We start from the raw sequence: 60,948 nt of genomic DNA on the forward strand, positions 1-60,948 counted from the left end.
CACATTTGCACGATTGTGTAAGTATGTCTCATTGTAAAGTGCTACTATTATGTCCTTTGCTTCTTCAAGTGTTATTGTAAAGACTCAATCCAACCTGGATTTCCCCCTGAACACACTGTGACTCACCTGCCTTGATGAATGCTTCACCCTCAAAGAATCTGAACCGTCTGGCTCTCAGCGGCGCGTCAGCGTCCCGTTGTCTTTAGAGGGATGGCGAGCGTTGAGAAGCACAGACTTCAAATATGTATCTGCAGAAACCCTCATGGGTCGATGGGAGTTTTTAAACATTTGATATATTATCTAAAGAAAGTGGAGAGCAGCTAAGGGAAAAACTATTCTGAAACTTGTCTAAATGAAGAGGGGAAAAAAAAACACTTTATGACCCGGTGGTCCGGGGGAGTACAGCTATGTAAAAAAAAAAAAAACGTCACAAATTCCACACTTTTCTTGTGGGAGCAACATGTTTGTGAAGTGCAGCAGTTGGTCGAGCCTCCTCGAGAGGCCGCCTGCCTTGTTTTCACTCCGTTGATTGCTCCATCTATCAAGGAAGACGAATGTCCTTTGGACGTCAGTGTAAAAAATGCACCTGGAAGAAATGCCGCGCAAGCATCCGCCTGCTAATTAATTTCCGTGTTTTCCTCTCCAGCCGCCGGGCCGCGATGAGAGGGGTGTCATTTAAACACTAGCTATTTATTGGCGGGGGGGAACAAACAGACGCTCCGGTGTTATACACACTCGGAGACATCATTTAGCGAGGCCTGTTAGGAACAGCAGAGGGGCGAGGCCTCGGTTTATCTGCTGCCTGGTTCAGCTCCACGTCCTCAACACCAGCCATCCGCTCATGCTGTGGATGGACATCTGTCTAAAAACACCTTGAGATCCATTAATCGCTGTTCCCTGCAGAAAAATACGCAAACACACTTATATTCCTTTTAAAAATATCTGCTTTTTAATATCTTATTCAAACTGAAATAGCGCAAATGCCGTGAACTCCGTTCCAAATAGAAAGCTCGGCCTAGAATACATGTCGAGTGTTTGATTCACATCTACAGAGATCTTTCTGTTACTAAAAATCAACCCCCTCTGACATGCATAATTTATCTCTCTAATAGGAATAAAAAAAAATGTAAAAAAAGCAGTCCAATGGTGAATCACCCTGATTCCTTTTCAACCCGTCGCTTGCTTTAACTTAACAAACTGACTTTTAGCATAGAAAACCTGCGATTACTCGGGAGTGAAAAGCTAAATGAAAGACTTTCATCGGCTTTAAACGGAAACCTGTCGTCTGCCATCAGATCTTTTCCTCTCTCTTTTCATGAGCAATAGTTCGTCAAGTACATTCGCCTCCTGCTCCTTGTCAACTCTCTGTAAGGTAATTAGTGGAGTTTCCTCCTCTGGCGCTTCATTATCAATGTGCCTTATTTACATATGATTTCAAACACCAGCCGAGCACGGGGTTTTTTTTTTTTTTTTCTTTCTCCTTTTTTTCCTCCAGTTTTATGCGATTCGCGGGCGTGCAGACGGGAGCCGTAGCGGGGGGCCTTTGGGAGAAGAAGAGGTTGCACTCTTGCTTTCCATTGCCTTTCTCTCTTTTCTCTCCCATCTCTGACTTCTACTGTGCACTCCCTCTCCGAACCTTGCAGCTGCTGCAGCCTCTTTCGCTCTCTCTCTCTCCTTCCTTGTATCTCTCTCTCTCTCTCTCTCTGCACAGCGGGTGGCTTGAGAGCTGAAGACCTCCTCTGCAGGTGCAGCCCCTTCCTGCTCGCTCTCTGCCTTTCTTTTAGCATTTCCTCTGAAGATCACATTCATACCAGCACTCGTACATTCTCAAGTACAAAAGTTTCTCTGATGCCTGTTTGAGAATCACTTTTTTTTTAATTTCTTCTTTTTTTTCCCCATTCTTGGTCTTCTCTGTCTCTGCTTCTGTGTGTTTCATATTATTCATGCCGTTGCACAGTCAAGAGACCAGTATATATGCAAACAGACACACGCACACATTTTAACTATGAATTAACCTCTTAAATCTCATCTCTTGGATCTTATTAATTATGCCGTGGAGTTTCACTTCATCCACTTTTTCCATCACTCTTCACGCCAAATCCTAATTATTTATATTTTCCTGTTCATTTTGAGTTCTTCTGTGTTTGAGCGGCAGTGGACTCAGTCACATGATTGTCTCACGGTATAGCACCATCTATTGGGGCTCTCAATGTGGTGCAGCCGGCTTCTGGAGGCGCACATCACAGAGTATTGTCCTGATTCATCCGTACGATCATCACCTTTGATCTCACGCTGCACACAAAGTCATGCATTGTACGAATCAGGAGCTTTATTTTGTGATACTCTTATATGCGTCTGCTGTGTGTGAAACAGAAGCTTAAAAAGAGTCAAATGTAATATTAATGAAACCAAAATCTTCAGAATCTAGAGACATTAAACAATTGTAATACTTTTCTGTGCTCCATCTCACTCTATGGGCCTCACGTTGGCAGTGTTTCCTTTAATGCATCATTTTATGTTGGTTGAATAATAATTCATAATAATAATGTCAAATTCTAAGATTGGACTGAATCTATATTTCTTTCAGCTTGCTCAAGGTAATTTAAGGTTATTTTAGTGCATTATAGATAATCATATTGGCTTAAAGTACAATCATTATGACCTTAAAATTATACCGTCAATCTCGTAATAACCAAAAAAAAAATGATTCACTAAGTTTTGCATGATTTCGCACAAAATGAAAAAAGAAATGTAGATCTTTTATGGGCTTATTAGTAAGGGATGTGCTCTAAAACTAATACATTTATTATGAAATACTTTAATAGACTTATGGCAAATAAGTAAAGTCATACTAGCTTTCACTTCGAACCTCTGTGGGACTTTTGTCTTTCTGAATCCATGAAAGCTTCAACTCCTTGTCACGACGGCCTCCTCCTCCTCCTCCTCCTCCTCCGTCCCTTTCTTTAATGGATGACATGGAAACTCAAAGAAGCAACTCCATGTTTTTTTTCAAACGCGACGCAGAGACTCGAGGCCTGCCAGCCTCCGTTTGCTTGGACTTCCGACCCCTCGGCTGCACACATAAACAAGGTTGACCGTTTGACCGATAAGGGAGAGCTCTGCAGGAAGCTGGTGCTCTACGTCTGTTTCTTTGTAGTGTCTGGACGGAGCCTCCCACCCCGTGACCCCCTGTCAGAGATAATGCAATGTCACTGCCACGGAGGCCCCTCCCCCGCCTTGTCCCGCTGACCAATGGAAGCTCGCCGTGACAGTTTCCCAAAAGGTGAGAGAGGTGAATGTGCAATTTGAGTTGTTCAGTTACGTAAAAGACAATGTTACGGCTGGAGAGGTGCAGGTTTGAGAAGTGTACATTTGGCTTGTTAAAAAAAAAACAATAAGGCATCAGTGGAAGTGCAGCTGCTCAAAAGATAAAGATGTGGAAAATATTGCTGGTTTCTATCAAATGGATGAATGCAAAAAAATACGTTTTTTGTTTAAAACTGAGGTCATTAATTGACAGCTCTCTTACACATTAATTGATACCCTTCCTGCACCTGATAGGACGATTGACCATTCACTAAGACCCGCCCCCTCTTAGTTACTGTTGCTTACCTGCAGTTTCCAATGATAAAGGTGGCAGATAATGACTCTGAAACAATGCCTTCTTGATTTCAGACAAAAGGTAAATATTAAAAAAGCACACTTCTAATTTCTTGTTGTTGACCATTGATTTTGCTGCAGTGACAACTTGCTCATCAGCTACAAATTAAGCTAAAGTTAGCTCCAAGAGTCGGTTATAATCGCCGTCTCCAGATTACTTTTTAGTTTGCAGGTGGCTCTTTTTAATACATGAATCTTCTAAATGCCCTTGAAGGCTACATGATATTGTAAAGCTAACCTGTAACCCTGTAAACTATGTTGTTTGCTAATGATCTTCTGCTTGGCCTTTGGAGTAATGCTAGATTAGCACTGTTGGTATAAAGGTTAGCACTGTTGGTATAAAGCTAGTTTGCCAGACGTACTATAATGTGTTCAGTTCACGTGAGGGCAGATAAACACAATGATTCATCCAGTCCCTACACTCAGAGACTTCCATACAACCAGACTTCTTTTTGCACCCAGAGGAGTCGCCCACCAATGGCCAGTTTAAGGCATTGGCTTCACTCTTCAGATATCTCAAAACGCATGGAGGTGATTTAGTCACGAGGTCGTACCTCTTGGTGCAGCGCTGCTGCGAAGCCGGGCGGCTGCTGTAGCTGCTCTGCGCCACCGTCAGGAAGTGGGACATTTTTGTCCAGAGAAAAGGTTCAACAGGCGGACCACATTTTGGCTGGATGGAGTGGATTCTCCCCATCTCTGCTGCAATCAATCTGCGGAGAGAAAACATTTTCTCAGATGAGCCTGGCCCGCCGCTGTTATTGCACAAACAGCCATTATCAGAGTAGAAACACAACTCCCTTTCCATTTAGCGCTCTTATCTTGTTCTTCTCAAAAAAAAAGAAATGGGCCTTGTTCTACCCGTGACCTTTTGACTACTTGAGTGCTCGTTCTCGAGGCATCTTAGCCGTGACACGGAGCTGTCTGGGTATTCCCCACAGAGGCTATCGGGCGGAGCGAGGTTGATTGATGTGTACCGTGGACCCGTCCGCTCAGCCTTGGCTGTGTTGTGTCCTACTGTCCTGTGGTGAGAATAATGGCGCTGGTCTGTTATCGCGAGGATGATGAATGAACCCGGGGCATGACTAAACAACATTGCTCAACATGAAATATGACTGAAATAATTAAAATAAGAAAAAACACCTGCATCAGCACAATTGAGTCTCTCAACACACACACACACACACACACACACACACACACACACACACACACACAGTTTCCTTAGAAAACATAAATGGTCAAGGTTGCACTAAATGGACCTGGAATAGCTATCAGCATTAATTTGCCATTTTTGTATTCATGATATTAATGGGAGTATATGGCAGCCTTCATGCTAATGTCTCCACTGACATATTATGTTTTAGCTTTTATATTTCAAATAAGTAGTCTTGTTAATTAATTAAATCAACAATGTTATGCAACATTTTTACAATTTTTTTTTTATAAATTGGTGTAGTAATAGCTAATTCATTTGACCAGAGAAAAACTGTTGAATGAAGAAAATATTTAGATGGAATACATAATTAAAACGGTTCAAATTTGTCCAGCTTTTTATTAAAATATAACTTTTTTTTTAATGCAGGCCTTTAATTTAGCTTTTTCATAAAGTGATTATATAACCTGTTTAATTTATTTAGATTGAATTTGTTCATGTTTAATTCTTTTAAACAACAATAATTAAAAAAACATAATTTTCGGAGGCAAACTTAGTGGCGAGGCTGATTCTCGTACCATTTTTTGAAAAGTCTTAATGTGTGCATGAATTGTTTTTAATGTAACGTCCACACAGGTCGATGATCTCTGATCAAATCCACGTTGTAAAATAAACAGAGAGTCTGAACGCCGATCCGGGCAGAGACCTGTAGATGGAGGGCTGCCGGAGCAGCTCGTCATCCAGCACCGTCCCTCTCACAAACTCGTAGCAGATGCCGTTCTGGAAGCTGCAGTAGATCTGCGGGCCGCAGCCGTGGGTGTGGAAGACCTGGAGCATCTCCACCTCCCGGTCCCTGTTCACGTAGAGCTCCGTCATTTTGCCGTACAGACGCACCAGAACGCAACCGGGCTCCTGGAGGGAAGCCACGTAGCAGCCAATCAGCTGGTTGGTGATGCCTTCTGTGAATGTCTGAAAGGACAGGAAATAAAAAAGACATTTAATTAAATTGAAAGAGAGAAAAAAAGTGTCATGCAATTTACGGTGATAATCCACTTCTGATCCTATAGGTTATGTTTTTCTTTTGTTTCATTCATTCACGTTTAGTGTTTCTCTCGCCTCTCCTCCACTTCACTTCACTTCCCGCCTCTGTGTGTTTTCCCGCCATTTTTGACTGTCTGCCTCGCTCTGATTAGTTTCACCTGTCCCTCGTTAGCCCTGCACAGGCTCACCTGTCAATTAGTCTGGCTGACAGAAACTGAAACCCTTTCAAGGACAACCCTTACCTGAAAAGTAGCTGCTAACTATGGCAGTTAAATGAATGTAGAATAAAAAGTACAATTTTGCTCTGAAATTAAATTGAGTAGAAGCATCAAGTAACATTAAAACCCCAAAGTGTACTTGGTTACATTTTACTCTTAAGAATCAGTTGTTTAAATCATAATTATGTGATATCTATTGATTATTCAGATATTAAAGGTTAATATATGATATATTGAGCAAGATAATATGCAAGGCTGGATTACCAACTGTGTAACAGGAAGCTAAAGGTCTCAGGTGCACCTGTCCGATCAGGTGTCAGTTGTTTTTTTGCAGGGTTGACGTATTTGTCTAGGCCAACCGTGGAAGTAATCATCGCACTGGTTCCCTCGACAAAAAGTCCGATATTTTTTGGGGTTGGATTTTGGAACATTGCAGAAAATAAGCTCTGTAGCAAAACGTTTTTTTTACGAAGATAATCTTCACAAATGAACACCAATTTTGCATGTAAATGCATCTAGCCTCATATTTAGCAGTTTGTTAGCTACCGCCCTTTTAAAGACGTGTACAACATTAAAAATGAAAGAGGGGTATTGACTGACATATTTTTTAGCGTAGAAGAAAACATTGAAATCTCTTCAGCTTGTGTAAACCACAGACCTTATTTCAGGCATCCAATCAAAAATCCATTAAAAATGCAAAATTCACTTTAGCTAATGTTGTGGCCCTGTCTTTAGACTGTGTAAAATATATATATATAAATATATATATATATATAAATATATATATATATATATATATATATAAATATATATATATATATAAATATATATATATAAATATATATATATATATATATATATAAATGTATGTCAAATGAAATAGACGCAGGTAAATGCAACAGTAATGACAGACATGGAGCTGCAGACAGCTGCAGCCTGAACTTGTTGCCGTTAAACATCACACTTCCAGCGCAGCGTGTGCTGCCCTGTGTGTGTACACAACAATACCACAGTGACCACTGTTTGCCTGCAAAGGACCCACGGGACATGTGTTGTCTTTCAGTGGTTTCTCTGAGTCTCTCATTCTCTGCCACAGTCTCCATGGCATTCCTCTGAGCCTCAGATTGCACTGCACACAGTGTTTTTCTTCATCTAGATGGAAAGGGAACAAATATGCCCACCTTGACATCGGGGGAAGAGCCACTTGAACACTTTCCACTGGCTTTGACATTGTTATCAAACTCCCTTTGTCTCTGATCTGGTTTTTCTGATGCACTGCGTTTTATTTGATACATAAATCCGTACAGTTCTGGACATGTGTCCATAAACTGCTTTAAAACAAGTGCTAAAAGAAGCCATGAAAATAGTATTTTTTTGCATTTTTCTTAATTATTAATTTACGTGAACCCCTTTGACACTGTCTTTCAGTTTTTTTGCCTTGTTTTCCCTTTGTTTTCAATTTCTTTTCAAGTTAAAGTGCATGTTAAGCACTTCAATTGCCTTGAAATGTGTCTATTGTTTGTAAAAAAAAAATTAAATAAAGAATAATTACAAGAGCAAAGGTGAGAAGCATAAGATATAACAAAGTAGTTTGAAAACAAAACCTCATATACAAGAGAGTTTAAAGTGCAGGTGTAACGGGAACTATATGTCCTTCCCCTGTAGAGTCTGATTATTCAGACAGATGAACACAACACGTCACTGGGTCTGAAGGGAAACATACTCCTTTGTGTACACTACTGGACCTGGTGTAGATTGAGAGGTCACCCACCCGATGTGCTGTCACCTAACAAACATAAACCCTATTTCTCTGAAAGATTGGACCTTGTGTTTGCACATGGGACCAGAATGGGATTATCCTGTTCTGAACAGATTCTCTGACAACAATACACATCTGTTCCCAGGGTTGACATCATAAAAAAAACATCTACTTCTTTTGTCCAGTTAACCTTGGTTTCTCTGCTGTTTTTTTTTTATATATACGCAAGACATGGCCACAACTTTCTATTATAAAGCATATAGATGGCGATGCATTTTTGGTATCGTCAACAAATCCCATGAAATGACCAGAACCAATGTGTTATTCTGCCTCTCAATACCGTTTGACTTTCCCAAACAAAAGTCTGCAGAGAAAATGTTGGCATTGAACGTGTCTGCAGGTACAGGATGAGTTGGATGTTGACGTTTCATTCATACGTTTGATCAGCCTTGTATCTTGCTCGCGGAAAAGCACTTTGTGGTTAACGTTGAGAAGTTATTGATTAGTTTAAGGCTTCAAAACTACTTGGTTAAGGTAAAGAAAAATACATCTATAATGCTATATCTATCAACACATTGGCATTTATTGTATCCGTGGTTTGCAGAAATGTACAATGCCAACATTCTTCTGGCCAACTGTATTCTACGAAAGACACGAACGCTTGCTTTCGTTTTTTAAGGCTTAATAGTGTCCTAAAACAGCTTATTGGCTTTGTCTTTTTGCCAAATGTTACTGAAGAAAATAGATCACTTGCTGGTTAAGCATTTTTGGCAACAGAATTGGTGAGCTAGTGAATATTTACAGGGATAGGGATACATGGAATATAAGCTGCAGTCCATGTTCCTTATAAAAAAAAGGAACTATATATATATATATATATATATATATATATATATATATATATATATATATATATATATATATATATATATATATATATATATATATGTATGTATGCAGGCACATTCTATTAATCTCGTACAGTTTATGAACTCACACTTCACATTTAACCTGCAGCAATTCTGCTCTGCTCACACTGTCCGGATCAATTGACCGGTCATGACGTTGAGTTCACACTGACCATACGCATGGAACACCTAATCGTGTTTTTAAACTGAACATATGAAGTTAATTCAAACAAGACAACAACAACTACATCCTCAACAAAGAGAGGAAGGTCACATTGGGCCCTTTTTGTGCTATTTAAGTAAGAGAAGAAACATGGTGCTGGAGAATGCAGACAATATGGTCTGTTCTGTTCTGCCATCAAGTTCAGGTTTATATTGCAGCAATCTCAGTCGAAACTGCAGTTTGTAAAAGACTACTCCGATAATATTAAAACCAGTTCACAAAGGTTTATGAAGGATCTTCCGACAGCAGCCGTGAGGGAAATTGCACAGTGGAACGGCTCAGATTGCCGTCACACAAAGGGTGAAAACGCACAAATTGAGTTTTATATCTCTTGTGAAGACTAGACCCTCATTGTGAGTCTACACTTTAACAATTCAGATGTTTTATGAAAATGAATGACGGGAGAAAATATTAAATTGGAAGTTTGAAGATCTCTAAATCTTTTTTTTGTTGCTTCTCTTTTATCCATCAGCACTTTTTCTGAAGATACTAAACAAACACAATTTGCAAACAGAAACTATTTGCAAATGTCAGTGACATGTTGTCATGTGACACTCAACATCTAAATGAGATAAATCCTTATCTCTCACAAAATGACATTCCCATGTATGCATTCTCAATTAAACTTTGAGGGATTTATTTTTCAAACAGTTATAAACATGTGGTTGACATTAAACAAAAAAGGAATCAAAACTACTTGGGTAGGTTTAGTAAAAAACTGATTTGACTTCAAATCATTACATTTGTTACGTTATCTAAGCCAGCTGTCCCCAACCACGTGATACGTTACCCCAAAAATGAAACTCACAAGTTAGCAAAAAATGAGTGACTGGCAGTGGCCTTAAAAGTACGTTTCAGAGAACAACTCTGCCGGTGTTCTGGATTAAAATCGAGGCAGAAAATCCTGAGATCGCCAAAAAAGCTCTGAAAACCCTGCTTCCTTTTCTAACATCCTGTCTTTGTGAAGCGAGGTTTTCTGCAGCGACAGTGACAAGAACTAAGTTACAAAGTAGACGACATAACAGTTTAAGTTACGGAGTTGACTAGACATAAAGAACACACTTCGGGTGTCGTTGTCTCCCATCACCCTGAGATAGGAGACAGAGAAACAAGCTCACAGCTCGCACTAATGAGTTGTATTTTTATGCACTTTATATTTGTTTTTATGCCGGTCGTATCATTGTATCACGGCATATTTATCAGCCACACTTTTAAGGCTGGTCCGTGAAAATATTGTTTTACACGAAACGGGTCCGTGGCGCAAAAAAGGTTGTGGACCGCTGTTCTACGCTTACGGACATACATTTAAATGAGTGATACATTTTGGTTCCACACAGGACACAAACAGCTCTCTGAGGTTAAAGACCTGAGTAAGATTGACGTGTTCACCACCCCAACCTACTCCACATGCAGACCATCATTAGAAGCCTATTTGTGAAACATCAAAAACAAGTCAACCCCCTACCCCAGGAGGGGACAGCATTACCTGGACCAGGAGGAACAAATAAACTCCATCCTCATTGGAACACCTGACATTCAAACTCTCTGGGCATTTCAATTATCTACCGCCGACCCCCCAAACCCGACCCTGCCTTCCACTGTCCGACCTAAGGAAATCCCCCGCTAACCGCCCGGTCACTCTCCTAATTCTCCTAATCTACGCCTCAGAACTCAATTAATCACTGTCTGGCATAGAGACTGCAACCTGGACCCCATCCCTTCCACTTTAGTCATGGCTTGTTTCCCGGCCCTCCGCTCCTCTCTATCGTCAACTCCTCTACTGGCTGTGTCCTCAAAGCCTGGCCTTGACCCCGTCATCCTTAAAAACTACAGACACATCTCCAATCTTCATTTTCTGTCTAAAATACTGGAACGCACTGTTACCATGACCAACAGTGACAAATCTGGAATCCTCATCATTGGCCCCGAACCACGAAACAAATCCCACCACAACTTCTGCCTCTGCATCGATGGACCCACTTGTTCCTTCCTCCACACACATCCGTAACCTTTGTGTCTTCTTCGGTCCAACCCTCTGCTTCGAACGCCACGTCAAGCACATCACAAAAAGCGCCTTCTTTCATCGTAAAAACATCGCCTGTTTACGCCCCTCCCTCTCTTCTTCAGCCACTGAAACATTCATCTACGTCTTCATCACCTCCTGACTGGACGACTGCAACCGCATCCTGTACGGCACATCCACCAAAATAGATGGATGGACGGACGTACGGATGGATGTATACTTTATTCATCGCCAAGGGTAAATGTGTTAACTTCGTTAAATCAACAAACTACAATACATCTAGAATTCAGCAGCCCACACATCACCCCAGTCCTCCAAAACCTCCACTGGCTCCCCGTACAGCAAAGAATCCAGTTCAAGATCATCCTCGTCACATAGAAAGCTCTTCACAACCCTAAACCTCTCCATACCGTTCTAACCTCCTTCACCGACATGCTCCCACCTGCAGACATCAACCTCCTCCACCCGCCGCTACTCTGTCTAACAATCTAACCGTCACTCGGCGCTTTCAAAACTGCACTTAAAACTCGTCTATTGAAATCTGCTTTTAACCTGTGGTGGTACTTATGTATGTTTTTGTTCTGTTTCTTACTGTTATGTCATCTCTCTTGTCTATAAGGTTATTGCTTTTCTGGTTTTTACCACAACATATTCTGTCAAGAGCAAATTGCATTGTACAGCGAGCAACGCACAGAGCAGTGACTAGAGGTGTCAAAAGTATTCACATTCATTACTCAAGTAGAAGTATAGATACTAGGGTTTAAAAATACTTCTGTAAAAGTTGAAGTATCAACTCAAGCTTTTTACTTAAGTAAAAGTACTGGTTTAAAAACTACTTAAAAGTATACAAGTAAAAGTAATGTAAGGGGAATGTTTTTTTTTCCATTAAGGACAAACTCTTAAGCTGCGTCTCAGGGGCCTATAGTGCACTACCCCACCTCCCCCAAAACAATCATTTTTATAAAGGCCATAATTGTCACGCCCCGGGTGTGTGGTGCAGAGACTTAGGTGCAAAGGAAGAGACCGGAAGCAGGTTAGAGGGAGGGGAAAAATTCAAAACGTTCTTTACTTAAAAAAAACTCCAAAACAAAACTAGGAAAAGGTGGCACAGGACGTGGAGCACATGAACACACGTAAACAAAGACAAACCGACAGGGGACAAGGGAAGGTGGGGGAGTATATATAGGGGAGGGGAACCACAGGTGAAGGGAATGATAATCAGGAGACACAAACACATCCACACACAATCAACCAGGTGCTACTGGTAGAATGGAAGTAAGGTCCCTGGGGGCATCCTCGGGCTCGAACTGGCGGGAGAGAGCATCCGGCTTCACGTTCCTAGAGCCTGGACGGTAAGACAAGGTGAAGTCAAAACGGATAAAGAACAGTGCCCACCTGGCCTGTCTGGAGTTCAGCCTCTTTGCCGTCCTGATGTACGGGGTTCTTGTGTTCTTGTGGGGTTCTTGTGGTCGGTCCACGCTAGGAACGGTTGTCCAGCCCCCTCCAACCAGTGTCTCCACTCCTCTAGCGCCAGCTTAAGGGCCAACAGCTCCCGGTTGCCCACATCGTAGTTCCTCTCTGCTGGGGACAACCTCCTTGAGAAGAAGGCACATGGGTGGACCTTGTTGTCCTTGGGGGAGCGCTGCGAGAGGACCCCTCCTACCCCCACATCGGAGGCGTCAACCTCGACGATGAACTGGAGTTCAGGGTCAGGCAGTGCGAGGATGGGGGCAGAGGTGAACCGCTTCTTGAGGGCTTGGAATGCCTCTCCTGCTTGAATGTTCCACAGGAACCTGGTGCCTGGAGAGGTGAGCGCATGGAGGGGGGCTGCCACAGAACTATAGCTCCTAATAAAGCATCTGTAGAAGTTAGCAAATCCCAAAAACCTCTGTAGCTGCTTTCGGTCCGATGGGACCGGCCAGTCAAAAACTGCACTAACCTTGGCCCCCTCCATCTGGATACTCCCAGGTGCCACAATGAAGCCTAGGAAGGGGACGGCGCGTTGGTGGAACTTGCACTTCTCCGCCTTGACAAACAGCTTATTCTCTAGCAGCCGCTGTAAAACCCTCCGGACATGCTGCTCATGTTCCTTCTTATCCTTGGAAAAAAAAAAATCAAAATGTCATCCAGGTACACAAACAAACACATTCAACATGTCCCTAAGGACATCATTGACCAGGGCCTGAAACACGGCTGGGGCATTAGTGAGCCCAAAAGGCATGACAAGGTACTCATAATGGCCGCTGGGGGTATTGAACGCTGTCTTCCACTCATCCCCCTCCCTGATTCTGACAAGGTGATAGGCGTTTCTTAAATCGAGCTTTCTTAAAGATGGTAGCCCCTTGCAACAGTTTGAAAGCAGAGGAAATGAGTGGGAGGGGGTACCTATTCTTGACAGTGATGTCATTGAGGCCTCGGTAGTCGATGCAGGGGCGTAGTGACTTGTCTTTCTTGCTCACAAAGAAGAAACCAGCTCCTGCTGGGGAAGAGGATGGACGAATGATACCCGCAGCCATGGAGCTCTTGATGTACTGGCTCATCGCCTCCGTCTCCGGGGCAGATAGAGAGTAAAGGGGGGGGGGGGGGGGGGGAAGGCCCCTGCGAGAAGGTCGATGGCGCAGTCGTAGGGACGGTGAGGGGGGAGGTGGGTGGCATGGGTCTTGTCAAACACCTCCCTGAGGTCTTGGTATACGGGGGGAACCCCAGAGACGTCCGCTGCATCTGTAACGGGGCCCGAAGGCTTGGAAGAAGTATTAGGAGAGGCAGATCGGAGACAAGATGAGTGACAATGGGTGCTCCACCCCACTATGGACCCTGTAAGCCAGTCAATGTTTGCTAGCAATGTTTGCTAAGGTGCGGAAGCGGATTGCATAATCAGCCACCCGACTGCTCCCCTGCCGGAGAGTCAGAAGTTCCCGGGCCGCCTCTCTGCCCGGGGTCGAACACCCTTCTTAGGGCCCCGGAAAAGTCCAAAACAGAGTGGCAAATAACTGACTGATGATCCCACTCAGCTGTGGCCCACTCCCGTGCCCTCCCTGTGAGGTTGGTAATGATGAACGCCACTCTGGACCGTTCAGTGGGGTAGGACGAGGGTTGGAGGTCAAAGGTGAGGGAGCATAGTGAGAGAAAGGAGCGACACGTTGCAGCCGTCGTACCTCTCAATTTGTGGGACTCTGGGCTCCGGGTGCGAGTTGGGTGAGGGCCCCAGGGCCAGCGGGACCGGTGGACCAGACGGGGCTGGTACCGCTGGAGGTGGAGAACCAAGCCTGGAGAGCACCTGCTGCATCTGGAGGCCTAGAGCCTGCAGCTGGCCTGTCATGTCGTCCTGAAACGAACCTTGGCGAGTGTGAAGTTCCCGGAGCCCGCCCTCCAAACCAGAGAGCAACTGTTCATGGTTGTACAACCGTTCTCCTTGCTTCCGGAGAGCTGAATGCATGGGGCTCTCCTCTGCTGAGTCAGTCATGGTCGGTTAATCCCGTCACGCCCCGGGTGTGTGGTGCGGAGACTCAGGTGCAAAATAAGAGACCGGAAGCAGGTTTGAGGGAGGGGAAAAATCCAAAACGTTCTTTACTTCAAAAAAACTCGAAAACAAAACTAGGAAAAGGTGGCACAGGACGTGGAGCACATGAACACACGTAAACAAAGACAAACCGACAAGGGAAGGTGGGGGAGTATATATAGGGGAGGGGAAACACAGGTGAAGGGAATGATAATCAGGGGAGACCCATGAGTGGCTGAAGGCAGGTGAAGGGAATGACAATCAGGAGACACACAAACACACCCACACACAATCAACCAGGTGTTACAATAATGACTATTATGTTTTAAAATGTTATGTTGAAAAATGTGGGATGCACTAGTCTACCCGTTTCAGCTGCATGTATGCCCATTTAAAATGATCACATGTTATTACAATGCAAATACATTAAAGTACCATATGTGTACTACTGAGCATTAACATGCATTTCATGGAGCGGAAAACATGACAACTAGTTGCCTATAAGTAGTGTAATAGTGCAAAATAGGCGGCGGCGGCGACTCCGACACAAACACTTAAAGCTGTGGTTCTCAAACTTTTTCTGTAAATAACATAATTGTGTGACTCATCTGTGCTTTTATAAATAACAGAATAAAGAAAATTGCAATCACTTTCAAGTAAATCAGATTGACCCATCAGACAATGTTTTGTGTAAGTTCTATCTGTGCAAAAAAATACTCATATTTAGTTACTACTAAATAGCTCATTGTGGAAAACAATAAGCTTTTAATTTTTTTTGCCAAACAAAATAGAATGAGTGCAGATTTGTGAGCCATCACGTTGTATCAGTATTAGTGGCTGTGGTGACCTGCTTTCCTCGACACATATGTTATAAACGGGGTTGTAGATTTGATACAGCCTCTCTCAATTCATGCTCAATATTGAGCTTAGATCTGTTTTTTTATTTTGAGAAACGCAACAGCAGGAAAAGACGAGCTCACGAAGCTCACGGCGTCGCGTCAAATCGCGCATGCGCAAGCGTAACCTGTTAACGGCGTACCGTAACCATTGACCCGAAAGTACAGGCATTTGTCCATGTATTTATTAATGACTTAGTTTTATATCCGTGTACTTTGTACTTTTGTAATATGTGAAGCCAGCAGCTCATTGTTGGTAGAAGACACGAGCACTTTGGCTCGTTTCACCTGGAGCAGGAGAGCTGCTCCGGGTTCAGAGAGCTGCTCCGGGTTCAGAGAGCCGCTCCGGGTTCAGAGAGCTGCTCCGGTGCGAGGAGAACTCCGGTTGCTCCTCACAGGAGAGCTGCTGTTGCATCTTCACCCTGTGAGCGTTTAAAACGCAGATATAGCGGTCTACTTTTCACGCGACATATTTTTCGCAGCGCTCTGTCCGCTGGTGTGTGTGCTCAGCGCTCGCCTGTGTGCGCGCGCACGTATCCGTGGGCAACGGGGCGGAGAGGTTTTTTTGTGTGTTTTTGAACGATGACGAGCCGGAGTGAAAACAAACCAAAATGAAATAGTAACGAGGCTATTTTTAAAATGTAGGGAGTAGAAAGTACAGATATTTGCGTGAAAATGTAAGGAGTGGAAGTAAAAAGTCGTCTGAAAAATAAATACTCCAGTAAAGTATAGATGCCCAACATTTCTACTTAAGTAAGGTAACGAAGTATTTGTACTTCGTTACTTGACACCTCTGGCAGTGACCCCCTATAGCAACCTTAGAGCAACCCTTATGAAAAGTTATGTCTATATAATAACGAGTATAATAACTGAGAGAATCCACTATAGGGCGGGCAGTGAATGGGTCAATCAAACACGGGGTTATTATCGAGAAGACCTTAGTGTGTGTGTCCCATGTGAAACCAAAAGTAAGCCTTAACTTTATGCTTGTTACGTAATGTTACGTGAAGTCTGCTAAGGGTGGTGGTTGTTTATTTACGATAGTTACATTTATACGTTACTTTATATATTTCCAATTTAAAGAAATAACTTTCTTCTAACCTTAACCAAATAGCTTTGTTGCATAAATCTTACCAATTGTTTCACAAATTTAACCACGTGGCATTGTGCCTTTTTTTGCATGGAAGATATATGGCGGATATGAACCGAATTTATGAAATGCTATCAACGTATAGGGAAGTTTGCAGAGACGCACAATACCAACATTTATTCTAGCAACTGCGTTGCTTTTAGTCATCATTGAATCACTTCGACACAACCGTCCACTTGCCTTCATCTGAATGTCCGTTGCCTTCCAATGAGGACGGAGTCTGCTGAGGAGATCCAGGATTCCTCCTCGAGGTTCATGCCCATCAATTCGGAGGTCCACGTGGAGAAGCGGACTCCCAGCACCGGCAAATCGACTGCTCATTTTCAACAAAGCGGATGTGAAGATTTTAAAGCCTCAAAAAGTTTGAGATCTAGAACTTGTCTAGAAACTTTTGGACCAAAGTCCCACTCTGCTGCAAAGACCATCAACACATCCTCTGATGTGGGTTTGATCTTGAAACAAGACAAACGATAAAACGTCAACTTGAATAAGCTAGAAAAGTCTTAATGGTGGTGATAGGATACACGACAGAGCCCTGACATCTGCTTTCGTCAGGACAAATAGAAAGCCATGCGTGGCATTTGCCGGTCTCCTAGATTGTCCACTTGTGTGTCCAGTGACTCAGCAGTCTGGCTTGCTTATCAGGGGCCAATGTTCCTATGGGCATCTTCATCCTCACTTCTACAGTTTACATATTAACCACTGGTGCTTGGAGCTGCGGCAGGAACATGTAGTGTTAAACGAAATGAAATGGGAAACGTCATTCGGAGAAAACAAAGCTCTGCAATGAAACACAGGGAAGTGTGTGCTTAAGTAAACCTCTTCTACTTTCTGTACTCACTCAGTGTTTCAGAAAAATGCCTGCAAATTGAACTTCATTTAATAATGTGAAGAAAGAATACTAAAACTCTGAAAATGAAAATTAATCCCTTTTATCTTTCTTGTAATTGCTGCCATGCAGTTTTAATCTTAGCAGCTATTTTAGGTTCAGTCTTGAGACAAAAAGGCTATTATGCTCATATTGTAGGACTTCATAGTTTTAGACAAGTATTAGCGGAAAACTCAGTAGATTATTGTCCAGTTTTGGTCTTGGAAAGGTCATTATGTTCAAGTCACTACTTTTAGTCAAATGTTTTCTTTCCTCATTTGACCCTTCTTTAATCATTATCTGAAAACAAGCTAAAATGCTGTCGATAATTACTGAGAACTATTTGATCATTGTTCGAGGACCTTGAAACATATTTAATCACATATTTCGTTCACCAAACCGACACTGCTACTGCGAGGAACTTTTATTCTGTGTTGATTATGGCGGCCCCTCTGGGCGAAAGTGGTAGTGTTTCTGAACACCAGAGTCCCTTATTCAGAAGAACCTTTCATTGTTCTGCTGTGCGGGGTCCGACGGTCCTGGTTCTGGTTCTCAAAGCTCTGCTCTGCTCCCGGCCTGGATGAGGAGGCGCCGCTGCCGGGCGCCGAGCTCCGACCGCCGGATCGAAAATCATGTCAACTGACATGATTTCTTTTGATTTCACAAGAATCCAACACGCTGGAAACAATGACAAGCGCTAAGCTATATTAAACTATAAACTATACTATTTATAAATATCCAATCTTTGATGACTTATGGTAATATCGAGTCATCAGCATTAAATTGAGACGGTTCACAACTAGTTAAAAGTTCCTCAAAGTAACTTTAAATAAATAAAAAAGTCAATTGCAAAAGAAGAATAAAGGCCTGGGATTGATTAACGTTTCATTATGGGATGTCTGTAATCCATTCAAACAGATGTCAGCCACAAAGATGTGACACTTGTCTCCAAATTGAGCTCGGCATATTCTCTCTCCAGAAACTGAGCTCTCTTTGCAGTCAATTTCAGCACATGCTCTCTGATAATAATAATTTTCAGATGCATTACATTTGGCTGCAGCAGCAGAACACTTTGAATGGGTGGAGTCTATTGTCCCGAGCCGAGTCACTGTGTAATCTAGAGAGGGCCCATTTAAATATCATAGAATTACTTCAAACATGACCTACCATGCGAGCTCAATGCCATGGAATATTTCAACATGATCACTCTATAAACACACAAAAAACGCATTTCATAAACATTGGAGCAGCATGTTTTCAGTCTGCTAAATTATTTAGATGTTGGGCCAATGTTTACCATTTTGCATCATTACAGTAATTGCCTAGAAGTCACGAATGCGGTGATCATCTCGAACCAAATACTTTGCAAGCTTTTAGACGAAAATGAAATTCACTCGCCTTCAAAGAGAGTCTCATCATCAAAGATGTTGTGTATTGAAAGAGAGATGAGTGTCTCGATTAAAAATGTAAGGGTCAGGCGGTAGAATGGAGCAGCGGAGTGTGTGTGTGTGTGTGTGTGTTGCTGCATGCACCTCTGGAGCACAGCTGCTGGAAACAGAGATGATGGAGACAACAACCCAGGCATGCATACATGTATTGTTATGACACTCTTAAGACAGACTCACTTCCTGTATGTCTGGTTTCTCTTTTTCCGTTTCTTGTTCCACCTGATTGTTAATGTGGAGAATACAGCCATTAACGTGTGGGCCTTTGAGCCTTGAAAATTAATGATTTATGAAAGGATCAACAGAGTACCAGTTGTGTTGAAGACAGCATGAAAGAAACCCAAAACCGAGTTAATGTTGCTGGAATTTCGCTTGACTTCTTCTCATTATCTCGAGTCTTTTTCACTCAAGCAATGGAACCACTGGCTATATCGGTTCAACTAAATGCGGAAATAAAACAAGAGGATTGGAAGATTTCATTATTTACAGATATTGTGTTGATAAAGGGTCATATGTCTTCACTTTTCCTTCTGGAAAGTGCAACACAGCACTTTCCAAGATTTCCGGATAGAGAATCGATTTCATGGAGACGTTTCATTCAAAACCATAAATGTGGACATGGTGGTGGCACGATAGAAGGAAAGGTCACGGGGTCATCGTCGCCACTATGATTCATCCTCTGAACAGAATAACAAAATATCATGACGATAAATCAAGTCTTTTTCGTTTTTCCCTGAATAAGTCAACAATTTGACCTGTTGGTGGCGCTAGATGAAAGATTAGGTGAGGATTTATCATGCGGGGACCATGAATACCTTTTTCCTGATCTCATTACAATCCATCCAATAGTTAAATACACTTAGATATATAGCGTTTGCAACTTATTTAGGGAAAAGTAGCAATTTCTGCAACACAGACAATCATTTAATTTCGGTTGCATCAAATGATCTGAATGGATTATTACAGACCTGCGTAAAACACAGATAGATATATTTTCTTTTGTCAGCACATATTAATTATTGATCGCTGTTGTAAAGAGAATTTCAACAAAAATAACGAATAAAATAAATTTGAAGATTACCAACTGTAGCTTTAATGTTGCAAACTGTGTTCTAAAATTGATACTGGTACTTATGAAAACTTGGCAGTTATATAAAATGTGGACTGTGAAAGAGGGAAGGAAAACAAGGCCGTTTGTTGTATCGAAGCAATGTCAAAACAAAACCCAAAAAGTGAAGGAAAAAGTCAAAAAGCTATTCATCTTTTCAATTGGAGGATGACCTTGATTTTTCAAAACCCAGAACCAAGACCCTTATATATCAGGAAAATCAAGAAAAAATCATGGTATAAATCCCTCACCCCAAAAAAACAAACATGTTAGGTATCAAATTAAACATAAAAATCAGGGCTGCAATTATATACAATCCCGATGTACAACCTCTAAACACAACTCAAACAATAAATAGGATTAGGGGTTAAGGTTAGGGCTTAAAGGGCTACAATGCAGTGGCCTGTTAAAAAAAAATCTTTAGTACAAGTTTTTGAGAAGTTCCCACGAGCTTTAGACTTTGGACGTTGAAGGAAAGGCTACAACTATTATTATCATCAACAAATACTTTTTATGATGTTGTGTTAAATGCAGAAGAAGATGAACGTGTATGGCTGTAGAAGTAGTTAGTTGTGTGTTAGTCCTTGGGTTCAGAGTTGTGTTATGTTACGATATTTATAAGGATTTTGGTTATTCCAGATAACAATTTGTGACAAACAGATGTTTATGATACTTACATGTTTTTGTTCAGCAAGATAATTGTCACAAATGAACACCACTTTGTTCAGATTTGTTAAGTGTCAATGCAATCGGCAGAAGTAAAAAGATAACGTCAGAGCTGCAGACGGACTAAATGAGAGCCAGCGTACGCAACGAGGACGTAAAGCGGACGAGTCGGCGTGGTGACATTTATTCTCATTTAGCCACAATTTTTTAGGATAAATAAACGCTTCAAAATCCACAAAAAAGGGGATTTACTGACTATTCTATATGGTAGAAAAGCTTGTGTTCACCCCAGAAATTTTTTCAGTCACCTAACTAAAAAAAACAACCTTTGACTTTAAGACGAGGGAACCGGAAGTGCACACATGCAAACTTATTTCCCGGCGTTATGACTCGTTACTGCAGAACTCTATTCATACGAGCCTTCACATTACTTCCAAAATCATGAGCAGATCTTGAAATTCATCATGTTTTGTTTCTTGTCTTGTTCTTACTTTTTAATTGCCACTTAATGTTTTAGTTTTTTCCGAATATATATTTTTGACTTTTTGCATTGATAATATTGCTAAAATATTAAAGGTACTTTAATATGTGGATGCGATGGCAAAGTGTTTTGATTGCAAACATAGGCGACTGAAAACTATTGTACTTTGCGTTGCAGATGTTTCTCAAATGCCAATAACAAGGTTATTTTTGTGTCCACTGCTAAGAGGACATTTTCATAAATGTATACATAAACCCACTTCAATGACTGTCTTAACAATTTCAAATGAATTTGTCCTTCACGCCGCAACACAAAATACCGCGGCTCCTTTCTTCCCCGGGCTTCTTGCTGTCTTTCAGAAGTTTTTGAAAAGAGAAAATGTCCTTTTATTACAAGGCAAACAGTTGTTGGTGTCCTTTATCAGACAGCTCTTAAAAGAGAACGCGAGAGAGAGAGAGAGAGCTATGCAGACATTTAACCTTTTTATATAGTCTCACAATTGGGGCTCTCAAGGCCTTTCATTTGTGAAGTTCCTGTGGAAAAATCAGGGAGCTTGGACTCATTACGTTTACCGTTACAGTATATTTATATTTCAGCTCCAATCAAAGCCAGCCAATATGCCATCCCTATGTATTTTCTCCTGTGAGCCCTGCCTCCCCACTATAATTTCCATCGACATTTTGTGTGCAAATGCAGTAATAGACACATTTATCACATCAAAAGGGATTCAATTTTCTTTTCAATCATCCACCGGTATGAATAGCACCACATCCTCTGCGGCCAACAATGAGGGGCCATTACCGTGAGCCAAAGGATGGCTTCGCCTTCTCCATGCATTCAAGGGGAAAGTGTGTCAAACTGTTTGCTGACGCCAACGTTTGTTCTAGGGGAAATGGAGACAGCTTTCAGACAGGTTAGTACCCAATTTTATTGTCAGACAAATGTCATTTTTGTTTGGGCCCGCGGTAATCACTGGGCTCAGACACCGGTGTTCCTCGACAGTAAAGCCTGCAGTTAGTCCATTTAATACTCTAACTCTCATGTCAGTAACAGATTGCCAAGTCCAGACATGACACCCGCTGTCTCCTCGTTATGTGAAGAAGGGTGACATGCAGGATTCAGGCCTCGGCCCCTTCGGGGGAGGGGTTCTGATTGCCCACCCCGAGACATTGTTGATTTACATGGGGAGAGGAAATACTTTGCGAACGCAATTAATTGTTCCTTCGCGCTGACAGGTCAGAGATGTGGACGGGATATTTTCTGTCAGATTTATTTGCAGTGACGTGTGTTAGCGCTCGCCGTGACTGTACGTCATTCAGCGGATGTTTACTGCTGCACGTCAGGCCTGAGCTGAGCTGCAGGGTCGGACTGGTCAATACTGGAGATTTCTCCCAGTTTGGGGAGTTTTGCGCAGAATGAATAGCACAAAAATATGCATGCTTCGTCATACCACGGCATATGATTATTGGACAACATCCTAATATATTTATAAGCATATGTAGCATAGTTTGTCAGAGATGGAATGATAAAGTCCTGGATTTATTTCCAACAAGATCACGACAGATATTCAAAGTTTGGGGATTTTTCCCATTAGGGATCCTTCCTAATCTGGTTTTAAATAATTTCCAAATAATTATTCATATTTTTTTTCAGTTCACTGAAATTGTAGCCTGTGTTTTCTTATTATATTTTTTCAGTTCACTTTTTTTTCACTGTTATAAATTGTTAGTACGTTTTTCGCCTGTTAGTTGGATTCAGTAACACTATCAAGACTAATTCTGACTTTCTAGCAGCTATTATCAGCCACTGGACCGGGGAGCACCAGTGATCCTCAGAGCGCCAACTAGTGGACCGTGGAAATTCAGCTGAATTGTTAGACAAAAATAAATAATTCGGGGGGGTTATTTACGAAACTAATTATTTGTATATCTATATGTGCCCAAGAATACACAAAATAAAAAGCAAAAGACCAGTTATGTTTGACTGTCACCACATCACATCATCAAGGAGAGACAAACATGTTTCGCCACCAGCTTAAACCACGAGGTAATCAGGTAATGAGGTTGGCGGTCGCCTATAAAGAAATCACTTTCAGGATGATTATTTCTTTGAGATGATGCAGCTGTAAGGTCCAACTCTAACCCAAATCATAGCTCAATATGTGAACATTCTCTAACCCAAATCATAGCTCAATATGTGAACATTCTCTAACCCAAATCATAGCTCAATATGTGAACATTCTCTAACCCAAATCATAGCTCAATATGTGAACATTCTCTAACCCAAATCATAGCTCAATATGTGAACATTCTCTAACCCAAATCATAACACAATATGTGAACATTCTCTAACCCAAATCATAGCTCAATATGTGAACATTCTCTAACCCAAATCATAGCTCAATATGTGAACATTCTCTAACCCAAATCATAGCTCAATATGTGAACATTCTCTAACCCAAATCATTACTCAATATGTGAACATTCTCTAACCCAAATCATAACACAATATGTGAACATTCTCTCTGCAAAGGTTGACTTTGATAAGTGAAGCAGAACAAAGTTAGAGAAGGTTTAGACTAGAGAACATTCAGACGAGGACTCCAACATTTGCATTGGGACACATCTGTGACATTTGAATTTTCTCATATACCAAACTATATATTTCCCTTGCATATTACTTATGGTGTTCAATACATCCAAATACAGCAGTTTTGGGCTTTTTTTCATAAAACAAGCTATGATTTACAGTTTATATAACAATCAAAGTCAGTTTTATTTGTCAATTCTTCCATTTGTGCAAACATACAGAAGATTTGAAATGATCTTTCTCTTCTGTCTGACATAAAGTGAATGTAATAAAGTGCAACAACAGTTAAAAGTAAAAAAAAAAGAACATATAAACAACATAAATTAGGAAACTATAAAAACTATAATAGACTATAACAATCGCTCAAGTTCCCCCCCAAGGGGGAGGATTGGTTTTGAATTGGTTAAACTTGTGTTTTGTTGCTGGGTTACATAAAAGAAAAGATGATGATGATGATGATGATGATTACATTATCATCATTGTTATTATTACACTCTGGATTGTGCATTTCAGCAACACTGAGCAAAACAAAGTTCAGTTCGCTGCACAAAGCTTTCATGCGTTGTAATAAATAGTTTAACAAGTCTCTGATTCTTTCAATGATTTAAACTCACAAAAACGTTTCCAAAGCATTACTCTTGTTGACTTAACTCTATCAAATAAAGCGTTTCGGCATCGAGCCGCCGGCTGCGTCGGCACCAACACGCTCTCCGCGCGGCGAACGTCTCTGCTGTGTTTCCCTGTCATCTCCTGCCACGGCCCAGACGCTGCCAAACCACCCGAGCCGCAGCTGATGAGGTCATGCATGTCGCCAGCGCCGGACGGGCCCTGAAAGCTCAGCTTAATCTGATATCATTGGCAGGGAGACGCTTAACCAGCTCCATCGCTCACCGCACCATAGTTTGGGGGGGCGCTCGCTCTCCGACAACGCTGTCTTGTCTCGCGCCCGCGGGGATCCTCTGGGGCCGCTCGTAAAAAAGCTAAATCGCTCTCAATTTATACTTTTGAAGTCGACAGAGAAGCCCGTGCTCGTGATGCCGTTATGCGAGGAGCGGTGCGCCTGGTTGGGACGAGGTTTTATCGAGCGTGGCGGTGGCGCTGAAACAATCTCAAAATGAAGAACGAGCCACGAAAACCACGTCGCGGAGGTAGCCCGGTCGCTTTTTATGTCGAGTGGAGTGTTTTCTAGTTGTGGTCTGGCTACCGGATTATGTTGGAAGTGGAGGAAATGAACAATCAATCTCTGGATTGAGAAAAAAAAACGTATTTCTTATTAATGATACATTGAAAATAATAAATAATGCAGTTTAGAGATGCTGTGCGGGGGATTTATTTGACTGCCTAATTTATTTCCACTGGCTCTCAAATGAGCAACATATATTTAAAATATATATGTAAAACTCAAGCATCCAGTCACACATTTTCACGTTCTGTCTTTAAATATGTATTGCATAGGCTTGTGCCGCTGACCTTGGCTTGGGAGAGCGCTCGCATCATTTCATCTTGAAATAAAAGAGACTGCTAGCAATTATAGCACGTTAATTACATATTCACTTTCATCTGCTAGAAAATCACACAGATCTGCCCTCAATGCTGCTGTTGGGTCTCTTTTGATGGGGGGGCTGTACTGTCAAGTGCCCTGTCTAGTTAATATCTACTTGTTCTTACCTGTTTTGGTTACGAGTGCTGCTTAATCTTAGAGAGAGAGAGAGAGAAAAAATCAATGTTTCTGTGAAATACCGAGAGAAAGTGGTGAATTCGCAGGGACTAGTTAAACATATACCGTAACATCACACACACACTCACACATTAAAACACACACACACTCACTTCCCCTCATGAAGAGAGACTCTTGTATTTCGTCTCCAAGTGTCTCAAACAGAGAAGGCCAGACCAGCGCTCCGTTCAGCGGCTGTTGTAATTTCCCCTGTCAGTGTTTATGAAGAGGAGGTGGAGGGCTTGTTTGACAAGCACTCTCCCCCCTCCTCCCTCCTCCCTCCCCTGGCTGTGTGTCGAGCAATTTACATAGAGATGGTAATGTCGCTGCCATGTTGGATCGGAGGGCAGCGGAGCGGAACAGTGCGGCGAAGGAGTCAAGACTTTTTTACTGGGATACATGGAATGGTCTGCGTGGAGCGTTTTTTTTTTTTTTTTTACAGAGCAAGAGGGGGAGGAAGGAAAATAAAACAAACATCGGGGATTTGAAGGGAAATGTGCCCAATGAAAGTTCTTTTAAACACTAAATGGAAACGTTGCCTCAGCAACCTGAGAGGTGTTTCTTTTCTATCGCCACCAGGAGATAATGTGATATGAGTGAGCGAGTGTGTGCATCTCCGTGTCTGTCCACGGCTAACTGCTGCACCAAACCATGCTTTGTGTGCTCAAATTTGTCTGGCATGCTCAAGGACATCATGTGGCTGCAGGTGACTTACACTTCCTCAAAACACCTTTTTTTGGGGGGGGGGGGGGTTCAGATATCAGCTAACGCAGATAGCTGCATGCACACTTGCACAGGGCCAGTGTAAGACATCTGCATGGATTAAAGTGGGAGTGGATCCGTTGTGTAAGACATGTACACTTTCATTCCAGATGTGGGGGTTAGCCAAATGTACTGTAGCCAGTCAACGTTTATTATGAATGTATCTGCAAAGTAGAAAAATGTTGCCTTGTATCGTATTTCATTTGTTTTCCGACCGTATCAATAAACTTCTGGCTCGTAGTAATTAAAGCATGAATAACGTCTTTTTGACTCAAAGCACCTGGTTTAGGTTGAGGTGAGGGAAAGTTAAAAGTGACTTGTGATGGAGCGATATATTAATGTTATGAACATTCCACAATCTTTCCCTGACCTTTCCTCAGCACTTTAGGATGTGAATCCCAGTCTCTGGTGTCAATCTTCTGCGCGGTAGCATTTCCTTCACCTGAAAAAACAAGACAGTCACACATAGCCAGGGCAGTAATTATCCCACAAAACATATTTGGCAAAACAAAATAGTGGTATGTAAATGTTATGTCTAGGAGACTGGGTTGTACAGCTGGTTTTAAGCACTTCCAAGAGGCTGTCATGGATGTCATGAATATGAATTTGTTCAAACTAATTAGTTAAATAAAGTTTAAACAACAGCAATAACATTCCTCCTGATACAAAGACAAAATGCCTTTTCATAGCAGTCACTTGTTATGGCAGCAGCTGGGGCACAAAAACAACGTCAGAAACAGCAACTCTATTGTTTTCCTCTTAATACCTGCACACACACACACACACACACACACACACACACACACACACACACACACACACACACACACACACACACACACACACAGAGTCAGTCATGCTCAATCATCCACTCCAAGAGGGCAAACTGAATCAACCACCCGCCTTAATGTTTAACCAGGAGTGTCACTCTAGGATATGGGAGGTTACATACATGAGACGCTCCTGGAAAAGTTACAGGGATCTGCTGTCATTTGTTTCAATAGAATCTTAAAACAAGTCTCTTAAAAAGTAGAAACTAAATTTTCTGTTTAGCCAGAGTTAGTGAACTACATTATTTATTTATTTTACATTCAAATGCTAAAACAAATAAATGACGACTGAACTCTAGATAAGAAAAAACGAAAGAAAAAAAAAGCCACTCATCTAATATATGGGCAATTTTAATAACTGCAATTTCCTCACATCCAGCGCAGTTTTGGAGAAAACATCCCACAACATGTCACTCAAAAACATGAATACCCCAGAGAGCGAAACCTTCTCCTGCCAATCTCAAACGGTGTCAAACATACTCAGTCCCATCAGACATGTGAAACCCAAAGGCGACAGAGACTCTGTCACATGACACACTCAGTCATAACAGATGTGGACACAGACGGTTAGCACACACAGCCCGGCGGTTTGCTACTGTAGTTACAGGCAGAAAGAAACAAATACAGTCCTGCAGACGGAGAAGAAAGTCTCCACAAGTCCTCTGAGACGCTGGATGTAGAGTGTGTGTGCGCGTGTGTGTGTGTGTGTGTGTGTGTGTGTGTGTGTGTGTGTGTGTGTGTGTGTAGTTGTAGGAGGAGGGGGAACTGGAGGACCTAAATGGAGAAGGCGTGCTGCGGTGGCCTGTTAATGGCAAAGGGGACTCAGTGGACCAGAGGGGAAAGTGTGTGTGTGTGTGTGTGTGTGTGTGTGTGTGTGTGTGTGTGTGTGTGTGTGTGTGTGTGTGTGTGTGTGTGTGTGTGTGTGGGAGGGAGAGGGGGAGGGGGAGATTATGGATGCTGGATGATTTGTTGAACAACTGAGGAGTGTTAGCAGAGGTAGTGAACAGGAGTTAAAAAAGGTTGTTCTGTACAAAACTTGTTTATGTTGAGTGTGTGTGTGTGTGTGTGGACTTGTACAGCTAACTGTGTGGGGACCAATAGAAGTTATACCTTCAGAGTGAGGACATTTTGGCCAGTTCTCACTTTGGGGACCTTCAGAGGCCTGCTGCAGGGTTCCTCTTGATACACATTTTTATAGGAACCAATTTGAGAGTGAGCCCATAGAATTATGGACATTTCGCACTTTTTCAAAGGGACATTTGAGGGTTAAAATCTGATCGTTTATTTCTTTCTTTTTTTCATGCATGCTTCATTTTTCTGGGTTTCAGTGCCATTGTAGGTCAATATATATATATATATATATATATATATATATATATATATATATATATATATATATATATATAGAAGAATAAAGAAAATGATGGCCACACCCTAATACGACATCTCACTCTCCTTTAAGGAGTACCAATGACAGCTGGCCACACAGTTTCTTTTATCTCCACTGGCTATAAAATAATAAAAACAAAAGAATCTGTATTAACCTCAAAAGTCTCGTCTTAAAACATAACACCAGTGAGGAGGAAATCATGGTTAATGTTTAAGGACTGGGATCAATTATGTCAGTGAGGGTCCTCAACAAACATGTTTCTTCATGTGTGATGTTCAAGGCAGTTTTTCTCTGCTGGAAGTGCCCCAATCCCTAAAGAGCACTAGTCTCTCTCTTTATCTCTGTCTGTTGCACTCTCTCTCACACACACACCCGAAAATGTAAAAAAGAAGAGAAAAAACAGACTTAATAAAAACACCCTTTGACACTAACAAGACTGCGGCAGCTCAAATTTTAATTATCAGCATTGCATTAATTCATTCCCTTTTCCACGAGCAGACGTCTCTCCGTCCGTACGAGTTATTTTAGTGAAAGAAAAAATGATTCAAAAACATTAATTCTCTGTCACTGAAAAGTAATCACCATTGTTTGTCTTTGACTCTCCGGCGTGAAAAATAAATTGCAGCCCTGAATATTCTGAACATTTTATCAAGGCCGCACGTCTTGGGACGAAAAGGAGCCGTTTGATTCTCGGCGCGTAGCATTTATTGAGTCAATTCTGACTCCCGTAGAGCAACCTCCCGTCGTCCTGCTGGCACGCACAAATTAAGGTGCACTCAAGCATCAATTGAACAAATTCTAGGCGGTCCGCGAGGAATTCTGCTGAACACAAAGAAAAAGTAGGTTTTGTTTTACCTTGAAGATCTGTGGAAGTTATATTTATTGTACACTGCATGATACAGACGTTTAAATGGTACTTTTTCTTTTGACAAAATGAGCTATATAAAAAAATGCCAGGATACTGTCTTGTCTGAGTTTTAAGTGAGTGGATTGTGGCTTAATAGGATGAAATACTATCCAATATTCTATGGGATTTACATTCTGTAATATGGGGGGAAAAGGTGATAAAGCAATGCTACACTCCAATATATCCTAATATAAGGAAATGATCAACAATGCAGAAGTAATGATGCCAAAACACACAAAGAAAGTGTTCACTGAGTCAATTTTTCTTTATCTCAGGACACCACATTGTGTTTTGTAATGATTATACCACACAGTAGAATATAGAAAGCACTCTGCGCACTTAAGCATGTTTTTAAGATATAAACTAAATTATATGACTGTGCTGTGACTCAGTACATCAATGCTGGTGCTAATATTTACATTTATTTTCAAATTTATAAAAAAAAATCAGCATTTGATGTTTGAAATGGGCTCAAAACCCGTCCTAATCTTAAAAGGCTAAATCTGAGATAGATCGACCGTGCAGCATTTGTTAGCAGTTCTAAGTCACATCCGGTTGAATAAAGTCATGATTTATCCAGAACAGTGTTTTGGGCTTTATGAAGCACCAATGCAAAGCAGCTAAAGATAAAGTCGTACGACCACTACACCAACTCGTGAACATTTTTGTCATTTTACTCTTCACTGACTTTGGCCAAAAGTTATGAACGCAAAGTGCTGATATTCATTTATGCTCAATGTTGTGGTTGGATTTCAGCAATTAAAATCCCCACTGGGTCCTCTAATGGGAGGCCAGCTGGGCACTGGACTAGAGATATCAGTAAACAGGAATATTACTCTCTTAATTGGCTGTCCAATAGATACGGCAATTAAGTCATAATGAGCCTTTAAACTGTGAGATATATATGAGCTGCAGCAGGATCCTAAAACTTTCAACCTTTCAGTTTTACAGTTTACAAAGCTGACAGAACATGAAGCACATGTTAGAGGCAACATGATGAATCTATATATTCATCTCTTCTCAACAAAACAGCTGCAGATGTAGAATGGAAGTGGTGAATTTGTTTTTTTAAAGGCCAGGAATATCTGGACCATTGTCCATGAGGAAAATATTGTAGATAAAATACAACTAGCAAGCAAGCTAACTATCTCCTTAACAAGCTACTCTTGCAACTCAACAATAGAGTATAGAGAGTGGTGCAGTGGTTCTCAACCTTTTTTCAGCCTAACCAGCGCAAAATCATTGTTGGTTGAAAAAAAGATGTAATACACAGCACTGTGCCATCAGTGTTTGATTTAATATAGAATATATAAAATGCAGTTCATGAACGTACACATGTATTTTATTGAATATTTATTATATAACAATTTTTAAAGGATTTTTGATTGAATGCTAATTATAAATGGATTTTTAAAACTCCATTTAAAAATAGCACCCCTGGAGTGCCTACACTGATATAGAGCTATCAAGGTTCTTACGGTCATGGAAAACCTGGAAAAGTCATGGAGTTTTAAAATGGTTATTTCCAGGCCTGGAAAAGTCCTTGAAGAAAATATAATCCCAAAGGTTTTGGAAAAGTCATGTATTGTTGTTGTAATGTGTTATATTCATGTGTTCATGGCGTTCATTTACGCTGAGTTTGAAATAATTGATAATTTTAAACGAAAGACGCTCAAAATATAAGCAGGAATACATACAGGCATCTATATAAAAATGTATTATTTTAATCAAACTATTGTCTCTCATTCATTTGTGTCATTTAAGGTTTACTGTATGCTTTGGAATTCTCATTGTTAATTTAAATACTACATTTTCTCACTTATCATGTTTACACCGAGATTTCACATAATGTTTGGTCATGGAAATTTGGTTTAAAGTCATGGAAAAGTCATGGAAATCCATTGGTCAACATGTGTATGAACCCTGAGTTGTGCAGGAATGTTCTAGTTCCCTTGTCACAAAGTCAATGGGTTTTTCGTTGCTTATTTAAGATGCTTGAAATTAGGTCTGTCTCACACAAGCCTATCCGATTCAAACATTTTGTTCTACACAATAAAATCCATCAGTAAATGTCCCTTTAGGGACTTTTTTCAAACTTTAATGTGTCTTAAAAAAGGCGGTTGCTAACAAGAGGCTAGATGAGACTGCAAAACGCCATCACTAGTCCACCTAACAGCCTCTTTGTGTGTGCTCAAGCCACAGTGGTTTGTTTATGGCCTAACATTAGCTTTCTACTGTTTCATTTGTAAAGATTATCCTGCTGAACATGTCAGACTCTTTAACTTGTATTTGCCACAGAGCAAATTTTCTACAACATGGAAAAATCCCATTAGCTTTTTGTCAGTGCGATGCTAACGTATTAACTTTGGCTTACAAAACGTCATCACTGCACTTTATTGTGTTCATGACTAAACATGTTTAAAAATGACAATCATCTTTTATGACATTTCAGGTCGTAGCATCAGTGCTCTCTGGTACGAACCGTCTATGACTCTTGACTTTTGAATTGAGCCAAATAAACCAAACTATCAAATATAGAAAATATAAATCCCCATGTTCAGGGAGCTGCTGCTGTTTGGTGCAAAATACCGTGACCTCTTTGTTGATTGTAGTCAGGAGCTGTGATGTTCATCACTAACCGTGAACACAAAGGTCCACACTGCTTTGCGTGCATATTTTAAATATATGAAAAACTATCATCGCTTTTTCATCTCTTGGCCAAAATAATTTGACTTTCAAGTTTGTCCAAATTGTTTAATCTTAATTTCTGTGTTTTATGTGTCAACTTCTGAAAGCAGTTTCAAAGAGGAAGTTTCCCTCATTTCGGTCGCCTTCTGAAAGAAAAAGAAAACTTGTCTGTGGCAAAAGCAAAAGATGTAACTCATAAAATATTAAAATCTCCCGGGAGTCACAGAGTAGTGTCTCCTTGCATTAGACTACAAGTGCTCACATCCTTTTCTTTCACAGAGCTTCTGTGAATTATGCTTTAAGACAGTGAGGATGAGATGACATGAAAATTAATTTGTAGTGCAGCTTTGCCCTTTTATCATACCTCTGTTATTGTTCTTAGTTTTATTTGTAATGTGCACTTTCCATATTAAATGTGTCAGCGCTGACATGCAGATTCCTGCTCACGAGAGACCTTGTTGATGGGGTGATTGGATAAACTTTTCGTATTATCTCACCACCACCTTGAAACTTTTGAAAACAACAAAGATGGCAACAGCATGCACACCGAGGGCAGTGGAGAGGGAGGGAAATGAAAGTTCAAGCACTTAGAAACTGAGAGAGAAAAAAACTGAAAAACCCAGAGCTACAATGCTGGGCATCAATGGTCACGGTCGAACCGAAACAATATCAAAGAAACCTGTGTTTTTAGGCCGTCTGTTTAGTTCTCCTCTGTGTCGATACATATTTCATCGGATCTCACAAGGCGAGGCAGGAGCATATTCTATCACAAAGGCCTCTGAACACATTCCCACGTGTATGCTGGACAACACACACACACACACACACACGTGCACAAAGCAGCTCAATTGTCTCAACTCTGGGTTGAAGTGTAACAAGTCCAGGCTGAGCATAAGTGCCCTAAGGTTAAAAAGAAGCTACAGAGAATGAAAGAAGACCCTCAATTGTCTCTCCAAGGAGAGGAAAGAGAGAGGAAAAAAAACCTGAGCGTGTTTCTGTCAAAGAAATGACAACACAAAGGACACTTTTTTTTTGCAGATAAGCCCTCGCATATATTCTTTGTAATTACTTGCGGCATCGTGTCCCAATAACTGGAAATGTTGCGTGAAAAAGTCTGCCGCAGTCGGGCTTATGAATCCTTCTTCAAACCCGTTATGACTGAAATGAATGAATGAATTCTCAATGAGTGAGAAGCTGACATTTTTGATGACCAAGTTTCTCCAACGCACACAGCTACACTCTGTGCTGCTTTTTGCTCCCAACGAGACCCACTGGTTTTTGGAAACTTGGAGGCTTTTTTGTGGGGGGTTGACCACCAGGGTCCTCCCGTCTTGGTCTCTTAGCCTCTTTCTTTCTCTGTGAACCTCATTCAAAGGCGTTTCTCAGCCCTGTGCCTGCGTTTGTGCAGAAGACCGAATGTGAGAGCTCGGTTCCTCTGAGATAGCTGGAGGTCGAGGGGCCCTCCGAGGAACTTTAGCAGCTCCTGTGTGTGGACTGCTTTGAGTGTGCTGTGCTGCACCGCTGGGACGGCAGTATCCTGCGTGACGACAATAAATATGGGAAGAAGTTGAACTTGGATTTGGTGATTTTTCTTTCATATTTCTTGTGTATCCGCGCTTCTATGAGGCTACGTAGTTAAATGGTTCCTTTGTGTGTCTGGACTAAAGGTTTAAGTTAAGCTGTAGACTGGAGTAGAGGTTTAAGTTAAGCTATAGACTGGAGTAGAGGTTTAAATTAAGCTTTAGACTGGAGTAGAGGTTTAAGTTAAGCAGTAGACTGGACTAAAGGTTTAAGTTAAGCAGTAGACTGGACTAAAGGTTTAAGTTAAGCTATAGACTGGAGTAGAGGTTTAAGTTAAGCATTAGACTGGACTAAAGGTTTAAGTTAAGCAGTAGACTGGACTAAAGGTTTAAGTTAAGCAGTAGACTGGACTAAAGGTTTAAGTTAAGCTGTAGACTGGACTAAAGGTTTAAGTTAAGCTGTAGACTGGAGTAGAGGTTTAAGTTAAGCTGTAGACTGGAGTAGAGGTTTAAGTTAAGCTGTAGACTGGACTAAAGGTTTAAGTTAAGCTGTAGACTGGAGTAGAGGTTTAAGTTAAGCAGTAGACTGGACTAAAGGTTTAAATTAAGCTGTAGACTGGACTAAAGGTTTAAGTTAAGCAGTATACTGGACTAAAGGTTTAAGTTAAGCTGTAGACTGGACTAAAGGTTTAAGTTAAGCTGTAGACTGGACTAAAGGTTAAAGTTAAGCTGTAGACTGGACTAAAGGTTTAAGTTAAGCTGTAGACTGGACTAAAGGTTAAAGTTAAGCTGTAGACTGGACTAAAGGTTTAAGTTAAGCTGTAGACTGGAGTAGAGGTTTAAGTTAAGCAGTGGACTGGACTAAAGGTTTAAGTTAAGCTGTAGAATGGAGTAGAGGTTTAAGTTAAGCTGTAGACTGGAGTAGAGGTTTAAGTTAAGCTGTAGAATGGAGTAGAGGTTTAAGTTAAGCTGTAGAATGGAGTAGAGGTTTAAGTTAAGCTGTAGACTGGAGTAGAGGTTTAAGTTAAGCTGTAGACTGGAGTAGAGGTTTAAGTTAAGCTGTAGACTGGAGTAGAGGTTTAAGTTAAGCTGTAGACTGGAGTAGAGGTTTAAGTTAAGCTGTAGACTGGAGTAGAGGTTTAAGTTAAGCTGTAGACTGGACATAAAGAACACACTTCGAGGTCGTTGTCTCCCATCACCCTGAGATGGGACCGGCTCCTAGCAGAGAAACGGCGTAATGGTGAGTTGTATTTTTATGCACTTTAAAATAGTTTGTATGCCGGTCGTATCAGTTTATTACATCATATTTATTATTATATTACATATTTATCGCCCACACCATGATGGCCATTCTGTGAAAATATTGTCTTGAACGAAACCGGTCCGTGGCGCATCTATGGTGAAAAGTATTTTGGGCCCAATGACATCACGTTCCATGACAAAGTTGAGAGTGAACCAAAAGACAAAACTAACAGACCAAACAGCTGAACAATGAGCTGACACTTGATAATACGTATGACAGAGAGACACACACTGAACATTAGATGATTGCCTTTATTCCATGCATGGCATACAATAATGGTAATTCTCCTTAAATAAAAAGCATTTATATATTTAAATTCAAGGCTATTTCTATAGATTCATGATCCAGTGGCAAATATAATATTTGACGTTAATGGCGATAGAATAACGACGTGCCATACGATGCGCTTTAACAAGCAATAAATTGTACACCAGGACAAATAGATCATGTAGGTCAGACATACGATTTAAATACGACTAGTGCTCTGTCAACTAAGGCACTCAAAAAACCAACTGGAAAATAATTGAGTTGAAATGGTCCAGATAAAGTGGCTGTTAGTTGAAAACTTGAAAAAGGCGACATTTCTTTCAACAGACCAACAATGAAAGAATTCCACCAGACGCACATCTTTCTACTTAAACACTAAATGCTTCAGATGATCACTTGTGTCGGAGGCGTTTTGCTGCGTTATCCACTCGAAGGGTCTTTCTCTGTTCTCAGATAGCCGACATGCTTTGAATGCAACATCGTCCAACATTGCACAATAAACAATTATAAAGTGTTTTCATTGCAGAACAGGTTACACTTTCATTTCCAAAAAGCAACACCTACTCTTAAATAATTATAGAATTACCGATATGAAATTCGCATGACCTTTTTTTTTGGTACACTGTACACATTCGTTGCATTCAATGTGGTCACCGAGATGCACTATAGGCAACACATGTATGTACAAGTGGATGTTGCATCCATCCAAACCGACAGTTTCACTCCATTCGCCCAAATTCTTGACGTTCGGACGACAAATATATTCTCCAGTCGGGAAATAGATGCAAATGTTCCGGAGCGAGGCCGCTCGTTAGTCCTCGCTGTATCAATGTACAGTACGCGTGCACGGCGTTGTGCACGAGTTCGGCCCTCTCCGCCATCAGTGTTGGTCCGTCATACGAAGCTCTCCTCCATGTTGGAGCACAGCAGGAAAGAGTCGACGAGCCGCGGTTCGATCAGCTGCTGGTGGTCGGCTGCCTCGATGCTGTCTGGACACCCCGCTGCCAGCCTCCTCAAGGCAGCCTGGGGACACACACACACACACACACACACACACAGATCAGTATGCATTCGCACAACCCCCCACCCCCAAAAAAACACACACAGAAAATATGCATGAACACTGGCAAGATCATGCTGCACTGCTGTATACACACACACACATGCTAATACGTTAGCAATCACACAGTCAGCAGGGTAACGAGGCTAAATTGCACGTGGCTGAAAACCGTGAATACGTTGAATGTCTTCTTTTTTTTTTGCATTCGGACCGCTGCGGAAAGTCACGTGGCACGTAAGTTATGTTAACATTTAAGATTACAAATGATCTGTGAGAGCTCAGCATCCTTTGAAGGCGAAAAATCCGACACCTACAAGTGCTGGACTTGACCCTTTGGCTAAAAGGATAAAATAGAATCGCATTAATTTGAATAGACTGACGAGTGTGGGCACAGTGGAGAGGAGGGCATTTCTCAGCCCAATTAAGCTCCTGAACATTACGGGCTTCAAATCCCCTCATCGGCCCGAAGATCTGGTCTTAATAATTATGATCAGAATGAGAGAATGATGAAGTGCGGGGCAGGGATATTATTCATGATATGTACATATTTAAATATACGGCGTTTGAGATGATGTGTATCGGTCAGCTAAACATGGCTTAACGATTCCGAGGTTGTGATATATTTCCAATTTTCAGATATTGCCCTGTGGATGTAATTAAAATCGACAGTCATTTGGCGCACTGATGTTCCACGTGCAGGTCCTGCACAAAAAATGCCCTCAGTTTGTACTATTTAAAGGGCCAGTGTGTAGAATGTAAGGGTATCTATTGGCAGATATGGAATATAATATTACAAACTATGTTTTCATTAAGTTTGTAACCACCTGAAACTAAGAATGATTTAGTTTGAGTTAGCTTAGAAGGAGCTCTTCACATCTGTACAGGCAGCCGGTCCTCTTCACGGAGTCAGCCATGTTTCTACAGAAGCCCAGAACGGACAAACTAAACAGTCTTTAGAGAGAGCCTTTCACATTTTACGGCACCTGAAGGCCACCGTAGTTCTTCAACGCGCTAGTGAAGCTGTGCTAACGCGAGGGGGCCGAGTGTACGACGGACTTCTGTGGCTCCGAGAGTGTTTTTGTGGGGAGGACGTCCGCTAAGTGAGGCGAACAGCGTTATCGCGATGTCGCACTCTGCAGCTCACATTACAGCAGTCTCGGAAAGAGAGAGTGAGTAGAGTAGAGAGTTTTCTTTTACCAGGCAACCAGTGTTCTCAGTAATGTGCACGGACCTATTTCAACCAAGAGAAGAATTAAATGTATTCAATTAACTCCCAACGTTAGCTTTGTTAGCTAGCTTACATTACACATAGCATTCCACACACGCTATTCCATTGGTTGCAACCTGAATGAAATACACTGGAAAAAAGGCCACTTCAGATATATACTGTATTGCTTTTTACTAAGAATACAAGGTGTTGAAATTAGATGTAATGTTTCGGCCTTTCAAGGTAAAAAGAGATCTTGAAGTGAGCTGTGAAAACTCATTTTGAGCTATAGAAGTATTCCAAAGATAAAGCCTGTAAAGCTCAAAAGTACAAGATAACAAGATATTCAAGATGCATTTTCTAAAAGCACCTTCCTAAATCTCACTGAAACGTGTTGTGGGAGGTGATAGTGTCATATTTTAAAACGTTATGATATATTCAGTAATTATATACTTGGTCAGATTGTTTGTGTTTTTACAATGTGGGCAAGGTGAATGTTTGAATGGCATATTTGTATTCCGGACATGGAGTAATTTACACATATATAAGGGTATGCATGCACACACACACACACACACACACACACACACACACACACACACACACACACACACACACACACACACACACACACGCATTTAAATGGACGCACACTTTCTACCTACCAGGCAAGCCACCAGCACTGAGTCGCTGTTATTTCTCTCAGTGGGGGAGCGACACAGTTCAATAAGACGAGGAACAGCTAAAGACAGCAGAGGGGGGAAAAAAATGTTACACACTTGTCCCATTCTTAGACATTAATATTGACCATAAACAAGGGTGAAGACCGAGCAGATGTCTTTTTATAATGCTGAGAACATTCCCAAAATGTTTCACTTAATGTTTTATACACCTTTAAATGCACTTAATGAAAAATATATCATTATATCTGCTAGTCTCTAAGAAAAGCAGTACTTTCCATCTCTGGCTTCTGTCATGGGGCATAAATGCATGTTACATTGTACTAATCAGATGAAGGGGTTTCATAAAGCATTCACACAGCACCGCTTCCCACGAGACAAAGAGGCCTACTGAAATAAAACAGTACATTTGTATATCAAAGGGGAAGTTTTACGGTCGTAGATGAAGAGCTCTGGTCCGCAGAATGATGCCGTGAGACATGTTTACCTCCTTAAATTAAATATATACACAAGCTCCAAGAGGAGGCAGAATCACGTGCAATTTATGGTTTTGTTGTCATTAAGGCTCTTAAAGTGCAGCGTGTAGAACATGGCTGCAGAATGCAACCAACTATAACTTCTTCTCCTGGCAAGTAGCTACAGTGGCCCGCGTGAACGTGCACACGTCAAAGGTGTATTCACTAAAGAAACATACTTATTTAAATGATATTCCATTCCATGCCATACATCCCCATGAATGCTTCAAACTGGCCCTTTAATTAAAAATGGAGTACCTCAAGGCTCAATTCAAGGTCCATTGGAGTGGCGGGGGGGAAAGCATGCATGGATATTTTCGACAAAGCACAGAGGGCGAGCGACTTCATTCTCCGCTTAGGTAGACGTAACTCCACCACATCTTTACATCACAAATGTTTGCTGCTATATTGATGCTCTGAATGACTTATTTTGCACCTTTAAGATCGGCACAGTGGTCCGCTGACTGTGACGCCCTCATCAGATGCCCAATTACTGTATTTATTTTCAATGCTGAATATTTTGTACACATTTCTTCAACACTTCAATTGTTTCCCTCAACTTTTTCTGCATTTCAACAGGACTATTCCATAAGTAATGAACTGTGTTTTTAGAAAACCGCAGCGCTTCCCTCCCCACCTTTCAGCTGGATGGCTGTTTGGGCCACATCGGGGTCCCTGCTCAGACGAGCCAGGGTGACGGCGGCTTTCTGCTGAACGCGCTCACAGGCGGCGCCCTCCGATGGACTCGGGGAGGTCGGCTTCTCTCCCAGCAGCAGCAGCAGTCGCTCTATTCCTGAAAAGAGACGGCACATAGTCGAGATTAGCGAGGAAGGAAAACGAAAGAAAGACGAAGATGAACCCGAGATGCAACAAACGGTCGTAAAAAGCAACGTATACATGAAGGGAAACCAAACACAGCAGTTTGAAACAAACATAAAGTTACACAAGACTCAGACACAACAAAGTGCTCAGGGGAATTAGAGAGGAGCCAGACATTACTCACAGTGCAGTGAGAGAGCGAACAGTCCAAAACCACTCAATACAACAAAAACACAGTCAGCTCGTCTTCAGGTGGTTACACATAATTCTCCACAAGTGCTTCGGGACAATTGTTGGGACAAAGCCTGCAACAAACTGACTTTGAAATACACCGTGTGGATTGTAGAAGAATAAACAGGCTTGGTTGTTCATCCCATGATCGCATTTTATAAATACTCGCCAGAGAGCAAGCCAGAAGATGTATTTGGAAGTGACTGAGGGACCTTAATACAGCAAAGCAAGAACTAAATGTGTGAATAAATATCAGATACCGGCACAATCAGAGGCGACAAGGAGTCAATCCATGTATGTTTAAAAACATAGATTCCAAGGAGCATGTTATACAGGATGGACTTGCATTTAAGAGCATGAAATATAAATAGTGCAATTAATAAATGACAAGTTCAGTTGTTAAAATATATTTGCTTATGCTCAGAGTTTGATGTTTTATTTAAGACGCTCCAGGCTACTTCAAAAATATTATCTGTTGCTGCCATCTTGAGGATTAAACAAGAATTACACCGACTTCTCTTGCCTGTATATCGACGTATGCGTATCAGTGAGGGGTTCAATACACGCGGATGTATTTGTCTTTCATCCAACAGAAAAATCGGCCATGAAAAATAGCATTCATGTAAAAAACATTGCTGTGAAATAGATTACCTTGGTCTTGCAGGACTTCAGGGGCACACTGCTCTAAGACGGACAGGTTGGCCAAGATTGTCACCACCTGAGATGAAAACAAAATAAAACACAGAGTTAATAAGACAGATAGTCTTATTTAACCTAAGCTGGTTCAGATATACCATACTAGTTCACTATAGTTACATATAACTACACTCCCAGCTAAGATCTGCCAAGCAGCTGCTTTGGTGTTTTTACCACTATGTCTTTTAGCATGGTGCACCTGGTCTTTGGAGTAGGGCGTGTCCACTCTCTGGCGGTCCCTGCAGGCCTGCAGCAGGATGTGGATGGCACTGAGCTGCAGGAGAATCTCACAGGCCATGCTGTCGAAGAAGGTGATGTTGGCCAAGGCTGCGGACGCCAGGAGGAACACCTCACCGCAGGAGGCGGTCTCGCACAACTCTGAGAGAATAAGACGTCACTCGTTCAGTAGAGCGGTTTAAAGGGAACACAACGACTCATGTAAGTGCAAAAGTTGTTTTTCCCCTTTATTCACCATTCCATGTAAAACACGTTTAGACAATTTGGACGCACGAGCAAATATAGAGGCCACGACAGATGTTATGGATTTAGAAATGACACAGCTGAGTAACAGGGGACAGGATGTGAATAGAAGGAATAGAAGGGGAGGGCAACAAGAAAAGTTAATAAATATAAATAAATACATGGAGAATGTGATCTGTTTGGGGTTTTTGCATTTCATGCAAACTTTGCAGGATGGTTTTGGGTTAGTCCTATTTTTTATTTCTGTTAGTACACATACACACACACACACATGCATGTTACCCCCTGCTTACGTTAACATTCATATTTGAGTTGTGGCATTGATTAGCTCACCAGCAGCAGGAGAGAAGTAGTGTTAATAAAGTATTCTTTATTAAACAGTTCAAACTTTATAGTTTTTCTGTCGTCAGAGATCCAAACGGTACTGATTGGTGTTGGACATTTTTGTTGTTGTTGCTTTTTAATTATTGCAACGTGGACGTAGTCATCGTGACATGACGTGGACTGCAGTTATGAAGCTGGCCATGTTGTTTTTTTTGCAGTTTTTTTATATTTGGAGTAACACAGAGACATCGTCTCTGGTAGCAGCAGCAACCTGTCAATCACAGTGAGCCCGCCCTAAACATCCGCTGCTTTATGGTCTGTTTGACTCTGAATGGACCATACTTTACTAAATGTACATCATGCTGTATTGAAGAAGACTTGAAACTAGAGATTGAGACATAAACTCATGTTTACAATGTTTACTGAGGGAATAAATCAAGAGAGGGGAACTTCTATATAATCTGACTTCTTGTTGCCACTGTCCCGCCCTGCTGGTAAGTGGAGAGAATGCATGTTTTAAGACCCTTCCTGGTTGTTCCTTAATTTAATTGTCTTAAATCTCGATTGCCAGGTTTTACACTGTGATCTGTAGGTCTTTAGCTTGTTTTCAGCCTCAAACTCACTGTTGGGTTTTAGTTTTTTGTTAAACCTAAGAACAAATTCTGTTTCTCAAGAAGACCCAAAGGTCTGGGTTACATTATGAGCACATTGGCCACAGCCACTCACTGATGAGCGCGGTGACGATGTCGTGCATGCTCTCCAGGAAGCTGGCGAGGTGCTGCGTGGACGTGTGGTGAGGCGAGGTGATCTGAGCCACCACCGCCGCCGCCTCGGCCCTGGCTGCTTCCACGCTGCTGTCGTCGGTCAGGATGTCCGCCAGGCACAGGATCCCGTCCACCTGCACATCGGACAGCATACAGTTCAATAATTTATTATAATCCGTTATCTTACTAGAACGCAAGCAGTCGTCTTACTCTTGTTGTTTCATTAGTCATTTACAGTCAAGGACATTCCATTTCTACCTCTACAAGAGCAGTGTTCATGCAAAACATGCTAGCCGTTAGCCTTTGACCTCCTGACCATTTTGTTCCTACAAAAGGCTCATTCATGTTCACTACGACGCATTAATGAATTTAACCAAATCCGAAGTTGCTGCTTCTTTGTCCAAATCCAAAACTATATTAGAAACCACCGGCGGAATGGGAAAACAATCAATAAATGTTAAATATTCTTTAATTTCATGCATAGCACAGTTTGTAGTGAATATGTATTTCATAAACCACCAGTTCACTTCACCATATTAGAACCAGTGCTGCCGGTTTGATAGCTACATGGGCGTTTGTCTTTAAGTTGTGGCCTAAGAAGGTCAAAGGTCAAAGCAGGGTTTGTGCAAAAAACAATCACATTAAAATTTATTATTTTTTTTATACTTTATTTTATAGATGTTTGACTTGAAGGGGATTTTATTAGGTAGGTATTAACTGTGTTGGTCAGGGCATATTCACACAGCTAGTACATCAAGGACCAAACTGGAACCACGCTTTAGCCGTTTTTATAGTGTGTGATTTAACGTCCTTTTTTATATTGTCACTTAAAAATTAGCTTAAACTTGCTAAACCATGAGTAAGCTAATTTATTAAAAAAACATCCAATAGTAGAGGCACAAATCCATTTCAGTGGGATCAGTCTGCAGGCAAAAAACTCTTACTTCACATTTCATCTCAACACTGCAAGAATGACAAAAAAAACATCTGCAGCATCACCGGCCAACCAAGCTGGCAGCTAAGTGTCCATGAAGGTGTCAGCTTGGCTGGAACTGGCCGCTACGCCCGTAAAGCCATCACAATTAAAGCACTGATTTAACGGCCAAGAGACTCGTGTATATCTGGCTGGCATCGGCCCAGAGTGTGTGCATCATCGGGTTGGAGTTAGAGAAGAGCAGGACATTCTCTTCTGTCTAAAGAGAACTTTACTCAGGGTCGAGAGGTCATGTTTATCTCATCTCTGTGTTTGTGTTGGCTTGTGCTGGTGTGTGTGTGTGTACGTGGTGACGTGTTTTACCAGCCTTCTGGGGACATGAATCTGTGTATGTCTTGCGGGGACTCGGACAAAATGCACGTCCCGTAACGTAAATCGTTAGAATTTAGGGTGAAGACTTGATTTTATGTTAAGGTTTAGGATTGGGGTTTAGGTTGTGGTTATGGCAAGTCTCTAGTGTGTGTGTGTGTGTGTGTGTGTGTGTGTGTGTGTGTGTGTGTGTGTGTGTGTGTGTATGTGTGTGTGTTTTCATGAATTATTATTAGAGGCTTCAGGAAATAATGGAGCTGTAGAGCAGATATGTGTCCACTTGGGGGCAGTATTACACAGTTCATACAAACTTTACTACAGCTTCTTTGCACCTTTCCACTGGAGTTCTTATCAAGTCTCCGCATAAGTGTAGAAAATCAGCACGGTGCTATCAGTACTATCAATTAAAATGACAATAGAGTATCATGTCATAAACTGCATGATCGTGGTTTCTATTATGGCGATGAAGACCTAAATTGTGTCCTGGGGATAAATTCCTCACATGAAACATACGCAACATTTAGTTTTCTTTATTATTCTTTAATTTTACTGAGTCACAGTTATTATTTCTATCACTGGTGAAAGCAAATGAATGTTTTTGATGCTCAGCCCAAAACTCCTGAAAACCAAAAAGTTTAGAGCATCCGGAGTGAGGCAAACCGTCAGAGCCACACCTGTCACTCGTATCTGCTGACGAGCATCAGTGCACTGAGCTTCACAGGGCAATTCCCTATTTTGGTCTCTGTGGACGTCAGCAGCACTGTGCCATCGCGACCCACTGACGTGGAACAATCCACTCTCTAAACCCCCCACACGTCCCTACCCGCACATCCTCCTCCTCCCTAAAATAGGATATTCCCTAACTCCTCATTTACCATACACCGGATGTATCTCATTCACTTCTCTGGCCTGATGCCAAATAACTTTTCTGTTTTCCTTCATGTCATCCTGTTGAAAGTATTTCAGCCTGAGACCATAGAACAACAGTGCAAACACCAAGTTGAATGTGTTACGTTTCTTCTCAGTTAACACAACATTAATACTGCAGAGAGGCAGCACTAATGAGTTAACACAGTGACTTTGTAGTAGGGCTGCAACAACGAATCGATAAAATCGATAAAAATCGATTAGCAAAAGTGTTGGCAACAAATTTTATTATCGATTCGTTGTGTCGCGCGATTATTACGGCAGTCATAAAGTCGCGGAGAAAAAAAAAAGAGCGGCACAGAGCCGCCAGCGTGTCTGAGATTGGAGTGAGAGACTGAGCAACGCTGAAGTCGTGATCTTTGCAAAAATAGAACATCTTGGATGTGACATGTCGAGTCTTGGCCAACCAGTGTTAAGCGTTAAGCGTCTACAGCGGCTTCATTTCCCTCAAACTTGTTGTTAATGGAAGCTAGTCAGCTTGCTAGCTTGCTATCACGTTAGCTAACGTGTTTGGGTTGTGTATTGTCGTTAAAGTTCCGTTATGTTCCGTTACAGTTCAGTATTGCTTGTAAAAAAACGTAACGTGGTGAAACATGCCGTCACCCCCTGGTCTGGTTCAGTTCACGCTGTCACTCGTTAACGTTTAATCGGCACACTGGCGGATCTGGCTGCAGGTTGTTTTTTTACTCAAAGTAGACTGAATCAAATCACGTAGTTGGGCTTAGCCAACAACGTCATTTCGTGGTCGTAAGAGGCCCAGAATAAAATACTTTAAGGAAGAGGACTCTATATGCAGCGCAGCTTGATGCAGAGCTGAGATGAGGTGGAGCTGGGCCTGGAGGTTTCGGTCAAAACAGACGTGAGAGGAGCAGTACAGCTTCCCACTGTCCCAGTGTTTCATACATATTGATAAAGCAGGGCATGCTAAAGCAGCCTCTACTCCAAGGAGATCAATTACAGTAAAAAGGCAGATGTAAAGCATACATGTGTATGTTTTTAGTGTTAGTCCATTTTAATCTATTTTTTTTAATTAACAGCTTGGGGATGTTCAAGGAGCAACCTGTTTGTGCTTTCTGAACATGTTTTGCACTGTGAATTTGCACTGTCACTTCTGTTTTTGAACAAAGGGTTGGAAAGTAATGTTTTTTTGCTTTTTTATCCGATTCATCGATTAATCGAAAAAATAATCAACCGATTAATCGATTATTAAAATAATCGTTAGTTGCAGCCCTACTTTGTAGTTTATATCTGTCAGTCGGTTGTTTTTATATGTAATTCACAGACTTTATTAACACAAGCGTAGTAGTTTTACGTGGCAAATATTCTGTTTTTATCCTGAACCCCGAACCACTTAGTTTTGTTGCGTAAAAAAAACAAAAACAAAGTAAAGCTACTTTGGATGCTTTTATTTTGAAAAGACACTAAGAAACTGACTTTAATAGAACTGACGCCGGAGCTTCATAGTTCGAAGCGTGGGGCCAGTATTTGACAAGTTTGGGAGTGATAATGTGTGTTTTTGTGTGTGTTCATAAAAACTGTGTATGGGAGTGGGAGTGGCTTATGACCAGAAAGTGAATGACTTCTAAACAGATTCATGTTCCAGCCTCAAACTCATGATTCATCTGCTGTAGACGGGCATTATTGCACTCAGCAGTGATGCCCCCAATACATAAGCCACGCCCACTTTCTTAACTGAGCCATTTATCGTAGACACTTGTGGAAGCCGTCATTGTACCTCAGCAAAGTTTATTTTCCTTTCGCTATGGCGATCAAGTGTTTCTGTGAATGGATGCATGTGTAGCTTCACATTTGTTTGTCCTGTAACTATCCACGATACAACATGGCCAGTGTGTGTTGCACGTACGTGGGAATTTCCGGGTCTGAAAGGTGAAACCAATGTGGAAGTGTCATTGGCTTGCATTCTTTCTACTGGCCAGCAGGGAGCGACTCCTTGTGTTACAAAAAGAAGTCAGATTGTATCAAAGTATTATCTCAGTAAATCTCAGTTTTTAGAGTAAAATAGACCATGAAGCACAATATGCTTGAGGGCGGGTCTACCTTATGATTGACAGGTCATTACACGGCGTTGTCTAGTCGAGTAGTAGTCTGTGTTTCCGTCCTTCAACTTTGAAAACGTTTAGGAAAGTAAATGGTAACATCTCGGTTGCCTAAAAATGTCAGCGTTTTGTTCTAATTAGCTAAACTAAACTAAATAAAATGGCGACGGCCAAAAAGCCGAACTCAAAGCTTCAAAACCGCAGTCCACAAACCAATGGGTGAAGTCACGATGACTAAGTCCACTACTTGTAGACAGTCCATGGTTGCACATTAATGCAATCATGTCCTATAATCTCATGATGATCTAGCTCTTCATATATAATGACGTTTAAAAGTTTGAACTTTGCGTCTGACATATTACTGCAGTCATCTGCAGTCCACTTCATACTTCATGGTGAAGTTCTGCTTCTTTGTCTATCCAGAGCAGCTGTGTTCCTAATCGATACCCTTCCCATTCGCCATGTTGTGGCTATACAGTGTTCCAGTTGGGGATAAAACTAAGTTGCATACACAGTACATCCATCAACGAGCAGCGCAGATGCACGCCGGCCCCTTCTCTCCATCACCCTTCAACAGTGACAGTTGTGCTTCTCAAGCCTGAGCGCTTGCTAACGTAGACTTGCCTGACAGCGTCTCTCCCGGGGACAAGGCAGCTAATCTGGGGCGGACTTTGGTTTCCCCCGTAAAAAAAAAAGAGTTTTCACACTCGGATGATTCACGCTGTCCCAGCTGCTGCGCATGTGAACGCAGACGCCGCTGTGGCATCATTATTAGCCGGATTCTGGTTATATTTGTCTTTCCGGACGCGCTCCATTGACACAGGTGCGTCTGTTGTTTATTTTGGTTGAATTCCCGATAGAAGCGCAAACAAAGAAGGACGTATCATTAGCTTTCTCTCCGTCTCGCCTTCTTTCCCTCACGCGCAAGTCACCCGGGTCTAAATGTTTGACCCGTCAGCAGTCAAGAGGTCCCATATAATGATCTCACCGCGGAGACACACTGCGAATCATGACTCATCTTTCTTTGAGTGCGTGTACTGTATAATTCTGTCATCAGGAGAGAGAGAAAAAAATAACAGTACACAGAACGATGCCTATTTCCTCACCGGCTCCGATCCTAAAATTATACAGAGAGAGTTTAGTGGCGGTTCCCCTGAACCTGAACTCGGTGAACTCGTTCATGAACATTTAATCAAGTAAATAGCTGGAGAACGCGACTGCTGCAGCCAAATGTTCGAGTAACAATGCAGGAATATAATGGATAACAAACTGCTGCCTCTTTGACGATGTAAAGCTGCCAATAAGTTATTTTGAGACATGAACATAAGTTTCTACACTGCATTTTCTAATGGAGTCTGCCGAGAGCAGAGGCTAAAAAACACCTGTGACATGCGTATAATCCTCCTGGCTTCAATCAAGGAAGTGTGATCCAAATGTAAGTAGTTAAAAACACCAGTTGCATTATGGTTAAATGGTAATTAAACCAAATGTAGCGATATAGCGGAATAGATCATTTCATTCGTTTCCAGAAACTCTTTTATTTCTGCATTTAACGATCCTTTATGCCACGATCACACACTTTGTTTCTGTGCAGCTCCTCCTTTCTCCTCCTCCTCCTCCTCCTCTTCCTCCTCCTGCTGCTGCTTCTCTTTATTCACCTGTGAAAATACACTAAGCCTCCCAGGCGTAACATAGGCAGTGAGAGCTCGGCTAAATGTGTCCAACAGTAGACGGACTGTACTGTGCTGCTGGGAAGAGCGAGAAAGACCACCTGCCATCAGCTGATCAGTGTAAACATAATCTGTCTGGGCTGGAGGTAGCCAAGGTATTTTACTGGAAGTACTGTACTTAGTTGAGATTAATGTCATCTCCCTTTTCTTTCTTTCTCTGTGTGTGTGTGTGTGTGGGTGTTTGATGTATGTCCAAACACACATTTTGCCAATGCAAGAACATCTGGATTATTACTTAATTGATTCTGGTCACAAAACGCAGATGAAAATGAGCTTTCTGTGAATGAGTCAATTGTAATTAATTCAATTAAATGAACTTGTCTAATCAGATATCATTATAATGTTCCAATAAATGAGTGTCTGTCTCGTGTAGTTCAACATCTGGTCTACCTTGTCCAGCTGGTTGATGCCCTCCTCCACACAGCAGATGGAGGCCACCGTCCTCAGCGCGTGAGCGTAGAGGTCTCTGAAGCGGTCCTGCCTGCAGATCTTAAACAGGACGACCACAGCTCCTTCCTGTGGAGGAAGGAAAAGTCATTAGATGTGTGCGTGTGTGTGTGTGTGTGTGTGTGTGTGTGTGTGTGTGTGTGTGTGCATTAACAAGAAATACGGTGCTTCGTTAATCTGCACTGATGAAGAATCGTGATAAAACCACGTCAAGCATCATTCACCGTCCGTGTCTTGATCAGCTGTGTTTTGGATGAGCTAAAGATGCTGAATCCTAATTAATCAAAGACAACAAATTGCATCTGTTTTCCTGCCACATATCCGATGATGACTACTGCATTATGGAACCTTTGTATGTCCAGACTCTGGAAAGATCCTGCTGTCGGTTTAATAAAAAAAGAAGTCTGCCGTCACTTGAGATGTTTTTCTATCAGCACTAAAAGGAAAACAATCCTTTCCCAATCTTGACCCAAGTGCTGCTGTTGCCTAAACCTAAACCACACACTGGCGTCGTGGTCCATGCGCTTTCTGTTTTCAGAATCAGCAACTACCGAGTCCCTGCGGTTCATACATGTAACACTTCATTCAGTCATCCAACGAGGCCTGTTTAAACAATCCAGGCCACGATTACATATGACAGCAAGACGTAATTGAGAAAACAATTTGGTAATATATCAACATCATTTCTAGAGGACAGGGTTGCATATTTATATAACGTTAATGTGAAAAACAGTTGCATATTATGCATTTAACAAAAGGCTGAAATGCCCATAGTTAAGAATGTCCAGCAACAACACATGATGACGCACCCAAAGGTGTGTTCTCATATGAAGATTATTGTTTTGGTTATTAGTCGAGTGGACACTGTGTTTGTTGCAATTGGTTTTCTGTACATTTTCACAGTTAACATGAGACAAATAGGTGGTTAGATTGGGGAAAACAACCTTCAGTGAGATTTGACATTTTCACATTGGGCATATACCACCAAATTATTCACCATAAGTCATAATCAGCCCTTGTCTTTGAAGCACACATGATTGTTCAAAATGATGGATCAATGCTCCGTGTTGGACTGCGCTGTGAGAGCCAACGGGTCCAGCAGATCTAAGCCAATAGCAGCGCGCCGGTTTCAAAGAGTCCACGAGACCCGGAGTGACCGATGGACTTGGCCGGCTTTACTCGACGGGCCTGCCAACCACAGAACCCAGCAAATGGCTCACACAATCTATCATGTCAGATAAAAACAGCCAAAATATACATATTTCATGAATGGAAAACACTGAGCTGGGAAAAAAACCAAAACATGATTTGCTCGCTATAATAGCTGAGGCCATTCTGTTGGATTATGCTTGGCGTAAACAAACAGAAATAGCTCCTGTACTGACTATGTCTGTACCAAAGCACCCCTCTGAGAAAAAAACACTTGCAGGTATTGAATTCTATTGCAGGTAGATAGAATTTCCTGGACGAAGACGGAGCCTGTACATAACGACCACCATTATCCTAATAAGGCCATTATACTGGGCTGGCATGTCTCATATGCTGCTAAGGCCATGCTGCTGGGGCGTGGAGTGACTAATCATGCTGCTCTCCAGCCTGACCGCTTTTCCCTGTTCGCCACCTACGCAATATTGTTCCGCCGTACCTGGAAGAACCGGCAACACCAACACAACAGTTTTCAGTAAACCCATTGGAACTCTGTAGAGACTCGCAGGACGAATCAAGATGTGTTTGGGTTGCGGGGAAGAGATTTTTAAACCTTTTGTTATGCTGTGACGCAAATGATTTAACTTTCGGAGTGAGTCTGCGGAGAGAATCTCCTAATGGTCGAACGCACTTTTGAGCTTTGGTTGTTTGGTCATATTTTGTGACTTGGATTGAAGTTTTCTAGTTTAGAGTTCCTTGATACCAGAGATTTCCAGAGATGCTGCAACCAGGGAACAAGTGGGACCTCTCAACTCTCCCACGCAATGGGGGTACTGGCAGGACGCTGGTTGATGCCGCCAGGCCGAGTTAAACAGGACCTCTGCTGTGAAAAATTCCTTGTTTGTGTAAACATTCTATGATAGAGCTATGCGTCTATCTTGGCATGCAGATGCATGCAGATGTTCTCAGCTCTGGACCATTATTATGGCTGAGAAATATGGAGTTAGACAAAAGGATGCTTAAGTTACAACAACTTCCTTCTTTTATGGCGAAAGACGCTTCTTCACCAACACGCCACACCAACAATGTTGCATGAAAACACAAACGTTTAATAGCTTTTGATTGCAAGGGTCTGTAAATTGTCATGACCAAATTTGAAATTGATCTGATTACAGTTTCAGGCAGAGTTCGTTCAAGTACAGCTCCTGCAAAAAGCTAAAAAAATTGCTAAAATGGTACATTTAATTCAAAATGTCTGACTTCCTGTTGGGTTTTGTGTATACCCCCAAGAGCCTTTTTGGTGTCTTCACATTGGATCTGCATAGCAGGGATTTCATACATGTAGGTTACATTTTTACAATTTTGTAGGTGGTGTTATCGAGCCATTTTGTGTACCAATTAACCTGAATTATTTGGTCTTCTAATTGGATAGTCTAGCTACAATAACATCTATGAAGGCGTTGAGCAATACTTAAGTAGACGTTGTTAGACTTGAAATAGACTCACAATTAGATGAATCTTCATAACATTTAGCTTTCTTTATCCACTTTAAATCAGAAATGTATTACTAAACCCCCATTGACTTCCAGACAGTTCTATTCAGACAATCATCAGGTTGTAGTAGACAAAAAATAACAGTTTCATCTTTGCTGACTGCTTTTCCTTCTCACAGATCGTTGGTTCTTGTCTGTTGTTTATTTCCCTTCCCCATTAAACAACTTCCAGTTCTATTGTTTCCACTTCAATGAACGCACTTATCCTCACACTCGTGCCTTTTGGTACTTGCCGCACTAACATCATCATGTGAAACTTGACTACTTGTCTAAAAATGCCTCTCCATCCGTTTGTTTGCATGTGAAGGTCGACGCGGCGTGTAATTTCCTTCCATCTCACGGTTTTCTGAACGGAACTCAGTGCTCTGGACTGTTGTGCTCGCTCAGACAACGCATGCCGCTTCCTGAGGTTGCAGGCAGTTTACGTCTTGATTTCCAAACAAAAACATTTAAGAAAAGGGTGGAGGAGGAAGCTAAATCACTATGCTTGTCTGACCATATAAATAGCCAAAAGAAATGGAGACACCACTTGTCTATCTCGTCTCTACGTATGTAGTTTTGATGACTCGCTGCCTCTCACCAGGCCTGATTTATTGCCACGTCATGCTCATCCCCTGCCAGAGGAGCAAGGGCACACAACATGGACATTTAGATCGGTATCCATCATGACAGTAGGCAAACACTGAGACGGCAAACTCTCATGTACATCATGCAACAGTCGCTTTCTAATATTCCAGCTGCTGTTTGATTTATGAGGTGGCACATGACTCAGTGTTAAACACCGTCGGCTCATATAACATGTTTCTCTTTAGTCCTCGCAGCCCTGGCTTTAGTATTAGTATCTGATCTGAAAATGTGATTGTCTAGCAATGTTTTATCCCTGTGGTACAAGAGAAAATAACATAGATGGTTTTGGTGGATTAAAGTAAGTGTTCTTATTCTTATTTTTTACATCCTGACAGCAGCCAATAAAGCAAATGCTCTGGGGAAAAAAGATAGAAAAATATGGCACCCACGGCTGTCGCGGGACTGTAATCGGCCCGATCTGATTGGACGTCCTACCTGCCTGTCAACCTGCCTTAGCTCGTCTTACCGTGCACTTATTGCGCGTCAAGCTGCCGGCTTGTTGTTCACGTTCATCGTGATAATTTTGGGGGAGTGGCTTTGGAGGGAGGCCTGAAGCGACTTGGCGACTTTCCTACTAGTTGTAGAGACTTTTGGAGCTAGTGCTGCTCGCTACTTTAGCTTACTCTTGCTGGTTTCTCCAATGTTGCCGATCCCAGCTGTAAGCGAAGCTTCAAGTCCACATCTTTCATTTAATAAACACTTAGTTTACGTTTGACAATCCTCAAAGTATGAATTTGTTGATTACATTCAAACAAAACCCGTGTGGAAGACTTTATGACTTCATAGCCTTGATGTGATGTAGAAGTGTTAGCAACAAAAATGATCAGCTGCTCCCATTTTCCCCGAGGAGCTGCCACTGCCTTAAACTGCCTGGTTTCATTATGCTGCTCAACACTGTTAAACACATCTGCTACTTCCAGCATACATACACAATGATTTATCTCTATTCCGCCACCACACATTTAACGTACCTCCCTTCTCTCCACACGCAGCACTCACTAAACACCGTCTGACTCTGGCAGAGAGACGGAAAAGCAGGAAATATCAGGGGCCCACCCAAATATTTAAACGGCTCGTTGCAGTTTTGCAAAAGTAAAGTCGGCGTGCTGCGGAAAATCCTAATGAGCGAAGCGCCCGGATACGAGCCAGAGGATGCGCTCTACTGTAAAGAGAGAGTTGTGACAGACTGACTGGTGCTAGTTCATTAGCTCAGGCGGCAGGTGGAGGACGTGTTGCATTGGGGATTCATTAGCAGCCATCGGCAGGCGGCGTTCCTCCAGACGCCTCTCTGAGGGCTCGGCCAGCGGTGCAACGGAGGGAGGTAGGAAAAGGTGGAGCGCATTGAAAGGTAAAGCAACCTGCGTCTGTGACCAATGCTCACTCCTAATGGGAGCTGACAGTATTGATCTGACAATCTGGCAGCAGCGCAGGTATGTGTGTGTGTGTGTGTGTGTGTGTGGGCCATCAGGAAGAGTCTTATCAAGAGTGTCCTGGAAGCAGTCTGTTGACTAATGGCCAATTGCGGCTTGCTGTCTGGTCTGTCTTGTCTTATCTCCCAGTGAAATGGCTTTTTAGAGGCATGTATAGAGAGATAGCTGCAGGCCTGCGCCATGAACACCGGCAAAAAGGCGGAGCTGATCATAACAGGGGTGTGTCGAGAGGGAAGTGAGGGGTGGAGATGTACAATCAAAGAAAGAAAAGAATACATCCTGCTGCCCGACTTGCCACTGACGTCAGGATCGCCGACCTCGCAGGTTTTTATGCACGATGAAATGCGTCGGTTGCAGTTAACACGTTCTCACTCACAACTCTCCAAATACAGCGGCTTCAGACTATGATGGTCGTCTTTCAAAGAAAAGGAAGTCTTGGCCCTGGTTTCCACTGGCTGGTCTCCTGGGTGAAAGTCCTGTGTTTGTTTGACCCATCCAACCCACCTCGCTCTTAGCATTACATCAGTTGCTCTGACCTTCTAATGATGACACGGAGTCCCACTGCTAAAGGGTGCCTTGGTGAGTTGGTATCGGTCCCCAAGGGGAGCAGTGGAAATGAATCTCCCCCTGAGTCAGACTCGTGGCCAGAGTGGTGATGTCATTGTCAGCGCAGGATCAAGGCGGTACAGAGTCAGTACCTTGGCGATGATGCTGCAGAGCTGAGGTCCGTCCTGGGTGAGGGACAGCAGGTTGCTGATGGCACTGCCGATCGTGTGAACGCTGTCCGACGAGTCGATCTGCTTGATCAGGAGCTGTGAGGAAGATGGTGACGTTTCTTTATCAATTACACAACCAGAAATGCAGTTGACATCGTCAGCGGCTGAATGCTGCTAAAGTGTTTTCAAATAGTTTTCCTAAAAGTGGATTAAAGACGCTCCTTGTGGGAGTTTTCTGTAATCATATCATCTTTTAAATGATCCATATGACAAAAGCTTTTGTTGGTAAAAACATTTATATATTAAAGTCTGTTATTTATTAATGGCGCCAAATTAAGAAATAAGCCAATGGGCCATTTATAATAATAATTTTTTTTATAAAGCACATTTCGTAGACAAAAGAGGTCACAAAGTGCTGTACAGTTTGAAAGACACAGTAAAAACACATTAAAATTAAGGCTCCAGAAGCATATATTTAGTAAACGATGGAGTCCTGTCGCACCATTATTGTTACAATGAGGTGATTATTACATGTTGTTTGGCCCTCGGGTAGAACTGCCCTAGCTAACTCTCTCTCTACACACACACACACACACACACACACACACACAATCCTCTCTGGAAAGCATATATAGTACACTCGGGAATGGACAATTATTGGTTCAACTTATTTAAATTATTTATTTAATTTAAATCATTATTTGTATTTATTTATCCCCTCTTTTCATTATTATTATCCTTATTCCCCCTCTTTTTTTTGACCACCATGTGATGTTGTTCTTTCTGTGTGTTGTACACTGTACCTGAATATCATGTGTACCAAGACATACAACTGAAAAATTGACAAAGAATGTGACTGTTTGAAAATATATGCTGTTGTTATGTTGTTGAAAACTAAAATAAAAAGTGAGTTAAAAAAAAACTAAAAAAAACATTAAAGTAGTGAAAAATAAATAAATAAATTGAGCCAAGTTATATCAGCCTGGATATTAGGAAAATACTTAAATCACAGTAACGGTGAACGTTGCTTTAAAGCTATTCTATTATTTTCAGACACATAGTCTTTATTCACCATTATTATTCCCACAAAAAAATAAGACTCTCTATTAAAATAGCTGTTACTACATGTGAAGGGGCCCAAGAAGTAAAACACAAGGAGCATTCTGGGTAAGTATTCAGGGCTTGGGGGTCATAGTTCAGTTCCATACCCGGATCTCATTGGCTAGAGCCATGTCGATCATGTTGCTGAAGGAGTCGCTGACGTCCGTCAGGATCTCGTGGATGGCCTCCCTCATGGACTTCAGGAAGAACTCGTCATCGGTGTGAAGGCATCTGCGAGTTATGATTCCATGAGTTATGATTCCATGATTATGATCCGCATAAACCCAGCTGTTTACAGAGTCTTACCTCTCTGTGATATTGGTCAGCTCCAGACACTTTTCCAGCAGAGATTTCTCATACTGCAACACACAGAGGTAAATAAATGGTTTCAAAGTGTATTCTATAGAGAATGAGTGATCCACATGCAGAGCTTAAAGTGAGTGGCATACTTTTGATGCATAGACAGTACATACATAATGTTGATTCATCTAAACATGAACTTAATTATTACACTCTTGCACGACATTATGCATTTACCGACGCATCACTTGCAGGTTTTTCAAGATCTTTGATATAGTTTGTCAATATAGCAAGTTTTCAAAAGGCAAATGTATAAAGCAACACAGGTATCTGCTTTTCTCGTCACATTTGCAAAATCCCTGATGGATCCATCATCATTTCAGGTTATTTATCTATAAAGATCTGAATGGAATCAACTTTCTTTGTTTTTGGTGTTTAACACACACACAGATTGGAAGAGGAAATCTATAATAAGGACATCATTTATTTAAGGGGGAAATATGATGGATTTGAAGAACTAAATATAGGTTTTTATTTGCATAAACTTCTCATTTAATTCAGGAGTATAGGGCTACTACTGTTGGGCCCGAACAAAATAAACTGATCACGTTCTAAAATTAGAACGTTTTATATAACAGCATGAAAAAGTCCTTATTATATTTTAATTGGTGCATCAGGAAGTCTTGATTTTAAAACGTCAGCACAAATCTTCCTTTGTAACTTCCTGCAAAGACCCCAAACTGACTCTCCATGCCGACCACACCTTCTGCATCTCGGGCGGCGTGCTCCGGGCGGCGCTGTACTCGTGCACCAGGGAGCGCACGTGGCAGTTGGCCCTCACGGCGGTGCTGTGGACCCTCTGCCAGCGGCCCTTCTCCAGCCGCTGGAACATCTTGCCGAGCTCCGTGCTGACCACCAGCGCCCGGCGGAGCAGCGTCTGCAGGTTGTTCCGGGCCACGTGGTCGCCGGCGCCGGCCCCCCCGGAGGCCACGATCAGCTCGCCCTGCTGGGCGTCCTCCTCCACCCCGATGGGTTTGGCCTGGAGGACGCACATGCACTCCACCTCCGTCATGTGGCGGAGGTCCTCCATCCAGCGCTGCACCGAGTCCACGTGGAGCGACTGCATGCGGGTGCTGCAGGAGGAGTAAAGAGACAGTTTATTCACATGGAGATGTGTCACGGGACGGGACAGGGGCGGGGACCTAAACTTAAGATGGGGGACTTTACTGATGCATCAAATGCCCTGGAGTTGGAGACCTAGAATGGCTAAATGCATTGTCAATATTTAGATTTTTATGGACTGTACAATACCTTGTAATCAGTCTGTTAATGTGGATCCAAAGCGCAGAGGTAATTTATCTCTATTAATCGGTGCATTCAGAGGAAATTAATCCTCTGCTTTTAAATTGATTTGCAGGTAGAAAATCCACATAAATTAACTGTACGGTTTTAGAGCATGCTCTCCTTTATTGGCATACAAATAAAAAGAACAAATTACTGCACAAACAGAATCCCATTGCAGCGATAAATCTGCCTGAGAAACACACAGATGCTGAGTGCATGTTGAAGCAGTATTGTCTGAGCTCCGGGAAGTGGTTTGTGCTGACCGGCGTGCTGACGAAAGCTTGAACTGATTTATATGAGAAACCCTTCATCATCTTTGCCTCCTCCACAAGAAATAACATGCTCAATCAGTAGAAAACTAAGTAAAGTGGTTACTCATAAGTTAAAACTGCGGACGATGACGGGTCATTTAAGTCGTCTGTGTGTACTCGCTTTCATTCTCCCTTTCTTTTTTTTCCCAATTATTTATTTCATTTTTACTAGAAAGTATCTGTCATGTATGCAGGTTTAGGCTTTAGGCTCTTATGAAAGTTGCTCAGTGGCGCGTGAAGTAAAAAAAAGTGATGTGATTTTAGCCCCAAAAAATTGAGGACCGGCAACTAAAAATGCAAAGCCTTTTTTAATTTTTTTATCGACAATCATCTTAAACCCATTAATTATTACAAATGTAACCTTGAACAGGTGCAGCAATAGTCATTAAAGGTGCTGGGTTTGTACAGGGTTACATTGTAAAACATTAATCTGAGAGGAATAACGTTGAAATAAATGATAAATAAACTAATAAAGGATTATCTTATCTTATCTAAAATGAATCACACTGCTTAAAAATTGCAGGTATGCATGCTGTGTGTGAGTCCACAGTCAGGATCATTATCACCTCATACATAAACCCCTACACACCTCCTCTAAAATGAAATTCCATTAATGCCACGCAATATAAACTGCAGCCTTAAAACCCACACGGCGTTCCTAAAATCAATGATGTGTGCTCGAGGTCAATTATCCAGCGATAACTGCCGGTTTACACACTTGTTAGTTGAAGCATTTCCCCGGAGCGCGGAGACGTCTTTACCAAACACTCCTCCACACTCCAATCTCTCTCGGCTCTGACCCGAATGAGCGAGACGGCTTAAAAGGCAAAGAGTCCCGCGCCCGCTGAGTCAAAGCTCCCTGAAAGCGGACGGGTCGATGGCTACAGCGACCACCTCTGCTTTGAGGCAACACGTGGGAGCGGAGCCTCTAATGACGCTGGATGTTTTCGCTCTTGGCTCTCTGGGTATTGTCAGTGAAAAGATTGGAGACGTCGGGTTATCGCGTTAGCATTGATTATTGGTTGACCCGGCTGCTTTGAGAGAAGCATTGTGGCGGCGCGCACGCCCCCAAAACAACGATTTATCTTTGACCAGCGACAGCCGGCGTCATTACGCATCATCTTCAAGGCAGGTATCGGGTTTCAGCCGGAGCCGGCTGCACAGGACCGAATCATTCGAAAGCCGCCGCGCTCCAGTTCTATCTCCTCCACGATGAAGCCACACAGAGCAGCTGTTTGCTGAAGGAACGTTTAGTTTAGGTCAGACAAAGGTCTCGTTAACAACAGCTGACCTTTACTCTGTCATCACGACACACGCATGTGCCATCTGCTTCTTTTTTTTATAGGTGAAGCCTTTCGGTGACAGCGTCTGTAATTTGATTTCATTTAAATATCAAATAAAAACTTTGAAGCGCATTTTATTTTCCTGCAACTTTTCGTATTTATTTCCCCAGAAAAATAAAGTATGGAGCCCAAATGCACACACACACACACACACACACACACACACACACACACACACACACACACACACACACTCACGCAGACACAATGCACATGCTGTCTATGGATATGTATTCTACATTTCAGTCAATCATCTGTCAGGCGAGGAGGTGGAATAACGATGCAGAAGTCTGGAGGTTGCAGCGAGGAGGCTCCCCGGTTCCCCAAAAAAATGATCTCCGGCAAATAAATCTCCCTCAATCTGAAAAAGGACGACGGTGTAATTAGCTGTGGAATAAATAACAGTTATCATTAATACGCAGCTTGTTCTGCTAAGTGGGGGAAATGGCTACGTGAGATGCGATTTTTAGTTTTAAATAGAGGCGATTAAAGAAATTAATTCATCCTAAATGTTCCTTGCAAATAAAATAATACTGAACCCTGCTTCAGTTGTTCCGCGTATTCGTAAAAGAAAACCACTCTCGACTAAAATGAGATGAATCCCACAGCGGTGACTCAAACTACGTGAGTCAAATTAGCCACAAGAGCTCGATCACTAGCCACTGAAGTGGAGATGGAAAGAGCTCTCCCTTCTAAATTGCCATCATCTTCCTCTACATTTCACCCAATTAACCTACACTTTCTGTGTGTGTGTGTGTGTGTGTGTGTGTGTGTGTGTGTGTGTGTGTGTGTGTGTGTGTGTGTAGGAGACTAAACACCGAAACAGAGGAAAAAGTCCAGATGTGTTGATCATACACTTCTGTTATGTTTATCAGGCATAATGTATTTCAAAGTGACATCCGGCGTCTGAAAATGCATAAAAGAAACAACGAGATCCATCTAGAAATGAGCGACAACGCGACATTTGCAACCATCTCCCACGGTTATATAACGGCATCACGCGAGGATGAACCCGTCTTGATTTACACGGCCGTCAAGCCGCGAAGCGTTCCCCTCGCCGCAAGAAAAAAAAGAGATGATAATAATGATAATAGGCTTGTTTTCCAAAGGAGGGGAAGCGGTGCACTTCAGCTCGCAGGGAATGACAAATATTTACACGCAGGGCCAACAGAGGGTCAGGCGACAGCGGCTCTATTATCCCCACGCGGAGATGAAGCATCGCTCGTCCTCGTCGCTGAGCAGCGAGCTGAGCAGAGATTTAAAATGTGTTTTTTAAGAATGGTACGGCATTGGTATTTCTGCACAGGGCTGGGAAGTCTGTTCATTTCTCGGCCCGTGTTTTGTATTAATGTGTTTTAAAAATAGATCAAAGGGAGATGCTGTTAGTGTTTGATAGTCGTACTCATGAAGTTTTACGGTGAGGGGAATCGGGATTGAATCGAGCCAAAATGAATCAAACTAGAGGGAATTGAAATGAGCTGATTGAGTGAACTTGAATTAAGGAGGAACGTGTGGATGAACGTCTGGAGGAATGTGTGGATGAACGTCTGGAGGAATGTGTGGAGGAACATCTGGATGAACGTGTGGAGGAACATCTGGAAGAATGTGTGGATGAATGTGTAGAGGAACATCTGGAAGAATGTGTGGAGGAATGTGTGGAGGAACATCTGGAAGAATGTGTGGAGGGACATCTGGAGGAACATGTGGAGGAACATCTGGAGGAACGTGTGGAGGAAGGTGTGGAGGAACGTGTGGAGGAACGTCTGGAAGAATGTGTGGAGGAACGTGTGGAGGAACATGTGGATGAACGTGTGGATGAAGGTGTGGAGGAATGTGTGTTGGAACGTGTGGAGGAACATCTGGAAGAATGTGTGGAGGAACGTGTGGAGGAACATGTGGATGAACGTGTGGAGGAACGTGTGGAGGAACGTCTGTAAGAATGTGTGGAGGAACGTGTGGAGGAACATGTGGATGAACGTGTGGATGAACGTGTGGAGGAACGTCTGTAAGAATGTGTGGAGGAACGTGTGGAGGAACATGTGGATGAACGTGTGGAGGAATGTGTGTTGGAACGTGTGGAAGAACATGTGGATGAACGTGTGGATGAACGTGTGGAGGAATGTGTGTTGGAACGTGTGGAGGAACATCTGGAGGAACGTGTGGAGGAACATGTGGATGAACGTGTGGATGAACGTGTGGAGGAACATCTGGAAGAATGTGTCGATGAACGTGTGGAGGAACGTCTAGATGAACGTGTGGAGGAACGTGTGGAGAAACATCTGGAGGAACGTGTGGAGGAACGTCTAGATGAACGTGTGGAGGAACGTGTGGAGAAACATCTGGAGGAACGTGTGGAGGAACGTGTGGATGAACGTGTGGAGGAACATCTGGAAGAATGTGTCGATGAACGTGTGGAGGAACGTCTAGATGAACGTGTGGAGGAACGTGTGGAGGAACGTGTGGAGAAACATCTGGAGGAACGTGTGGAGGAACGTGTGGAGGAACGTCTAGATGAACGTGTGGAGGAACGTGTGGAGGAACGTGTGGAGAAACATCTGGAGGAATGTGTGGAGGAACGTGTGGAGGAACGTGTGGAGGAACGTGTGGAGAAACATCTGGAGGAACGTGTGGAGAAACATCTGGAGGAACGTGTGGAGGAACGTGTGGATGAACGTGTGGAGGAACGTCTAGATGAACGTGTGGAGGAACGTGTGGATGAACGTCTGGAGGAACATGTGGAGGAATGTGTGGAGGAACGTGTGGAGG

At 42.1% G+C, this 60,948-nt stretch overlaps 2 protein-coding genes across 2 annotated transcripts in view; both read right to left on the reverse strand.

Annotated features, from left to right (window-relative positions):
* The window catches only part of LOC306741551 (ethanolamine kinase 1), a gene marked incomplete at both ends in the record, with an annotated part of 31,043 nt that extends 14,192 nt beyond the window's left edge, over window positions 1-16,851 (reverse strand). The window contains 3 exons of the mRNA XM_079223857.1: window positions 4,215-4,370; window positions 5,520-5,782; window positions 16,711-16,851. Coding sequence (XP_079079983.1) covers window positions 4,215-4,370; window positions 5,520-5,782; window positions 16,711-16,851 — 560 coding nt within the window. The remainder of the gene's footprint in view (window positions 1-4,214; window positions 4,371-5,519; window positions 5,783-16,710) is intronic.
* Window positions 16,852-35,041: 18,190 nt separating this feature from the next.
* Window positions 35,042-60,077, reverse strand: insc (INSC spindle orientation adaptor protein; the record flags this gene model as incomplete). The annotated part of the gene is made up of 12 exons (XM_079223402.1): window positions 35,042-36,094; window positions 38,004-38,080; window positions 39,171-39,326; window positions 40,235-40,301; window positions 40,479-40,657; window positions 41,810-41,981; window positions 48,255-48,380; window positions 53,766-53,879; window positions 54,992-55,115; window positions 55,191-55,243; window positions 55,948-56,317; window positions 59,692-60,077. The coding sequence occupies 12 exons, from the start codon at window positions 60,075-60,077 to the stop codon at window positions 35,966-35,968; spliced, it is 1,953 nt and encodes a 650-aa protein (XP_079079528.1). The 3' UTR covers window positions 35,042-35,965.
* Window positions 60,078-60,948: the final 871 nt, after the last annotated feature.

The sequence above is a fragment of the Taurulus bubalis genome, assembly GCF_910589615.1.
Source record: "Taurulus bubalis genome assembly, chromosome: 9".
Classification (NCBI taxonomy): Eukaryota; Metazoa; Chordata; class Actinopteri; order Perciformes; family Cottidae; genus Taurulus; species Taurulus bubalis.